Source organism: Lactuca serriola, chromosome 5 (assembly GCF_051521515.1).
Source record: "Lactuca serriola cultivar US96UC23 chromosome 5, Lser_US96UC23_V15, whole genome shotgun sequence".
NCBI classification, from domain to species: domain Eukaryota; kingdom Viridiplantae; phylum Streptophyta; class Magnoliopsida; order Asterales; family Asteraceae; genus Lactuca; species Lactuca serriola.
In genome coordinates, this window is record NC_136412.1 from 53,428,241 (window position 1) to 53,500,329 (window position 72,089).

A 72,089-nucleotide genomic window follows, 5' to 3' on the forward strand; every position below is an offset into this window, starting at 1 on the left:
TGGTATATAGGATGATGCTATGTTAGTGACCTGGTTTAGGTCGGTATCCTGGTATATAGGATGATGCTATGTTAGTGACCGGTTAGGTCGATATCCTGGTAAGGATGATGCTATGCATTATGATCTGCTAGATCGATTTGTTTGCCTATGGACTGTTATGTGATTTCCTGTTATATGTACACATGGTTATTTGCTTGATGTTTGGGTTGAGGCGGTCCTGCTTTGTGCTGAAGGCCAACATACCCTACGAGCGGCCTGGATAGATTGTAGGCCCGTATGGCGGTCCAGTCATACCGAAGGCTCGGATAGATCCAGATAGACTGAAGGCCCGGTGCGGGCGGTCCAGTCATACTGTAGACTCAGAGAGTGGACCAGGTGAACTGAAGGCCTGTTGAGGGCAGACCAGTCATGCTGCAGACTTGAGAGGCATGGCTGCTCTGTATTATGATACAATATGGTATGACTATGGTTGTATGTGGTTGGTATTTTGGGGGTAACTCACTAAGCTTTCGGGCTTACAATTTAGTGTATTATTTCAGGTACTTCAGGAGATTGTGGCAAGGCGAAGGCGTGATCGTACCACTCCTCATGTTTTATGATTCACGTGATATGGTTCTGGGGGATACTCTGATGTTTAAACTATTTTGAAAATAAGATGTATGAACTTAATGGTTTTTGAATGAAATAAAATGTTTTAAATTGGATCAAGTTTTTGGTCGTTACACAATTAAACCCAAGGCTGTTTTCGGTCCTAGACCGAAAACTACAATTGCCTAGAAAAGTAAAGTATAAACCATATTTTTGACCCAACAGTTGATGGGTGCAATAGTGAGTGTACTTGCTCTAATTACTTTGAGGATCACTGACGATCATGAGGGTAGGGCGGAAGCCCCAACAGTGAGGAGCCGAGCACTGCAACTTCAGGCAAGGGAGGCTACAGTTTCATCAGATGCTATCTCGGGTATGCTATCTTTTGTTTTCCTTGTGCCTTATTACTCGTTTATATATATATATATATATATATATATATATATATATATATGTATATGCTTTTGAATCATGTGTTCGTATGTGTAACACATTATCTTCGATTTAATTTCTTTGTAATTGCATGGTTAGTAGTATCAAGGGTTATTATATGCCATTCCATATGCCAAGAGTTATGAGTGGGGCGCATCTTATTGAGATGGATTAGATTGTCAGCCATTCTGTTATGGGCAATCGGTGGAACGAATTAGGAGTACCGCTTGGAAGATCAGTAGTCAGATTAGCGTGATTAGTTCAACAACGGGGGAGAGCAAACTATAGTGCTAGTTCCTTGGCTTTTGTAATTTAGGATAGATGTGGAATGTAAATTATTGACTGGGATTTGAGTGCAAGTGAGTTGCCGCAGGTCAATATTATCAGGATGTGAGGGTATTCCTCGCATCATAATCTTTATGAACTCCAACCCAACTCGTCGAGTTCCCCTATGAACTCGTCGAGTTCTTCAGTCTGTCAACCCACTTTATACATTAAGCCCTTTTTCTTGAATCCAAAGGTTCCAAACTTCAGATCCCTATCCATAAAGATGTCTAGAAGGGTAAAGTTTCCAGCTTTACTCTCAAGTTTCACCCAATAAGCTCTAAACCCAACCCCTAGTTCCTTTAAGGAAGGTCTTGACTCATTAAGCCCTCAAACCCTTACTACAACGTTCCAAATTATAGATCTGATGTCCAAGGGTGGACAAAGCACATAAAGTTTCTAACTTTACATCCATGCATGCTTGAAACACACTCCAAGGTCCACTTTAGGCTTAAAGATGAGCATATTGCATGAATGGGACATGGAGGCTATTAAAGTTTGCAACTTTATTCCTCTAGAGGTCATGTAAAGGCCAGATCTACTTTCTCAACCCATGAAAACCTCTTTTCTTTAGGCAACTCAAGTGAAAGTCCCAAAACCAAGCCAATAACTACAAGGGATGAGACCTAATAAGCTAAATGTCAAGATTATGACTTCATACCTCAGAGATGTAGCGTTTGATGTAGAGTTTATGGATCAAAGTTCACTCCTCCAAGCTTGATACTTATCTCTTCGAAACCTCCTTCAAATATCTCAAATAATCACTCTAACACTCACAAAACTCAATGAACAAGGATGAAGGAGAGTATAGGGTTTTCTTCTGGGCAAGAAGGCTGGTAAGAAGGCCAAACCTAGAAGTTAAGTCCTTTAAATAGGGTACAATGCCCAAAAAATTAAGATTTTCCCTTCCAGTACCAACTCGTCGAGTTGAGGGTCCCCAACTCGTCGAGTAGGTCCTCCAATCTACGCGGCTGAAAAGCTTTCTACTCGACGAGTTGGAGCCTCCCAACTCGTCAAGTTCCTTCCAATACTTCAGAAAATAACTAGAATTAATTCATACCTGGACCAAGCATTACATGATTGTTAAATGGTTGTACCCCTATGAGTATGGGAGTGTGGATGTCGCTGAGATTTTCTTCTAGATTGACACTGTTACGCTCGTAGGAGCGGTGGGATAGTGATGACTTGTCATGAAGTCATGTATGTATTTAAGAACTTTTAGGAGAACTTGAAACATGGGACATGTTTGATGAGTAGATGATCGTCAGCCATCAGGTATGTCTCTAGAGTTCGGACTGTTGGTTTTTCAAAATTGTGAAGTACATTGATGGAAATGGTTAGTAGATCCAGCTTTGGGAGTTCCTGTTTGAGTGGGATTTGCTATGAATAGGGTTTTTAATGGTCTCTCAAGTTTGATATGGATGTGCTGATTATATGGAGTGGTTGGAAGGAGCATTTGGACCGTGTTAGTACAATTTTCAAAGATTTCAACCAAGTCAGATTTTGAGGACGAAATCCAGTTTAAGTGGGTGGAGAATTGTAACACCTAGTTTTGGGATGGCGGTACACGGATCGAGTAAAGGTCTTGGGATTCAAGGTAATAGAATCTAGACCCTTTCATATGTAGATAAAGTTGGGTTAAGTGATTTAATCCCTCGATTTGTGTGCATTGAAGCAAATGGGTAAGATGGGAAAAGTAATATCCAGGTTAATTATGGTTTTAGCTTGACATATATTAAGTCAAAAGTAATTATATAGAGTTTTGGGGCTCTTAAACACCTTTCTGTGCATATAAAGAGCGCCAAAAACGGAGTTGAAACGAAGAAGTTATGATTGTTTGAAGCTAGAGTAGAATTGGGTGAAAACCCGTCCTCACAATGTGACAAGCATGTTGTCACAACGTGACAAGTAGTTTGTCACGAGGTGAGTGTTGTTTAGTCCAAGCACATAGATTTTAGGGTTTTTTTAACATATTTAAAGGTAAGGATGGATGTTTTAGGGTATTTTCTTAGCATCCATCACATCTAGAACTCTTGGGAGCAACCCTAGCCTCCCTTTTCAAGATTTGATCTCCTCCCCTCTCTTCTCTTCTCTTTTGGATGCTCTTGGTGATATTTTGATGAAGCTTGAAGATCAAGAAGGTTCTTTTATATGAAAGGGATATTGTTTCAAGTTTGGATCCATCAAAGTCACTCCATTTTTGGACTATAGTGAGTATAAAGTTCATATCTTGTTCCTTAGTTCTTTAGATCTATTTATTTGTGGTTTCTAACACTTTTGGCCCATTTTATAGCTGATCTTGGATTTAAGTGAACTCCAACATCTTTTGTTTGGTGTGAAAGGTTTCTTGGACCTCATAGACTAGGAAAGTTATCGATCTTTTGCTTCTCCTTTTAGCCATGCAAGTTATCGTGGTCCTTTAGGTCATTTTAGAGCATTAAATCTTGAAAGTTTGAGATATTACTATGGATAAACTTGGAAACTTTATCCATCTGAACATCATTTTGATTCAGATCTTTAGGTTGGAGACTTAGACTTAATGGATTAAGTTGAGAAAGATGAATTATTGGCCCTTTTAAGACTTAAAGACTACATCTTGGTTCTTTGGACCATCTTAACGGATCATTAAAAATATATTTAGGAACTAGATCTGAGGTTATGGGCCTTAGTCTGAAGTGATTAAGAACTTATTGAAGATTTGGCTTTCTGACGAGAAATCACGACGTGACATAGGATGTGACATGACGCAACGGTGCCCAAAATCATGATTAGTTTGTCTTTACATACCCACGACGTGACTAAGGAATTGTTACGACGTGACATTGACTTTGACTATACGGATCGTTGACCTTGTGGACCTTTGACCGTTGACTTTCGACCAGTTTGACCTTAGGTCAAACTTGGAGGAAATTGGGTGTTGATTGAGGATTTATTTGTTCTGGGTGTTAGTCGGTTCGAGGGATTGATTAATGCTAAGAGCTAAAGCACTAATATACTTCTTCGGTTTTGCGAAATGAGTTTTCCTCACTTTACTCGTGGGTCGAAGGCACCAATGGCGGCCCACTATATTCTTTTTATGTGTCCTTTTGTATAGGATGTTGTTATGCAGTAGTGATATGTTAGATTAGTAGATCTATATGATTACATGTATTTGTTGGTTATTGATTATTGTTTGCATATGTCAACATATTGTGGTTGGGTTGAGGCGGTCCTGCTTTCTGCTGAAGGCCAAGATACCTGGGCGGTCAAGTTGATACTATAGACCTAAAGGAGCGGTGCAACTTATGTTGTAGGCTTGGGCGCAGTCCAGTTTATTATTGAAGGCTCAGGTGGCACTCCCGCCTCGTGTTGTAGACCTTATGTGCATAAATTGTATTTGTGTTATGGTTGGGGTATTTTTGGGGGAACTCACTAAGTTTTGGCTTACAGTTGTTGATTTTAATGTTTTTAGGTACATCAGATGATCATGGCAAGGCTAAGGCATGATCGTACACATCCTCCTGGTGATTTATGTTTTGAGAGATTATTTTATACTCTCATTTTATAGATCTGATTTGAAAAAAAATGGTTGATGAGTGATTTGAGGAGTTGTTAGGCCATAGTATAATAAATTGTTGGAGGACTTTATGCTTATGTATTCGTATTGACGATAACATCCCAAGGTTTTTATATAATGAAAAATGTTTATTCGGAAATATAATTATGTTTTGGGAACAAATTCCACAATAAAATTTTATAATCTAAAGTAAATAAGCATAAATAAAAAGTTTTAAGTTGGCCGTGAAAATGAGGATGCCACAGTGTAACACACATTTCTTGGCTATATGAGCTGGTTAGCTGTTGACTATGTTTTCAAGGTAAGTCTTTTCACTATACTATGTAGGATGCTAGTTGTATTTGTGACTCTTGCATCGAAGACTACAGTTTGAACTCTGACATTTATATGAAAGACCAGGGTTTGGACCTTAGCATATGTATGGAAGACCTGTTGGAATAGTGTCTAAGGCTACAACTATATAAGGCAAGTATTTGACCCGGTTGAGCATGGTCCTTTTGGGTTGCCTTCACCATAGCAACTTGACAGGATGATTTATAATGAGAGAAAGAATATTATTATAAGAATAATATAAGGAATAATAATATTGTTATTTGATTAATATAAGTCATAAATTAATTTGGAATTAATTTGGTGACTTAAAGAGATTAATTAAATAAAGGGGTATAAACTGTCAATTGTTTGATAGTTACACTTTGGGCTATATATCCCTTATGGATAAGGGGTGGACGATTTCTAGGGCTAAGGATAGCCATAAAATCGTCCAAGGCTTATCATGGAAAGGATTTGGATTGCTTAGGGCTTAAGTTATCAAATTAGGATTTAAGGGTAAAACCCTAGAAGCCTTACTAGTATAAATAGACCCTATGGGTTGAGGGAATTCGACACACTTGTCTCTAAGGAAACCCTGGCCGAATTCTTCCTCCCCTCTCCTCTCTCCTAAATCATCTTCTTGCTAGTTGGTGTTTGTAAGCCATTAGAGGAGTGACAATTGTGACTCTAAAGCCTCAAGGACAACAAGATCAAGCAAGTGATTCAAGGTAAACTTCTAATCTTTGATTTCATATTGTTATTATTGTATATTAGCCATTAGAAGTCTTGGATTCAATGTATGATCAATTAGAGAAACCTAGATCCAAGCATTAGGGTTGCATGTGCACATAGGGATGTTCATATGGCTAAAACCCATCAGTGGTATCAGAGCCAGGTTGGTTTCTATTGAATTCATACTTTGATTGCTTGTTTGTTGCTGAAAAAATTGTTTTTTTGTCCTCTGGCTGATGAACTCGGCGAGTCCCATGGTGGTACTCGGCGAGTAGGCTCAACTCGGCGAGTCCATCTGGGTACTCGGCGAGTTCGAGCGTCAGAAGGAGGAAACTTCGGGATTTCTTGCTGTTTATCTTTGAGATACTTGCCTTAATCATATTAGATCAATATAAATCCAATTTTATGATATATATGAGTATATTCTTGACCTAATTAAAGATATTTATCAATTAATTAAATATTTGTTTCCTTATGTGATAATTGATTAATTATTTTAATTAAATTGGTAAATTGTTTTGCAAGAAATCATTAAATAAATCAAATATGGATAATTATGGAATTAATTGTTAATTAAGATTATTTGTTATTTGATCCTCTATGTTTTAAGAGTTTAAAACTTGCCCTCAAGTTTTGAAATTTATGTTTCGTGATTAAAAGTTTAATTTAGACAATTTAAATTTCAAACCCTAGAATTTTACAAGTTTAAAATCCAACCCTATACTAATATAATATTACAAGATTAATATATATATATATATATATATATATATATATATATATATATATAATTTAAATGCTAATCTTACCGTTAGTAGGCCTCATTCACGAAGCTGGTCTATAAGGTGGGTATAAGGTTGTTGCCTATAAAATGGCGCTTAATGGGTGTACACTCACACCCACCGCTTGCTTGATCGGTGGAGGGTCATTAGCCGAACGGGTAGGATAGGGGAACCTCATCTCTTCGTTAAAAGTATAATATGAAATACAAAGTAACTACATGTTTTTCAAAAATTTCGCAATCTTAGTTACTTTAGGAAAAGTGAATTGATGCAATCCCATGAAATTACACTTTGCACCCTTGCTAAGAAGTTAGTGGAGCGTGTGTGGTTTACCGGCATATTAATTGGTTCTAAGCAAAGGTGGCAAAGGGTGATTCATTGTTTATCATAGTTCGATGGAGTGTGTGTGGTTTGCCGGCACATCGAATAGGTGATCGTTACAATGAAGGCACCATGTAAATTTGCATGGTAATTCACACCCACTTTGTGATCCTCGGTATCCCAGTCACAAACGAGAGGGGCATGTCGATATTTAAACATGTCATTGAAAAGTTTCAATGAATCTCATCTAAAACTAGGAATTCTCAATACATTTAGAACTTAAAGTTATGTTTTGTAGTGGAGAATTAGTGAATCGTCGTTCACTTACCTTCAAATTGTTTGCATGTTAGATTACGACATCCCTTTTCTAATATGTAAATATTGTTGTTGGATCCTAGACCTAATTTTCTTATTGGGTGATAATTAGGGATTCATATTCTAATCTATCTTTGTCCTTTCTATTTGTAGATGTCAAACGCAAACAATGCTGCTGCTAGTTCATTCACATTGATGAGCCTTTGTCAAAAGGTTACTTTCGATGGGACGAACTTTAGCGAATGGATAAGGTACATTCGCACAATTGCTCGCTATGAGGACAAGGAGTATGTCCTCGATGAGAAGCTCGAGAAGATCAACCCTGAAACCGCTACTCCGGCTGAAATGACCGCTTTTGAAACTCACGAGCATGATGAAACGAAGGTATATTGCATCATGATAGCCACCATGAATGCCGAATTCCAAAAGTCCTATGAGGACATGTATCAGTATGAAATGCACCAAGACTTGTTGGAGAGATACCACCAGAACGCGAGGCAAGAGCGTTACGAGATTTTCACTAACATGATTTCCGCTAAAATGGGTCATGGAGAATCTCTTACCGTGCACCTGCAAAAGATGCAAAGGTATGTCGATCGTCTTCGCAAGTTGAATGTTGACTTTGGGGAATACTTGGCGATCGACACGGTGCTTCACTCTTTGCCTCCGTGTTACAATCAATTTAGGATGACCTACCACATGAACAAGGAAGAGGTTACCCTAAGCAAGCTCCAAGGTCTCCTTAGGGTTGCTGAAAGCAACCTAAAGGACAAGTCTGTTGCACCCACTCCCAATCCACCCGCTGCTCATGTTTTGGCCATTGGGCAAGGAAGAGGTAAGAAGAGGAAGGCTCCGTCTAAGAGCCACCGCAAGGGAAAGTCTCGAGATGGTTCCTCTTCTAGTAGGACCAAAGTTGATCATGCTAAACCCTGTCCTAACCCTAAGGAGGCAGAGTGCCATCATTGCCATAAAATAGGGCATTGGAAGAGAAGCTGCCCAGACTACCTGCAAGCCATAAGGGAAGGAAAGATCAAGCCATCTTTCGCAGGTATATATACAATTAAATCTAACGATTCATCTCATGCTATTTCCTGGGTCCTTGATACCGGTTGTGGTTACCATATTTGTTCTGAATTGCAGGGACTAAGAAGAAATAGGGATGTGGAGCATGGAAGAATAAATCTAATCATGGGGAACAGAAGATCGTCGCCTGTGACCAAGATTGGAGTGTATTCTTTAGTGCTTAGGAATGGTTTATCTTTAGATTTGAACAATTGTTGCTATTCGCCGGAAATGGCTAGAAACATCATATCATTTCATGGTTTATTTAGACAAGGTTTTAGATTTTCTTTTAATAATGAGAATGGTTCTATTCTTGCTTATCTAAATGGTGTCTTATATTTTGAAGCTATACCATGTAATGGAATTTATGAAACTGTTACGATTATAGGTAACTTAGGAAATGATGTTTTATGCATGGATTCTTCCAATGGTATGGATAGAGCATCCTTGTGGCATTGTCGTCTTGGACATGTCAACAAGAAACGCATAGCCCAACTCCAAAAGGATGGAGTGTTGGAGTCATTCGACCTTAGGGAAGATGACATATGCGAGTCTTGCTTGCTTGGAAAGATGACTAAGTCACCCTTCACAAGTATGTGTGAAAGGGGTGAAGGTCTATTGGACCTAATACATACCGATGTATGTGGACCGTTTAGATCAACCACAAAGGATGGGAACCGCTTCTATGTGACTTTTACCGATGACTATAGTAGATATGGGTATATCTACTTAATCAAGCAAAAGTCAGAAACATTTGAAAAGTTCAAAGAGTTCAAGAATGAAGTGGAGAATCAATTGGGCAGGAAAATCAAGATGCTTCGATCCGATCGAGGAGGAGAGTACCTAAGTCTTGAATTCCATGATTATCTCAAGGAGTGTGGAATAGTTTCACAATTGACGCCACCTAGGACACCGCAGTTGAATGGTGTGGCAGAAAGGTGTAATCGAACCTTGTTAGACATGGTTCGCTCTATGATGAGTCGTGCTTCACTACCTATCTCTTTTTGGGGGTATGCCTTAGAGACTGCCGCCCATATCCTTAACCGAGTCCCTACTAAGAAAGTTGCCAAAACACCTCACGAGATGTGGACAGGGAAAGCTCCCTCGTTGGCACATATCAAGGTTTGGGGTTGTGAGGCTTTCGTAAGACGAGATACTCACGACAAGCTCGAACCTCGTAGTGAGCGATGTATTTTCATCGGCTACCCGCATAAATCCTTTGGATATCTCTTCTATAGACCGAAGGACAAGGTTGTCTTTGTTGCGAGGAGAGGAGTTTTCCGAGAGCGAGAACTCATAAGCCAAGGAGACAGTGGGAGGCAAATCGAGCTTGAAGAGATTCAAGAGTCGATAGATGAAGGAACCTCTACCGCTGGCACTCAACCTGAGGAGGAAACTCCGGTTGAACCGATTGACGAGTCCTTACCTCTTAGACGTTCCGAAAGAGTTAGAGTTCAACCCCAGTTTTATGGTTTTCATATTACTACCGAAGGGGACACGTATATTAGTGATGGTACACTAATAAATCTAGATGAACCTAATAGTTATAAGGAAGCCATGGCAGGCCCGGAGTCTGTAAAATGGAAAGAGGCGATGGACAACGAGATCCAGTCCATGTATGACAACCAAGTTTGGAATTTGGTTGATAATGTGCCCGGACGTAAGACCGTTGGGTGCAAACGGATCTTCAAGAAGAAGACCGACGTGGATGGAAACGTACACACATATAAAGCGCGATTGGTTGCGAAGGGCTTTACTCAAACTCCCGGAGTTGACTATGATGAGACCTTCTCACCAGTTGCGAAGATAAAATCTATTAGAGTGATGCTAGCTATTGCCGCATTTCATGATTATGAGATTTGGCAAATGGATGTCAAAACCGCTTTCCTTAATGGAAAGTTGGCCGAGGATGTTTACATGGCTCAGCCAGAGGGTTTTATCGATCCGAAGCATCCAAATAGAGTGTGTAAGCTTGAGAAGTCCATTTATGGACTTAAGCAAGCGTCTCGCAGATGGAATCTTTGCTTCGATGAGAAAGTCAAGGAGTTTGGATTTGTACGAAGTGAAGATAAATCATGTGTATATGTCAAAGCCAGTGGGAGTATAGTAAGCTTCCTCGTTCTGTATGTCGACGACATACTACTCATAGGAAACGACGTCCTGACTCTGCAGGAGGTTAAGTCCTGGCTCGGGAAGTGCTTCGCTATGAAGGACCTCGGAGAGGCTTCCTATATTTTGGGAATAAGGATAGTAAGAGAGAGAAGTAAGAGACTAATAGGACTTAGTCAGAACACTTACTTAGATAAAGTACTAAAACGGTTTAGTATGGAAAACTCGAAGAAGGGAGAATTACCGATAGTGAAAACATTTGAACCTAAGTCTATATATATATATATATATATATATATATATATATATATATATATATATATAGACTTAGGTTCAAATGTTTTCACTATCTATTGTGTGCATGTATGATTAATTCTAGACCAATTATTTTAGTTATTTTAAGAAAGTAATTAATGCATATTAAATGCTGAAGATGTAATTAATATCCATTATATCTTCAACATGTAATATGCATTAATTACTTTCTTAAAATAACTAAAATGATTGGTTTAGAATCAATCATACATACACACAATAGATAGTGAAAACAAATTAACCTAACCCTTATATATATATATATATATATATATATATATATATATATATATATATATATATTAAAGTTTTTGTTTTTTAGTTTAAGAAAATTTAAAATTGATCTTTTTTTATTTATAAAACTCTCATATAATGTTGATAAATGGTAAAATTTTAAATTTGGTTTGTTGGTTGTAAGTGTGGACATTGGAAGTTCTAATGAAAGATTAAATTATATCCGATTACTAAGGTTTTTTTAATGAAAATTTAAGTTACAACCGATTACTAATTAAAAGAATCTTATTAGAAAATAATAATAATAATAATAAATATAACCAAGCCAAATTAGAAAAAAAAGTCAACACTATCGTCATGATTTTCTTGAAAAATAGGTGTCTCATATTTTCCGTATTTTCCGTGGGATTGACAATATAAACATTATCAAGAAAAAGAACACCACATATCACAAAGAATGAAGCATACACTCTTTACTATCATAATTATTTCTTTCTATTTGTTAATTAAAATATTATCTCTTTTAATAAATGAAGAAAATATAGCTATGGCACAAAAATACAATACTTAAAAGGGTAATATATTTTTTTGAATTTTATATATTTGGTGATTGAGTTTTTTTTTCTTCTATATTTATCTATTTCACTTGTTAAACTGTACACATTTAGTCTTTATAACCGGTTATTCCAGGTTAGTCGAGAAAAATAACTTAATAGAGTAATATATTTATCATTTTGTAAAAATTTAGTCCTTAGTATTTTTTTTGTTTCAAAATAAGTCCATTTTGTTTATGTACTCATTCAGTACTCATGAATGATTTAGTTTGGTTGTTGATGCTTATGTCCATCACAATCTCGACTGCTTGATTGGTAGGTATTGTGGTTTGATTTATGTTTTGTGTTCTGAACGTCGTAACTTCTTGATATCAGATTTTTAACGATCTTTATATCCATGTGTCCGTTTTTTGAGTCTACTACAACTTTCGTAGATTACACTTGTTAAAATGTAATATAGTTTTACTTACGATTTTATAAAAAAAAACATCCATACAAACATTCAGAAAAAAATGTATGGATATAAAGATCATAAGTAAAAATATTATATCTTTTACCGGGAGCAATTTAAACAAATGTTATAGTAGACTAAAATACGAATGCATTGATATAAAGATCGTTAAATTCTGAGATCGTATGGAGAAATTATGACGTTCAGAATACATGACTTAAGCAAGCAAGTAGTCGAGATCGTGATGAACATAAAAATCAAAAACCCTAAACACTTCATTAATGATTGTCCCACGTAAAATGTCGTCAGGAAAATATAAAAAGTCATTTATAAGTACTGAATGAGTACAAAAACAAAAATGACTTATTTTGCAACAAAAAAATATTAAGGAGGAAATGTGTACAAAAATATTAAGAACTAAATGTATACAAAATGAGAAATATATTACCCAATTAAGTCATTTTTACCGGCTAACCTGGAATAGCCGGTCATAAGTACTAAATGTATACAGTTTAACAAGTTGAAAGGTAAATATTGACGGAAAAAAAAAACTCGATGACCAAATGTATACAAATCGAAAAATATATTATCTTTTAAATTATTATCCCTCACAAGAAAGGTAGAGTGGTACGATGGGGGAGGTTTTTTCGGTAGTTGTATCAACATTATTCATTCTCAACTTTATGAACACTTCCACTTGTGCACATTCTCATTGTTTCTTTTTCTATTTATATCATATGCATTATATTATAAATTGTATTAAAAAATGTGATTAGCAGAGATGAAAAATGAAATAAAAAAAAATTGATATTGCCTCTATGTGACATATTGCCGGTGAGATGAAAATTATGGACTCGCTCCGCCTTAACAATATGGATATCTACCAAAACACTAGAAACATTGGTAGAAGAGGATAATAAAATCATACCATTGTAAAGATAAACGAGACAAAACTAATAAATATGATTTTTTTCTGATGTTTCTTGTTAGAGCATTTTTAGCCCACCTCAAATTCAAAAGTGAACTCTTCCCTAATTTTTGCCTTCGTCCTACCATATTTCTTATCTTATTTCTCAAAAAATGAAGTCGATGTTTCAGTTTATTTTTGTAAATTAATTATACTTTAAATGTTAATTCTTCCCTAATTATATTAATTAATTATAAGTGTAAAATTTGATATTTATGTATCTTATTCAAATAAAAAATTAAATACATATTGTACATGCAAATTCATAAAATTCATTATATATAAATAGTTTATTTGGTTATTATTTTATGATAATCTAATTTATAATATTATTATAATAAAAAAAGATAGAATATGTTTGTTAAAAACTAATTAATAGAAGGGTATGCTTGACGAATATATAAGTTATAAAATGAAATATACTAAAAATATATTTTTAGAGGTAAAAATAAATATTATTAAAAATGAAATGCTATTTATCTTTTTTTTTTTTTGGATAAAAGATAATAGTGGTTTGGAGATGGATCGTCGATGATTTAACAAAATGTTCATATTATTGAATCATTAAAAAGTTTAAGACAAATATGAATCCGTAGTTTAAATTTGTCGATTTTTTGATACGAAATTTTGAGAATGAACCAGAACCGATATATCGTGATATTTATGAACAAAAAGATTTACAATATTTTCAAGAAATTTAAATTATATAAAGATATTTGTGTGTATTTGCATTTTGGAACCATCAACTATTTACACCAAAGGTTAAAAACTTAAAATCTCCACAAATTTTAATTTATTTTTTTGGAAACGGCAAATATTATAAATAAAAATAAAAACCCCCGACTAGTAAGTAACTATCAAGGGGAAAAAGATAAACAACAGAAAGAAAGAAAGTATGAAAGTTATCAAATACAAAAAGACGATGATGACCACTCTATCCATGAACAGATACCACCTTTACCCTACATTTAACCCACATATATAGAATTGATTTGATTTGCTCTACACCATACGAAGGACTAATAAACGCCTGATCGAACATCCGATTGTTACAATATTTCCATAGATTCCAAACTAGACCATAGCAAATGGTATGGAACCTAGCTTTCATTTTAGGGCCCCTCCCCCAAATCTGAGTAGTTCGCCAATGTTATTGAATGACTATCGTACCAATTGAAGATTTTATCACTCACACTTTTTGCAAACGGAGACATTACATAATGATATTGAATACTATTAATTTATAAGTATATAATATCCATCTTAATGAAACATTCATTTCTAATAAACTGTCTTTAATCCAGAAATTACCAACGACGAATACGAAATAGCCAAAACTACCTCTTACAAAATTAATGGTTTCTGAAAAATATTTTAATTATTAGCTATTTAAAATAAAATTCAAAAACCTTAAAAAGAATTTGTTTATTTTTGAACTTTTTTTATACGCCTATTATAAATTTACAATAAGATGCCCACATTTGGATTGATGAAAGAAAAACAAAGGAGATGTCACACGCGTGTGTACGATGTGGCTTCGTACACACCAGACAGCCTCAGCGTCTAACTGTCCTTCCGCCAATCATAATTAGACAGCGTTTTTCCTTATACCACTCTGGTTTTCCAATACCACCTTACCATAAATGCGTTTTCTTAAAGATTCTTGTTTCACTGATATTTAATATTAATATATGCCTTAATATATAGCTATTATCCTCCCAGTAACCGTAAACAATCAATTTTAAGACATTTAAAAATACAAAATTTCTTTAGAAATATACAAATTATATTTTACTATAAAAAATAAAATATATACTGGAAATAGACAATTCTTATTTATATAGTAGTAATAGTGGTTATTTCTTTCTATATTTATGACTTTATATAATGATATTTTACATATTAATTTTATTTAACTAACAAAGAGCGTGTTTGACACGAAGCTTTTGAAAGCGTTTGAGAGTTTCTACCTTTTAGTTTTTGATAAAACGTTATAGTTTAAACACAAAGTTTCGTTTGGCAGTACGAACGTTTAACTTTTAGTTTTAATAAAACGCTCCGATTCTAAAAGCTACTTCATGTAGCGTTTAACAAAACGCTCTTAAGCTTTTGAAACCAATTTCTATAATTACCTTTAAAAATATATTTATATATTTATTTATTTTTAATCAATTGTCCTTTTATGTAATTTTATATATTTGAAAAGCTTTCCGCTACTTTTGCCAAACATTTATATAACAAATAAAAGCTACAGCTTCCCGCTACCAGCTAACCGCTACTCACTTCCAGCTAACAGATACTTTTGCCAAACACGTCCAAAAATTATGCAAATCATATTTAAAACCGTAATAGAGTTATCGGTCCTAAAATAAAATGTGGTGTCATATTTGTAAAAACAATTATTTTAGGAAAACAACTATTTTGTACATAAACTGAAAAAGAATAAATACGCCATAATCTTTATTTAAAATATGGTAGATACTATTAATGCAAAGTAGTTCCGATGAAATTTATAAAATTAAAATGGTTATATTATATAATTGAAATTTTAAACGTCTTTATTATTTAAGTGTTATTTAAATAAATGATAGTTAAAATACATTTGAAAAAATGAATGGAAAAATATTTGAGTTCTAATCTATAAAGATAAATTCTTATTTTTCATGAGTTTCTCATTAAATCAAACTGTAACTCTATAGTTAAGTCAAGTAAAAAAACATAAAAAAATGTTAATCAGTACTTCTGTAATTGTATTGGTTGTGTATTTACTTTTTCTTAAACAACCAGTTACTATTTACGTAGCATTTAAAAATTGATAGTTTTGGTAAAAAAAAAAAATAATAAATAAAAATAGAATAAAATGTTGGGGCGGGTTATAAGTAGGTGATAAGAATTTTCCAAACTTGGTAAATCCAGATATTCTTCCACCACAGCAGCGCAACAACACACCTGATGGTGGTGTTTGTTGGTTAGTTACAACTTATTACATATATATATATATATATATATATATATATATATATATATATATATATATATATATATATATATATATACATATATGTGTGTGTATTGCATTTCGTGTGGTTGTGGTGTGGGTGAATTGAAGAAGATTCTGAATATCTGTAGATCGATCAATCATCAATGGGGAGGGGAAGAGTGACGTTGAAGCGGATCGAAAACAAAATCAATCGGCAGGTCACTTTCTCCAAAAGAAGGTCTGGATTGTTGAAGAAAGCTCATGAGATCTCAGTGCTTTGTGAAGCGGATGTCGCTCTCATCGTCTTCTCCACTAAAGGAAAGCTCTGCGAGTACGCTTCCGATGCTTCGTAAGACTTCTCTCTAATCTATCTATCTCGCAGCTTCCCTAAGTTTATTACTTCCAAAACGATTGATTTGTTCGACTTTGATGATTCCTGTTAATTAGTGTTATTTTGTTTAGAAAACAAGTAGGATAAGCTGAGATGAAGATTTAAATCGTTAATATCAACTTCATCTCATAATCGATCTTCATCATCATCAAGTTTATACTAATATGTATATGTTTGGGTTTATTTCAACCATCGACAGTAACTCCGGATTAGTTGGACCAATTTGATTGATTGGTTAGTTTGACTAGTGATGTTTTCGAGTAGCAAGCTTAATATATAAAAGGCCTGTTTTAAGCACAAATACATGCAAAAGAAACTATGATCGAGCACAGCTGGTTATTCGTAATGGAGTTTTAGCTAGGGTTTACGATAGTGATCAAGTAGTATTTACAGAAAAATTAAGAAACCAATTGGATAACTAAATTGGTCAATTAGGTTGAGTGATTTCAGGTAATTCATTAGTCGTTATCTTCCTTTTTTTGTTTTTTCTTTCTTAAAAAATATATATTCAGAACATGGTACTAGTTTCTATTAAAAGTTCTGCATCATTTTCAAGGTTCAAAAGAGTCGTAAAGGCTTTCTGTTTCTGTTGATGTAATATTTCCTAAACCAAAATAGTCATTCAGGTCTATTTCTAAGCTAATTAAAGAAGATACATAATTTGACATTCTAAATTAATTCTTTATATATAAATTTGTATTTCACCCAAATCAGGTCTAATTTAGTCTTTAATTAACCTGATTGTCATAGCCTTTTGATTTCACTAAGATATCTAATGTAGTATATACTTAGTATAATTAGAGTATAATATATAATTGTGATCTTTCACTTAAACTTATATGTAATTTTAGTCTTTGAAATCTAATAATATTTTTGTTTTTCACTTGGCACATAAGATCACAAATATGGTCATATACAATGAAGCAACTTCTTGACTTTCTCATCTAATCATAGAAAATCAGTGAAACAGCTTTTGTGCGTTATAGAACATAGGTACTAGTGCATACCTTTTTGCTTTTATCATTATCTTTTTAGGCACATTATCTTGAAAAAATTGGGTAATTGGAGATTACTGGGGTGCATTAATTTGATGCTAATCCCTATATTTAATTATATATTTTATCGTTTAATATTATAATCTACATTCTGATTCCAAACTTCATTTCAATTTTCACTCCACCTCTTTTTAACCAATCACACATAGTCAAATCAAATTCAATTTCATTCTAATTCTTTTGAAACATAAAAAAAACGTGTATGATCAATAATGTAACTCATTTAATATCTAAAATCAAGTGGTATGCATGGTGTAGTGTCAGTTGCACCTAAAAGTAGCTTGCAATTACATGCACATGTATATTATTGTACCACGATATTAACTATGAAAATATGAAGTGTACGTTCCAAAAATCAATTCAGCCAACTAAATATATGCATTAAGTAAATGTACAGAAATTGATGCTATTTTACATTTTTACTTCAAACTTTCTCCAAGGTGCATTGATTCCGATATATAGTTACCCATGACCATAGTGTCACTATTTTGGTACTGGCTATGTAAGTATTATGCTTATTATAATCTTATGTTTACTAACTTGTAGCTAAGTTGATCGTATATGTATTTTAGATGTTTGAGAGAAATTACGTGCCCATATTTTTTCCATGAATACCTTTTATGGTTTATATTTTTATATGGTTTCAATCCAAAAGAGTAAAAACTTGCATCGATGGTTCAAAATGAGATTTTTTTTTTGTGATTTTGATCATCGTCAAACTTGAAAATTTTATTTTTCCATTAATTTGTTTTTCATTTTTTTTTATATTTTCATAATTAAAATCTCTCTCTCTCTCTCTCTCTCTCTCTCTCTCTCAAGAACCCTAAACACTCCTCAACACACAACCATTGAAATCTCGCCCTACTCACTCATCGTTTTCAACAGTAACAAAAGTGAATGTTCTTTTGATAATTAAACGATAGAGACCAAATCGATTAATGAGGCCAAAGTACGGTGCTAGTGGATATGTTTTGCCGGAGAAGGAAGGGTTGAAGGGGGAAAAAGTCATCGGAATGAATGAGGGTTGGATTCCATACTTTAAGTTGAGTTGGTTTGATTTAACAATTAGATTCATTTTTAGTTGGTTTGATTTGACAAATCAGATTTTTATTTCCAGTTTATTAGAATATTTGGCAAATCACATCTATTATTCAACTAGGTTTTGTGTTAAATTTGGATACCTTTATTTGATATTTCTTCCCTTAATTTTTGGCTTTTTTGTCTGATTGTGTGTGTTGATTTTGGAGTATGTGTGTATTGAATATGAACCAAGATCTTCATCTAGTTCATCATTGTGTGTTGAATCAGGAAAAGATGAAGAAAAGAGAGAGAGAGAGAGAGAGAGAGAGAGAGAGAGAGAGAGATGTGTTTGTATGGGCTTTCAGATCTGAGAGAGAGGTAGGGGAGAAGTGTCTGAAAACCCTAGCTCTCACAAGAAGGGTGGTGGCTCCTGATAGAAGGGTGATGGTACTATTAGGTGCATCCCCAAGTTTATCAGTGGGTGTGTGTGTGTGTGTGTGTTGAATCACAAAGAAAGAGATAAAGGGGTGTAACATCTATAAAATTCATGAAAATTTAAACTTTTAAAAACAATCCATAAATCATCATTGTTTACAAATAGTTTTTAAAACAGGTTTAATATAAGAGTTTTCCTAAAATCATAAAATCAAAACTCGAGGAGGTGCACGATCATGCCTTCGCCTTCCCGCGATCCTCTGAGGTACTTGAAACATAACCCAAAACTGTAAGCCCAAAGCTTAGTGAGTTCCCCTAAAATACCAATACACATACAAATAGCACATATACAATAACATCATGCAATGGGTCCACAGCTAACAGACTTGATTACCCCTAAGCCCACAACATAAGTCTGGCTTGCCCTTGACCCACAACTTATGTTTGGCTTGCTCCCCGGCCTGATCAGTCCTCGGACTGAATACCACAAAGCCCTCAGTACGAGTCTAACATGCATTTCCCGGCCTTCAGCTCGTATACGGAATGCTCAAGAGCCCTCGGTATGAGTCTGACATGCCCTTCCCGGCCCTCAGCTCACATCTGGTATGCTCCATGGTTTGTTGGCTACAGCACGGAGCAGTACAACCTTAACCCAGCCCACACAATATGTCGACATATAACAGATAATATCATATACAAATAAACAGACGGTATCACAGGTAGTCCTACAGATCTACCAGACTAGCATATCAAAACTAGCATGCATATCTATTCCATACTCAGCATATCCACAAATCAGGTTATCAAACCAATGGGTCGGCCTTGGTGCCTTCAATCCGAAAGTATAGTAAGGAAAACCCACCTTACAAGTTGAATATAATTGATTAGGGTTGACTCCAAATCTCATCTCTCTACTCAATGCCTACACCCACCAAGTGACCAATTCCATCAAAATCCCAAAAATACCCAAAATACCCTCAAAAGTTAAACTTGGTCAAACATGGTCCACCTCAAAGTCAACTGGTTAAAGTCCAAAAACCCAATGAGTCAACCCAGCCGAGTGAACTCAACATGGGCTGATCCATGCGAGTACGCGGGGCGTACAATGGAGGTACATTCAACGTACGTAAGGCTTCGCAGAGGACCACCATCGGGGTGGCTGACTGGGTACACGGGGAGTACACCAGGCTACGTGGGGCGTACCCTCGTAGAACCAACTCCTTCATTAAGTGCTTAATGACTTTAGCACTTGAGCTCATACTTCAGATCCAAGGTCCAAAGGCATACGAGGGTCATAAAGTTCCCAACTTTATGACTTTCCACGTCCAAAAAGTCCTTAATTCAAGGTCTTAATCCATTAAGACCCTCTACAATAAGCATAGAGCCAAACTAGCTAAAGGGACCTTATTTTTATGGCTTAGAACCCTTCCTAGGGTCTAAAAAGACAGCTCAAAACATCCAACACCAAACATGCATATAAATGGGACTTTTGGGACAAGAAGAACAACATAAAGTCACCAAAATGAGATCCAAGCAAACAAAACACCAAGGTGAAGACTTTTTACCTTCTTAAGCTTCCCAAGAAGGTGATGTTCCAAGATCCACAAGCTTACTTCAACTTCTAAGCTCCTTGATGCAACTCCTTCTTCCTTAAGAACATAAAGAACACACTTTTAGCTCAAAATACACTCTTATGGGGTTAGGGTTTGCCAAAAACGACTCAAGGGCTTGGAGGCTGAAAAGATGGGGGTAAATGATCCATAAAGATGCTTTTAAATACCCCATAAACACTAAAAACTAGGGTTTCACTCGGACATGAGTACGCCGAGCGTACTAGGGTACACCTTAGTACGCTTAGTGTACCCACATGTACGCTTAGCGTACCCCCATGTACGCTTAGCGTACTCCTCCTGAATCAAAATTACAATCCTACCACTAGGGCTTCCCATAGCCACTTCCTTCCAATCCAAGGACCAAATATGACATAATTTAAAACCAAAGGATGAATTTGAAAATACCTGAAAAACGGGGTGTTACTACTCTCCCCCACTTGAACTATACTTCGTCCTCGCAGTTTGCTGCAGAGAACGAATCTAGGTAAAGCTCCCGCATCTTAGCCCCCAGCTCCCAGGTCCACTCGGAGTCCCTCTGGTGCTGTTATCGTACCTTTACCAAAGGTACTTCCTTGCTACGCAACAAATTTACCTTCCTTTCTAGAATAGCTATTGGCCTCTCAACATAGTTCAGACGCTCATCCACCTGAATATAATCTAAGGAAACCATTGCATCCTCATCCAATACACTTTTTCGCAGCTGCGAAACATGGAAAGTGTTGTGAATCTGACTAAGCTCCTCATGAAGATCCAATATGTACGCAACATTGCCAACCCTGACAATAACCCAAAACGGCCCAATATACCGGGGACCCAATTTTCCCCTCTTTCTGAAGCGAATCACACATTTCCAAAGTGAGACATTTCAGTAACACCATGTCACCGACCTAAAACTCCAACTCAGATAGGCGCCGGTCGGCATAGCTCTTCTGTCGACTCTGAGCAGACTGCAATCTCTGCCTGATCTGATGAATCATCTTCGTAGTCTGAAGGACCACCTTGGTCTGCCCCATAACTCTGTGACCAACCTCGCCCCATAAAACCGGGGTACGACATCTCTGCCCATACAAGAGCTCAAAAGGCGGAGCACCAATGCTGGAGTGAAAACTGTTGTTGTAGGAGAACTCCGCAAGAGGTAGGTATGAGTCCCAACTCCCACCAAAATCGATGACACAGGTCCGCAACATATCCTCAAGGGTCTGTATCGTCCGCTCACTCTAGCCGTCAGTCTGCGGATGATAAGTTATGCTGAAACGCAACCTTGTGCCCAGTTCCTCATGGAACTTCTGCCAAAAACAAGAGGTGAACGGAACATCAAGGTCTGAAACAACAGAGACTAAAACCGCATGGCGAGCAACGATCTCGTTAATATACACATCAGCCAACTTCTCGGCCGAAGAACTCTCCCGAATCGTAAGGAAGTGGGCATTCTTGGTCAATCGATCCATAATGACCCAAATTGCATCGAAAACCTTTGTCGTCTTCGGCAACTTGGTGATGAAATCCATCGAAATCTGCTCCCATTTCCACATAGGATCCTCCAGAGGCTGCAGCTTGTCATGCGGCCTCTGATGCTCATCATTGGCCATCCTGCAGGTCATGCACCTCTCCACGTACTAGACGATCTCCCTCTTCATACACGACCACCAATAGCTCAATCTCAGATACCGATACATCTTAGTGGCCCCTAGATGGATAGAAAAACGAGACTTATGAGCCTCCTCTAATACAATCTGTCTGACCCCACCAGACATCGGAACCCAGACCTGACCACAACGGGTCAACAATCCATGACTATCCGGAACAAATCTGGCGATCTCACCTATGATCCTCTCTATCTTCCAGTTCTCTTCCCAAACACCCTCGGCATGAGCCTCCCTAATCAATCCTAAAAGCAGAGAATCCACTGATATCCTCATACACGATACCCCATTTGAAGACCCAACCGACTTGCGGCTCAAAGCATCCGCCACCATATTCACTTTACCCGGATGGTAAAGGATCTCGTAGTCATAATCATTGACTACGTCCAGCCACCTACACTACCTCATGTTCAGGTTCGGCTGATCCATAATATGCCTCAAAATCTTGTGGTCTGTTTAGATAGTACAACGGACCCCGCAAAGATAATACCTCTAAATCTTGAGGGCAAAAACCACTGCCCCCAACTCCAGATCATGCATAGGATACATCGCCTCGTGCGGATTCAGCTGCCGCGAAGCATATGCTATCACTCGTGCTCTCTGCATGAGGACTGCTCCCAAACTAGTGATGGAAGCATCACAAAATACCACGAAATCCTCAATTCTCTCTGGGTGGGTTAAAACTGGGGCCTCACATAATCTCTGGTGAAGGGTCTCAAACGTTGCCTGCTGCTCAAGGCCCCATCGGAAATCCACTCCCTTCCTCTTCAAACGAGTGAGGGGTACTGCAATCTTGGAGAAATCCTGAATGAATCCCCGATAGTATCCTGCCAACCCCAAGAAGCTCCTGATATTCGAGGGAGATTTCAGAACCTCCCACTGCATCACCACCTCGATCTTGGCCGGATCGACCAATATCCCGTCCTGGTTAACGAGATGTCAAAGGAACTGAACTTCTTGTAACCAAAACTCGCATTTCGAGAACTTAGCATAAAGTCGTTCTCGCCTCAAAACCCCCAGAAGCTCACGAATATGCTGCTCTCTGGTCTTGGAATATACCAATATATCATCAATAAATACAATAATTGAACGATCGAGCATCGATCTGCGTACTCGATTCATCAAATCCATAAATATTGTAGGCGCATTGGTGAGCCCAAATGGCATCACCACGAACTCGTAAATGCCCATAACAAGTTCGGAACGCGGTCTTCTCCACGTTCTCTTCTCTCACCATGACTTGATGATACTCGGACCTCAGATCTATCTTGGAGAACAAAGATGCACCCTACAACTGATCAAGGAGGTCATCAATCCACGGAAGGGGATAACGCTTCTTCATCGTTAACTTATAACTCCTAGTAATCAATGCACATCTAGTGTGAACCATCATTCTTCTTGACGCCAAAATCGGCGCCCCCAACAGAGAACTGCTCGGTCTGATGAACTGCTTGTCTAGCAGCTCCTGCATCTCAGGCGGTGCCAAGCGGTACGGTGCCTTTTCAATCGAGGCCACACTGACACGAGGTCAATCCTGAACTCGACCTGCCTCTCAGGAGGCACACCAGGTAACTCCTCTGGAAACATATCGGCAAACTCCCTGACAATCGAGACCTCTGAAACTGAAACTTGACCCCCCACACGCATATCCAGCACATAAGCCAAATAACCCGCACACCCGTCCAGAATATACTATCGAGCACTGCCTGAAAAACAAAACCCTGAACCCATCCTGATGCCCTTTCCATAGATAACCAGTTCTCCCCCATTTAGGATTCGAACTACCACACACTGGACCTCATAATCATTCATAGCACCGAAACGGATCAGCCAATCCATACCCACAATCATGCAGAAATCCCCCATGGGGATAGGGATCAAATCGATCTGATAAGACACCCCAAAGATCTCCAAAACGCACCCCTGATATACTGATGATGTAGAAACCCCATGCTCGTTGGCGATAGAAACTCGCAACAGACACTCTAACTCCCTAATGGGCATATCAAACTCTCTGATAAATGATCGAGACACAAAATGACCAACTCGCACATGATTCAAACAACACTAGAGCAAACAAAGAGTTCACTAGAAACATACCTAACAAAGGCACATGGATAAGCATAACATAAACATAATCAACAAAATAAGAGATAGAAACATACCAGTCACAACATCTGGAGCTGCTCTGGCCTCCTCGGCAGTAAGCTGGAAAGTGCGACCTCGAGCCCTCGGGGGCTCCACCGTGCACTGACTCCCATCAGTAATCCTCAAAGTAGTTGGCGCTGGAACTTGCGTTGGCCTAGCATCAAGCGATGGGCAGTTGGCCTTCACATGTCAAAACTGGTCGCAATGATAACATATCCTAGAACTGAGTGTTGGGGCCTGCTGGCAGCAATCCCTCGCCATATGGCCCTGCCGGCCACAATTGTGGTACCTAGAAGACGATCGACAAGTACCCTCATGCACATTGCCGCACTTCCCACAAGTGTTGCCCTTTCAACCCCCAGATCTGACATTAACGGTCTTAAACCGCTTTGGCGCAGGCTGCGACTGCATCGAGGCTGGCCTCTGCTCCCTCGTCTGCAAATCAATCTCAATATCACGCCGCCTGGCGGCCTCCTGCATCTCCAACCAAGTACCATAGCACTGGGTGGAAACAAACTGTCTGATCTCCGTCTTGAGCATGCTCAAGTAGCGGGTCATCTGAGCAGGATGCAGCAAACCTCGGACAAAACACAGCCCTCTTTGTAAACATCTTAGTGATCTCCATTACCATCTCAAAACCCTGCCTCAAATCCAGGTACTCCTGGGCCAACCTCTCATGCTCCACCAATGGTATATATCGGGAGCAGAACATCTCAGAGAATTGCTCCCAAGACACAGCAGCTCTCTGTTTAGCATAATATAACTAGTAGCAAGCCTCCACCAATCCTTCATTCCGATCCTCAGAAGGTTTAGAGCGCACCTGATCTTCGAGTCATCTGGACAAGAACAAGTTAAGAAACATCCCTCCACATCAGATAGCCACCACATGGCGATGATCAAGTCTTGCACCCCATCGAAAGTCGGGGCTTCGTATTATTGAAGTCCCGATATTGAAAAACCCGACCCGATCCAACTCTTGCGGCTGCAACGGCTGCAGTGGTTGCAACAAAAGCAGTCTTAGACAAAGCAACATAACGCTCATCAAAGTACTCAATCATGGCGGTCTTAATAGACCCAAACATCTCTGGCAATTGAGGGAAATGAGCAACAACCTATTCCTACAGGATCTCCCTGATCCTGCCATCTAACGCAGCCGACTCACCCAGATGGCTAACTCCTGATCCCAACCCAGACCCGGTCTCAAATCGACGTGTAATCACCATATTGAAAAATAAACCATGAGGATATCAGGTAACACGCATATCATAACAGGGGAACCAACTCCTAACAAATCCCTAGGGGTCGTGATATCCTTGATATGCGTACGGGTCATGTGCTTTCAGTAGTACGGGCCCATACTACCTTCCACACCTACCCGTATTTGTCTTTGAGGATCATCACAATACCCTAACAATACTCGCTAGCATAAACAGACACTCAATCCCCACTCCCTAGAGGAAAGGTTAATCATCTCGCAACTGGTTGGCTGACCCCACACAACTCATCCACAAAACTTCTACCAACCCTGTTGCACTCGTGTATGCTAACCATACATAACACTGGACCCTATAGATAGTCGAATATTTGATCCTACCCTAAGCCCTTCATCAAATAAGAATAGGAAATAAGGCTAGATCAAATATTCTTAGACTATAGAATCTTAGTTATGCATGACCATGATGTATATACTAAGCAACTACAGTAACGATGTCAATTCCATTAGAGAAAACCCTAGGCTATCAGGTACCATATAATCAGACTATTCTATCATCCAAAAATCCTGAAGATCCCTAGCCTATCACTAGCATGTTGTTCTAACATATCTCAATATCAAATAATTGTATGGTATTTTGGGGTCTACTTACTGGCTCCGGCTGATCGCAAACATCACATCTTCCTTAATTATTTTGAAAACCATTTGAAAAATCATTTAAAAATATTTTTTCTTAGTTTGAGACTGGATTCACACGAGTCTTCCTCCAATTCACTCAAACCTGAGCTCTGATACCAACTTGTAACATCCAAAAAATTCATGAAAATTTAAATTTTTAAAAACAACCCATAAATCATCATTGTTTACAAATAGTTTTCAAAACAGGTTTAATATCAGAGTTTTCCTAAAATCATAGAATCAAAACTCGAGGAGATGCACGATCATGCCTTCGCCTTTCCACGATCCTCTGAGGTACCTGAAACATAATCCAAAACTGCAAGCCCAAAGCTTAGTGAGTTCCCCCAAAATACCAATACACATACAAATAGCACAAATACAATAACAGCATGCAATGGGTCCATAACTAACAGACTTGATAACCTCTGAGCCCACATCATAAGTCTAGCTTGCCCTTGGCCCACAACTTATGTCTGGCTTGCTCCCCGGCTTGATCAGTCCTCAGAATGAATACCACTAAGCCTTTAGATTGAGTATGACATGCCCTTCCTGGCCACCAGCTCGTATCTAGAATGCTCATGAGCCCTCAGCATGAGTCTGGCATGCCCTCCTCGGTCCTCAGCTCATATCTGGTTTTCTCCAGGGTTTGTGAGCTACAACACGGAGCAATACAATACCCAAAATACCCTCAAAAGTCAAACTTGGTCAAACATGGTCCAACTCAAAGTCAACTGGTCAAAGTCCAAAAACCTACTGAATCAACCCAGCCGAGTCAACCCACTCGAGGTAACTCAACATGGGCTGATCCATGCGAGTACGCGGGGCGTACCCCGGTGGTACGCTCAGCGTACGCAAGGCTTCGTAGAGACCACCATTGGGGTGGCTGACCGGGTATGCGGGGTGTAACACCGTAATTTTCCAAACAAATTTTTCATTTTAAAATCATATAATTCTCATAACACATTTCACAAAATCTCATTTATTTAGTTTACAAAATGCATACCCATAATTGTTTGATTAATAATCCAAGATCCTCAAAACATAACTCTTTCCATGGTATGTACAATTGAGCCGGTGCCTTCCCACGATCCTGAGAAAAACCTGAAACACGTAACACATAATACAGTAAGAACGAAGCTTAGTGAGTTCACCAATATACCACACACAGCTCTGTAGTCACTCGAGGCTATAACACATTAAGACCCTCCAGTCAATGTGTCTCTGTGGGACCCTCCGGTCCCACAACTCTGATGGACCCTCCGGTCCTAACTCTATAAGCTCTGAATAATACACAACATAAACCACAAAGAAATAATGCAAGATATCACAATACACAATGTAAGCACATAGGACATCTCAGTTATACAAAAATACCACTCATGGTAAGTATAGTGAGAAGACTCACTTCAGATGATGAACAACCCCTATAAACGCTACTGTTGCACACCAATCTCTATCTCTGAGCCAAACCCACAATTAAATCAATTAGAAACTAAGTCCAAAATCTCACTCATTAGGTCTAAAGAAAGTCCATTAACCAGGCCATCAACAACCTAAGACCCATTACCAAGGCCCAATAATAAATGGGCTCTCCAAAGGCCCAACTCTCAAATCTAAATGGCAAGCCCAATACAAGGGCCCAAAGCGCTTATCTATAATCCCCTGGCCCAAAACTCTATTGCAACAAGCCCAAACTCCAGGCCCAACACTTATGGCCTAATATGAGACCTAGCCCAGAAGTCCACAGTGAGGTTACGCGGGGCGTACCTCCCTTGGTACGCTCAGTGTACTCACAATCCAGATTGGCCATCGGGGACACTAGGGCAGTACGCGAGGCGTACAAGAATTAGGCTCAGCGTACTCCCCAGATTTACTCTTTCTACTCATTTGGTCTTAATCAGTTAAGACATTAACTCAAATCCCAGATCCGGACTCCTTAATGGGTCTTACTCCATAAAGTCAGCGACTTTAAGCCTTTGCATGGCTAGAAATGTCACAAACACCGAAAACACTCACTCCCTTATCTCAAAAAGCTCATAACTCATGCATGGCTTGATTTCAACGACCAAGATTGGATTTTTATGTCATCACACCACAAATCACACTCAAAGGGGCTGATCATAGACTCTGGAGCTCACTATCTCATAAAGTCTCCACCTTTTGGGACCAAAACCCTAAAATACTCTAATATAATGCTCAAAACAAAAGAGTGAGAAAGATTGAAGCTTTATACATCTATATAAGCTTCTAACTCAGATATGCTCAAATCCAAGGCCTGGACTTCTCACTCCTTCTCCAAAGCTCCTTCTTTTTTCCAAGAGCACACCAAAACCACTCAAGGCTCTCAAATGCACTCACAAGCTCCATGAACGAAGGATTAGGGTTTTAGATGGTTTATAGACTGAGGATGGTGGCCAAGAATGAGGCCATCTCATTCTTTATATAGGGACACATCCAAAGTTAGGGGTTTCACTCTATGCCTAGTACGCCTAGCGTATCCTCTGGTACACCCAACATACTAGGTGGCTCCGCTTGAAAATCACGCACATGAGTACGCTAAGCGTACACATATGTACGCCCAGCGTACTCGGCTGCCACCTTTCTCAAATAAGGGACTTAACCTGCCACAACTTCAAACTTCCATCGCTTCCTCGATATAACCCCGATTCCCATGAACCTCAAACCCACGGAAATGTGACGAGATGCCCTATGCTTCTAGAAACTCATCACAACCCTGAGACCTCCTCATGCCCGGTTGCAGCCCACGAACCCTAATCATAGACGATCTGAAACAGGATGTTACACGGGGCGTACCCTCACAATACCAACTCCTTCATTAAGTGCTTAATGGCTTTAGCACTTGAGCTCATACTTCAGATCCAAGGTCCAGAGGCATACTAGGGTCATAAAGTTCCCAACTTTATGACTTTCCACGTCTAAAAAGTTCTTAATGGAAGGTCTTAATCCATTAAGACCTTCTACAAGAAGCATGGCGCCAAACTAGCTAAAGGGACCTCATTTTTATGGCTTAGAACCCTTCCTATGGTCTACAAGGACAACTCAAAACGTACAACACCAAACATGCATAAAAATGGGACTTTTGGGACAATAAGAACAACATAAAGTCACCAAAATGAGATCCAAGCAAACAAAACATCAATGTGAAGACCTTTTACCTTCTGGAGCTTCCCAAGAAGGTGATGATCCAAGATACACAAGCTTGCTTCAACTTCTAAGCTCCTTGATGCAACTCCTTCTTTCTTAAGCACACAAACAACACACTTTTACCTCAAAATACACTCTTATGGGATTAGGATTTACCAAAAACGACTCAAGGGCTTGGAGGCTGAAAAGATGGGGGTAAATGATCCATAAAGATGCTTAAATACCCTACAAACCGTAAAAATTAGGGTTTCACTCGGACATGAGTACACCCAGTGTACTAGGGTACGCCCTAGTACGCTTAGCGTACTCATCCTGCATCAAGTTTACAATCCTGCCACTAGGGCTTCCCATGACCATTTCCTTCCAATCCAAGGACCAAAAATGACATAATTTAAAACCAATTGATGAATTTGAAAATACCTGAAAACCGGGGTGTTACAGGGGGACTGGTAACCGGTAGGGTAGGGTGGATGGGTATGGTAGGGTGGGTTTATATTCTATTTTTTTAAATAAATAAAACATTGAATTAATAAATAAAAATAGAAAAATTAACTAAATGGTAAAAAAATCATTTCAAGTTTGGTAGGGATCAAAACCACAAAAGGTATCCGATTTTGCACCATTGGTACAAGTCCAAACTTTTTTGGACTGAAACCGTAAAACATTGACAACCAAATGGACCAAATTTACAGTTTTCTTAGTAACGAATAAGCCATGATAACCCTTTTTATAATTTAACCAATAAATATTCATTAATTCAACATAATATACTTTAAATTTGGTAATGTAACATGCATATCAAATTCTCAGTGAACTTCTTGATAAATTAATTTTGTACATTAATAATCTAATTTATTTACGACATAAATATCGAATTGAACATATGAAAACATATAAACTAATCATCCCGCACAAGAATTAAAAACAAAGCATCAAACACCGATGTTTCTTTGTCACATCTAGCGGCTTTGTGACTTCTACAATTAAGATAAAACAATGAAATGCAACAAAGTTGACTTACAAATATGAAAAAAGGAAGTTTTTTGGACCAATAAATCACTTCTTTAGTTAGAAAATTTGCCTAACAAAATCTAGAAACATATTCGTCTCCCTAACCTACAAAAATAAGAGTTACAAAAATTACCAAAAGCACAATCAACAACTAGCTGCATAGGTGAAGCCTACAACCAAATCTGACACAATTATGCAAAATGAAGGCAAGTTTCGTATATAGTATTTTATCACTTGTCACGGATGTGTTATATATATATATATATATATATATATATATATATATATATATATATATATATATATATATATATATAGGTTCAAAATATCAACAAGAGTTGGATAATTATGTGGATCGTGTTAAAAACACTTTTCAAAAATCTATAATTCAATCCTATTTCCGGGGTTACACGAATTCAAACTTGGGATACCTTAAGAAAAATGGAATATAGATTCTAGGCAAAATCCAAAACAAAAACATAAACTACTTTGCTTTCGTTTGGTGTGCTTCAAGACAAGATTTTGGCAGAGTAACTTTATGATATATAGAAGATTATCTGCAACCACTGAATTCTTTCTCTTATGAAGACACTAGTCAGTTGAATTCAATGATTTTTAGCGGCAAGTTGTGTATGTTTCCAAAATACATGACAATTGGCTCTGTCTTTATAACCTTGCTCCCTTATAATCCAATCAGAGGCAATGCCCCTTGGAACCCCACCAGGGGCGATGCACCCGGACCCCCGGTTCCTGAGTTTATATTAGCTTATCCAAATGTCCGCACCACACCTCTAATGTCGTGTTATAGCTAAAGTTGAACTTATTATCTCTTGAGTTAATCACTATAGCAAAATGTTTAATGATACTAAAATCACCAACATGTGTAAGTGGCATGGACGTGCAACTCTTTGTAAATTTGGCACATACATGCACACCAAGTTTTGACCTTTATGGTTCTTTTCTTTTTCTTCCGAACGTATTTCACCCATCAACCCACAATGTTCCTTATTTTCTAGTTTATTAACCCTAATTCCTATTCGAAATTGGGTATGAAAATGGTGATTTTATGATTAAGGGATTCTTGGATATTTGATGGATCGTGTAGGTTCACTTTCCGTAGTTAATATTTTGACTTTATCTAAGTGTTGCATCAAATCCAAATTAGAATAATCCACCAAAGGCACTTCTAGATTCAGACACGAAAAAGAAATCAATGTGCTAGAGAGTGTATGAATACTAAAGGAGTTAAGAAGAGCTCCAAAAGTGTGAATTATGACGAAATAGTAGTTTAGGCTGCTAAAATCAATTTTTGGAAAATAACCATCAGGTACCTCAAACTGCCTAGAAAAGCTACTGACCAAACAAGATGTTGACCAAAGCAAGATGGTTGTTTGAGGCAACATGATTGGTCAACAATGGAAGCATTCTAGAAGCTTGAGTTGTCTTTATCCAAACCCAAGGTAGTTGTCCAATAACTTTAGTTTTCTCTGTTCTAATCAATGAACTAGGCTTTTCCATAATCTGGTCATGATTTTCCACTAGACTTATGATCCAAAATTTTGTTTAGGTTTTAGGATGTTTCCTGTTAGACCCTACAAAGCCCCCTTACCTTGTATTTTGTTGTGTTCAAGATCATACTCGCCTAATCCAAGTGTGCACTCTGTATCCACTTGAATTAGATCAGAGTTTGATCCTATTTAGCACTCATATAAATTCTAACTATACCAAATGGATAGATGATAATAAAACCACTAACAAATCCATTCCCTTGTATCTCGCAACCTTGAATGAAAACCATAACACTTGAAGTAAACTACAACACAAACTTCCCTCGCGTCGCGCAACCTAAAATCAAACCATATCACTCAAAGTAAATCGTACATTAGATTTAAGAAAATACCAAAATGTTGTGAAATGCATGAATTTCTTATGATTATGTAAATTAAATGATGCAAAACGATATAAAGTAACATGGTAAAAGTATCTAACAACTTCAAAGCATATAAAAGTGAATGAGATCGTGTCTAGTCGATGTGAGACTCGAACATGGTTGTTTCACTTATGTTGGACCTCACCTCAACTATGTTCTAACTAAGATCATCAAATGAAGGAACTCCTTTGAATTTGTTTGTGTCTTTCCCTATTTATTATTACATCCTTCCTTGGAGCATCTTCAATTGGACGTTTTTTTATAGTGTATTACTATTTACTTTTTTTAAATGACAACTTAAAACCATTTAAGCAACCAACTTTTTTGCTTTTTTATTTTGACCACTCAATATATATTGAATGGTTAATATAGTATTATAACTTGTACATTTAACCCCTTTCATTTTAAACATATGTCATTGTATAACTAATTTATAATATTTTCAATGTTTTTATTGTATTTTTATAACTAAAACATAATAATTTTTCATATTTTAGGTATATATATAAAGACTTGATATAGTTGTATTATATAGTTTCATATTAAGATATGATTTGTATTTAAAAAAAGATTAATTAAATTAGATGTTTTATAAAAGATTTTAGATAGAAGAGGGTAAATTAGTTAAAGTTATACAAAAAACTATTAAAATAACTTTAACCACTAGAGAAGTCATTTATTTAGAGGTCAAAATTAATAGATAACGAGGTGACAATAATTTTAAATTATAACATGGGTTAACTATTGAAGACACTCTAATGTTTTTGGTCTAGTAAACACATGTTGCTCAAGAGGAGACTTTTTCCACTCGACAATTTTAAAACCATCATCTTCGGTTCGGGTCTGTAATCATTAGGAGGAGTTTTATCCCTAATAATTAGGAGTAAGAATATTAAGGGGCTGTTTGGCAGGATCTGAATTTATAAGAGCTGAATTTTTAAGAGGTCTGAATTTCAAAGAGGGTCTGAATTTTTAAGATCTGAATTTTCAAATGTTGTTTGGTTGGAACCTCTGAATTGCAGTGCTGAATTACAAAAATGACCATTTTACCCTTCTATGTTATTTTTGCTAAATTTAACGTTTTTTTTATAAAATAACCGAATCAACTTCTTGAATAATTATAAAAAATTTACAAACACCATATAAAATCTAGATTAGATCATAAATCCAAATCAAACATAACACTAATCATTTCTTGATTATACCCAAAGCTCTTGCTTTCATTGTTTTGTGAAATCTTTTAGAACCATCTCCATCCATAACAAATCTAATGTTAATGAACTCCTTAAGCTTGTGGGTATGAAATATCCTCCACTAATAGACACCACCTGTTCAATATATAACATTGTACTTTCATTTAGTGAATCCATAACATGCTAATATTCATATTTCATCAAGCAAAACCAAAAAGCATATGATTTCATCAGCAAAACATTATCATATTTCAGGAAAAAAAGCAAAGCATATGATTTCATCAACAACAGTATCAAATTTCAAAGATCAATATATGTCAACAACATTTCAACACATAACAACAAGATCCGCAACATATTTTAGCAAATAAAGAAAATCAACAACTTATATTAACAACTAGGAACACATTATCAATAAAAAAGAACAAATCAGCAACTAGTAACACATTCTCAGCAATATATTTCACCAAATAAACACAAAATCAAAAATCACCCCATATATTTCAGAAATCAACACATTATCATAAATCAAAACTGAACCAAAACTAACTCTAAGTAATGATTCTCTGATATTCGAATTACAGGGGAAACACACTAGATTTTTAAGCATTAAACTTGAATTACATAACAAGAGAAAAATAATATGTTACCTGCAGAAGATACCGGAGGTGAAGGCGGCATAGGTGAAGCAACCGGAGGCGGATGCAAAGTCGGCGGCGGCGGCGACGTTGCCGATCGAATGGATGCAGACAAATCAGAGGAGGAGGAGGAGAAAGGGGTGGAAGAGAACCGGCGTCGATGAGGGAGCTGAAGGGCTTGGCTGCCGACAACAATGTCGGAAACGGTGTTGCTGTCGGAGGCGGTGTTGTAGATCGGAGGAAGCGAACGATTATTGGAGATCGGTGAGGGAGAAGAAGTGGGTGAGAAGGAGGAGATGGGTGCGAGAAAGAGAGAATGTGTTTTGGGGTTAAGGGGCATAGAGCGTCTTTTATTTTTTCAGATGGAGTATCAAATCTGATTCGGTAAGTGCTAAAATTCAGATTCAGACCAAAACTTAAGAGGTAAACAAACGGTCTGAATCTTAAAGATTCAAACCTACCCCTTATTAAGAGGTATTAAGATGCAAACAAACAGGCCCTAAGTCTTGGGGAAATCCTTTTATCAAAAAAAAAACATGGATCATTCATCATGGTTCATTACAGCCACGAGCCCATAAATTTTCATCAATTACGTATGAATTAATTTTACAAAAAAAAATGCAAGATAGTTTTATTATTTTTACCAATCAACATACTTTTTCTAACCATTTACTTAATAAATTACAAAATTTTAATATTAAATATAACAAACTTACCATTTTATGTAACGTGTTACATTAAATATAGAAAATGATAAAGTTTGTTACATTAAACGGTAAAAGAAAGCAGATTGTATAGATTGGTATAATCAAAGTATATTGCATCCTTATGTACCTTGCCCTTTACTTATTTATATTTATAATTGTATTAGTTATATTTTATTTCAGTTTGATCAAATTAGCTATCTTGAGTAATCTGGGACAAAAGTAAAAGAAGAAGAATACAACAGATAGATTGTTAACATCTCAACTGTTTTTGATGATTTGTTTCGGATGAAATTAATGTTAAATCGTTAGAACATATCTAACAATTAATATCATTTAATCATTGGAACTAAGACGTTAAAGTAGAAAAACCAGTAACAATGGGTAACCTAACCTAAATAAAACTCTATCAACCTTGCTAGTTATACAGCAGCTCAAAAAACTAAAACCTAATAGAACATTCAATTCTGATCCGACTTCCTTTTTTATTTTCTGAAACAAAACCTAAATTAAATAAACTCTTTATAAGTTTCGTATCCAAGTTAATTATGCGTATCTTACTTCGTATGCATTCTTATCTGAGTTAATACCTTTTATTTTTTTTAGAAATCAAACTGCACTAATATCAAAAGATAATCTTTCTTTTTCTTTCCTCACCAATTTATTAATTTGTAAAATTCGTCAAATTTAAATTCTTCTTCCACAGAAAACTTGTTTCTTTTCTTTTATATATCCCAAGATCTGTTCTTATAATCCAGTAAATTAAGTCAAATTACTCGCGGAATAGAATAAATGTTTCAATTTCTTCACTATTATTATAAGCTAGAGTTCTCATTGACTAAATAACATGAGAATATATAATTAGTAACGTTGACGATGTTGCCTTCAAGCATCTTAACTTCTTCAAAATCCATTGTTGCATATATAATTTTCATGTAATATAATCCTATATATGTTTATGTAATATATAATATTCATATATATATTAATGTTGATGTTGTTGTATGCAATATAATCCTAGATTTATTTTCTTAATTCCATAATTGAAATCAAGTGTTGATACTTGAAACTGTTGTTGATATCTATATATCTTTGTTTGTTTCTGGACAATTATTATTATTTATTTGGGAGAAATTATATCACCTAACCATAGTTCACATAGTATTCATAAACCAACAAAACAATACACCACCCTAGCTATCATACAATCATTGTAATAAACCCTAGGGATTTGACTCATGAGATACATTATCAATCCTAGTCATCACATGAAAAAAAATCCTAGCAATCTATCTGCATTAGAAACTCTAGACACCACACGATAATAAATGGTCCCTGTTTATCATCCATCTACATGTTTTATATCTTTCAATAAAACAAACATCTTCATTTTTAAGGAGGAATGTGAAAATTTTCACTCAACCTTATTCGACAAACATGCCTTGTTTCTAGTGTATACTTGTTCCATATTTTAGAAGTCACAGACATCGCCTAGGCATAACTTTGATAGCATTCACAGCCAAACCCACACATAAATTATAAAAAAAAAAAAAAAAAAGTCTTACAAATCATATATAGGTATTGCAATTTTCAGTTGATGTTGAACAAGTATCCAATTGGTAAGGAGATAGATGACACCGAGTAGCATATCCTTACCTATTCAGCCAAAATTAGGAACTCAGCATGGATGCATGGTGGAACCAAAATTAGGAACTTTGCACCACTTTTGTGAACAATCAATCATGTATGTGCTACTGCTGGTAGCAACATATGTAATTAATAATTTGTGTGTGTGTGCTTGTGTGTGTGTGAGAGAGAGAGAGAGAGAGAGAGAGAGAGAGAGAGAGAGAGAGAGAGAGAGAGAGAGACTACCTAAGGTAATTTTTGTTATGATCTTATATACTAAAATGACATTTTGTAATCTACTTTAATAAATGAATGTTTTTTTGTAACTTGTCACACTCTCATTCAATTTACCAAATGTTATTTTGTGGTTATTGTGAATTAATTTTTATTCCATATATCAATTTATGGTTTTTCTGTTTTATTAATTTCATATACTATTTAAATGCAATAATAAATGCATATTAATTTCCTTAATTTATTTATCTAAATTATTTGTTTAAATTTAGAGAAAACAAATTTTAGGTGGAGTGTTAAGGTGGTGGTAGGTAGAGGTGGATGGAGTGACAGTGGATGTGTTATATTTTAGAAAAAAATTGGAATTAGAAAAATATGGAAAACAATGATTATAGGTTTTCTAAAATTTTCCAACTTCTTTGTAATTTTAGAAAACATAAAATTTTCATTTTCCATGAAAAATTTAGAAAAATAGACGAACTAAACGCGTTTTCATTTTTCTTGGAAATTTTTTTCGGATACTTATAATTAACTTTGACACATTTTTGGCAAACAACAGAATGGAAAGCATCCTTGAGAGGTATGATCGACACTCGTACACAGAAAGGCAGCTTAATGAAGGGACCACTCATCAAACACAAGTACACAACCATCACCATATGCATGCTTTTCTATATGTTCAATCATTTTTCATCTTCTTTTTACCAATTTTATTTGGTCTACTACTTTTAGGAAAACTGGAGTTTGGAGCATGCAAAACTGAAGGCTAGAATTGAGGTCTTGGAGAAAAACAAAAGGTCTCTATCTATCTATTTAATTATAACCAAAATGCATGGTGTTGTATTCATTATTCAATCAAAGATACAATAAATGAATGATGTGATATGACATATCAGGCACCTAATGGGAGAAGACCTTGATTCATTGAGTCTCAAGGAACTTCAGAATTGTGAACAGCAACTCGATACAGCTCTTAGACGCCTTAGGTTAAGAAAGGTACCCAAAAAAAAACATTAATTCCCCTTCCAAATTTTCAACCCATATATGTTTAATCATGCTCTATATTATTTGCAGAATCAGTTGATGCTTGAAACCATTTCTGACCTCCAAAAAAAGGTATGTATGTATGTATGTATGTATGTATGTATACTGAAAATATGATTCTGACCAAATCAATACTGAAAATATGATTTTGATTTTTGAACACATGAAAGGACAAAGCATTGCAAGATCAAAACAACGTGCTCTCAAAGGAGGTAACAGTAACCTTAACTACCCTTGGCTTGTGGCTTCTATTATTATTATTATTATTATTATTATTATTATTATTATTATTATTATTATTATTATTGTTATTATTATTTTTTTCAATTTACTAAATTAGTAAATGTACATTAAAAAATTAAGCAGGTGAAAGAAAAGGAGAAAGAGCTACTACCCCAACCACAACCACAAGCCCAAACTCATGACAACATAGGCACCTTAAACCTCGGGTGGGTTATATTTTAAGTTGGGGGTTAATAAATCTTGTCAATAACATTATATATATATATATATATATATATATATATATATATATATATATATATATATATATATATATATCTGATGCTAAGAAATGAAAATGGGTATTATGCAGTGAGATGTACGAGACACATGCACAGATAGGAGGAGGTAATGTTGAAATGGAAGAAACAAGGAGACAAGATCAAGCGTTACCCGTTATGCCTCATTGGATGCTTCAATACATAAACCAGTAAGTAACATATATATATTTATAACTTATATTAAGCAAAGATTTTTGGAGTCTTATGAATATTATGCAAAAAATAGAGCTGTACCTGTATATACAATAAGTTGTAATAATAATAAATGTATTGATATTGTAATTTACAATTTCTTTAATTGCTGGAGTCTAGTCGCATATAATTCATTGTCTCTGTTTCTTTGATTTGTTTTTTTGTTACAAATATCACCTCGTTCATATTTGACCTTTTATTTTCCTAAACATCTGCCTAATAATCTATATGCGATCCTTTGCTTTTATAAATAAATGAATCATATGCAGTATGCACCAAAATCAAAACCAATAGCATCAATCGGTAATTTGTAAATGATGATAATACGTAAACCGGTAATTCAATTCTAACGTAAACATCAAAAAAGAAAAATGTTACATTTGACATGATTGAATTATGAATGTTCTTGAATTAACAGCAGCCAAAAAAACTGTAAACAATTTGTGACTTGTGAGTCATCATTTGGCACTGCTCTGTTCATTACCTTTGTACTTGTTCACTATCTTGAATGGAAGAATGTCTATCGGTTTTCTAAGTTCTAACCCATATGTATATGAGAGTCGAATGAATAATATTCTCATTGAACACTGCTGGTATTGGTAATCTTAGCTTATGCAATTACAATTTTTGGAATGAAATTGATTTCATATCAGATGTTGTTGATGAACATCAACGATAACAAATTACAACAAAGTAACTTACTGTTATACAGACTTATTATCAAACAATAACAATTGGTTCAACTGAAGTACAAAATTTCTATACGTTTGAACTTTGAGTTACCTTCCCTTCCATAAATTTTGAGGTTTTGTTACGGCTGGGATTCCAGTTGTTCTGAACCAGAGACGCTAATTCCAGCACGTTTGACGGAGTGAAAGAACGGGACGACCATTTTCCGGTAATGAATCGGGCGTGACAGCTCTTCAGCGAGGTCAATTTCGAGGTGGGAGATGCCTATGTCGTTGAGCCGAAACCCTAGTTTTTCACCGATTCTCGAAGCGATCTTGGCGTCCCAAAATTTGTGTGACCTGGGAAACGTAGTGAGTTTGGATCGATAATGAGTCATGAATTCTTGTTCGGTGGATGAGGCCATGGCGACGATGGAATCGGTGCCGGAGTTGGTTACCTGAGCAGAGATTTTCCGGCAAGATAAAGCTAATCGGAGCAGGTGACGTTGATCGGCGGGACCCATTTTTATCAAGGCATACACGTTCGTAACAACGTATGCTAAATGGTATCGCCAACTAAATTAAACGATTATATACTATTAAAAGTAAATAAATAATAAGATTTAAGGGAAAATGACTTTTTGAGAGTAACTAACATTTGCGTTTGTTTTTTATTTTTTTTATTTTTTATTTTTTTATTTTTTTATTTTTTTTGTACTTAATATACCATCGAACGTGTTGCTTGTGTTCAACATAACTCTTATGACCGACTTTTGACCTGTGATAGTCGGTCAAAGGGTTATGGTTCACACAAGCAATAAGTTCGATGATATATTGAGTACAAAAAAAGGAAAGAGACCAAATGAGAACAAATGCAACAGTTGGTTACCTTCCTGATTCATTTTCTTTTTATTCATTTACAACAAATCTCACGTCATCTCCTGTTAATATTAATGACTTTATGAGATTCATTATTGCTTCTCTTCAAAACATAACCCACGAAAGAACATTATCCATACATGCAACCTTGTAATGCACTTGAATATTTATTAAGGGAATCTTAACTAAGCAAATGCATTTCATGACTACATTTACATTTCCAATCAAATGATTCATGTATCATGGATTTTAGACATGTCTACAAATGAGTGGAATCACAAGTGCTGTGATTTTTGAGTTTACTTAACTTTAAGACCGAATTCATGGGATAAGATACACCATCAATATGTACAATATCATGTAGCTTTTGCAGACACATCACCATAATATACATTGAGGTAAACGTTTATGCTGATAAATATACATTTCATAACATAGTCATATCCTTTTGCAGAGAGGTGTTGATAGCTAACTATAGTAAACATAGCATATGTTTTAACGAAGTTACCCCTCCGAAACGCTCTTCATATACGTTATGACCAAAGAAGGTTGTAGTCTTTGATAATTTTGCAACATTAATTTCATTTAACTTTTCAAGGAAAATGATTCAGGAGGGTAACCAACTGTTGAGTTTGTTTTCATTTGAGAAAAATGATAGCCAGAGGTTATTAGAGAGATGTTGTAAAGATAACAAGAACCCTTCTTGTCCTTTTCGACTGTGGGCTTCGTGGATGAGTAGTGAAAGGTCTTTCCAGATTAAGTCCTTAGTTGATGACCATAATTGTTCAAGAGTCTTCAAACTTGGTTCCATTGTAACATATAAATGGATTGGAAAGCATTTTAAGAATCAGCTTTTGAAGAACCCCAAAATGAACTTAAAGAAAATGAAAACCAAAGTAAGTACAAAGTTTAACTTTATTCTTAGTGTGGCTCAATGTAGAAATGCGAGGAGATATGTTTTAGATGAGATAGAGGGTAGTTTGATAGAACATTATGGTAAAGTATGGAGTTATGGAGAAGAAATAATGAGGACAAATCTTGGTTCAATAGTAAAGATAAATGTGAATGTCATGCCTGATTCCACCACTTACTTTTCTAAAATGTATGTTTGTTTTAAAGGTGTGAAGGATGCTTGGATTGCAACATGTAGGAGGGTAATAGGGGCAGATGGTTGTTTTTTTAAAGGGTATATATAGAGGCCAACTATTAGCAGCTATGGGTACGGCTGCAAACAACCACATCTTCCCTATTGCATGGGCTGTGGTGGCAGTTGAAAATAAGGAAACATGGAAATGTTTTCTTGACCTCCTACTGGATGACATTGAAATAGGACTTGGTCATGGATTGACCCTCATATCATACCAACACAAGGTGTATTTTTTGTTATGTTTTGTTTGAGTTTAATGTTTTTTGTTATGTCATCTATTTCATATTTTCTTTTAGGGATTAGTAGAGGTTGTCAAAGAAAGGGTTCCAGCAGCAGAGTATAGACAATGTGCTAGGCACATATATGCTAACTTCAAGAAAAGATTCAAAGGTGAACAATATAGGAAGTTGTTTTGGGTTACTGCTGCTAGTACTACTCAACCTAAATTTAGGCAGAAATGAATTCTATAAAAAAATTGACCCTTTGGTTTATGAACACCTCATTGAAAGGGACCCTAAAAGTTGGTACAGGGCATTCTTTGAAGTGGACAGGTTTGTGATGCTTATGAGAATGGCATATCAGAAAGTTTCTGTAACATCCATAAAATTCATAAAATTTAAACTTTTCAAAACAACCCTTTTTCTAAAGAAGTGTTTACAAAAACCATTGTTCCCAAAACATTATTTAAAACCAGAATCGCTTTCGACATAGTTTTCAAAACATTTACGTTATCATAGTTTCCCAGAAATCATAAGTCCAACATGTGAGGATGTGTATGGTCATGCCTTCACCTTGACACGATCTACTGAAGTACTTGAAACAATAAACCAAAACTATAAGCACAAAGCTTAGTTAGTTCCCTCAAAATACGAATCACACAAGCTATCACATATATAAAATAACAACATGCAATGGGTCCACAGCTAAAAGACTAGATTACCTCTGAGCCCACAGTGTGAGTCTGGCTTGCCTATCGAGTCCACAGCTCACATATAGCTTGCTCTTGAGCCCATAACATAAGTCTGGCTTGCCCTCATGGCCTACAACTTATGTTTGGCTTGCTCCCTGTACCTATTAGTCATCGAACTTAAATGTCAATGTTCAGCCCTCAGTACAAGTTTGGCATACCAAACGGGTCCTCAGCTCGTATCTACAATGCTATTGAGCCTTCAGTATGAGTCTGGCATGCCCTGCCCAACCCTCAGCTCATATTTGGATTGCTCCAATACCCTCAATCCCTTGGTACTAGTTTGGCATACCAACTGGGTCCTCAGCTCATATCGGAATGCAATTGAGCCCTCAGTATGAGTCTGGCATGCCTTACCCGGTCCTCAGCTCATATCTGGAATGCCCTAGGGTTTGTTGGCTACAGCACGAAGTAGTACAACCTCAAACCAACACAATATGCTGACAGATAACCACATGCGCAGATAATCATGCAGACAAAATCATATGTAGTCCTATAGATCTACCAGACTAGCATATCAAGAACTAGCATACTCAAGCATATATATATTCCATACTTGACATATCAGCAAATAGCAGGATATCAAACCAATGGGCCGACCTTATCTTTGTGCCTTCGACTCGAAAGTACCGTGAGGAAAACTCACCTTATACTGCCGAAACATAAAGATGATCCCTGGTTGCAGGTTGCCAGATCCCCGAACCGCCAATATCAAGAAAACACCCCATCCACAACTAATCCCATGAATAATCTATGACTGCATATCCACTATGGCTCGCACGCTATCAAGTACCAAAAAGGACAACCCATCAACATCTAGCCATTACACTATGAGTCCAACTTAGGGTAAAAGACCTTTTTACCTTTCCTCAAGCTTGGTTCAAACCCAAGGCCCAAACTGATGGGTTATGAGCATTCTAACACCCCTAAGTGTACATGCAACCCTAGAAACCAGTCATACCGTAGACTCAAAGAGTGGACCAGGTGGATTGAAGGCCTGGTGCGGGCGGACCAATCACATTGTAGACTCGATGTATATGGCTAGACTCGGAGGTGCGGCGGACCAGTCACACAGTAGACCCGAAGTGCATGGCTGTTATGTTGTGTTATGTTATGACATGTTATGTGTATGGTATATGTGGTTGGTATTTTGGGGGTATCTCACTAAGCTTTCGGGCTTACAGTTGTGGTTTAACGTTTCAGGTACTTCAGGAGACCGTGGCAAGGCAAAGGCGTGATCGTACCGCTCCTCATGTTTATGTTTTATAATATGGTTCTGGGAATACTCTGATAATAAATGTATTGAAAACCTTTTTGTAATAATGTAACGCTCTAATAATTCCAACCAATTTAAACATTTCAAAAACAACCCAACATCCTCAAGTTATTACAAAAAGGTTTTCAATACATTTGTTATCGGAGTATTCCCAGAACCAAAACATAAAACCGAAACATGAGGAGCAGTACAATCACACCTTTGCCTTGCCACGGTCCCCTGAAGTACCTGAAACATTAAACCACAATTGTAAGCCCGAAAGCTTAGTGAGATACCCCCAAAATACCAACCACATATACCATACACATGACATGTCATATCATAACATAACAGAATAGCCATGCACTTTGGGTCTACTGTGTGACTGGTCCGCCGCAACGGGCCTACAGTCCACCTGGTCCACCCTCCGAGTCTAGCCATATACATCGAGTCTACAGTGTGGTTGGTCCGCCCGCACTGGGCCTTCAACCCACCTGGTCCACTCTCTGAGTCTATAGTATGACTGGTCCGCCCGCACCGGGCCTTCAGTCGGCCTGGTCCACTCCCCGAGCCTCGACATGTCTGGTCCACCCTCTTGGGGCTTACCGGTCCGCCCTGGGTATGTTGGCCTACAACACAAAGCATAACCCGCCTCAACCCAACCCCAGTCCAACAACCATGTGCACATAAACATATAATCATATATCGAATCACAACTAATCAAACCTATCTTAGCAAATCACAAACATAGCACATCCCTACCAGGATTCCGACCTAACCGGTCACTAGTATAGCATCATTCTATAAACCAGTTACTGACCCCACCAGGCCTCTAAGATATACCATCCTAACTACCATGATGCAAACATATCAAAGCAATAACATAACAAACAACTACCCAAATATCCATCCGATAAAGGGGCGGCCTTGGTGCCTTATACCCTGTCGATAAAGTGAGGATAACTCACCTCACAACTGCTGACTGAAAAGATAAGATCACGCTGCTCCAACCTCCGACACGAACTCCACCACTGATAATACCAAAAGACTGAACTCAATAAATACCAATAATCACCAAAATATCCCTGGAAGTCAACAGGCCAACTCTTGATCAAAGTTAAAGTCCTCAGTCAAAGTCAACCTTCCTGACTGACTCTACTCGCCGAGTCAACCCGCTGACTCATCGAGTCCCTATACTCAGAAACTCCCAATCCACAACTCAACTCGCCGAGTCGCCCCAAGACTCGCCGAGTCCAACCAACTCTAAGTCACTTCCTGCTTAACTCACCGAGTCGTCCCTCGACTCACCGATTCACCGCTCAAGCAAAAAGGTTAGGACCTTACGACCAGACTCGTCGAGTCCAAGAACAGACTCGCCGAGTCCAAGGCAATCTTCAACAGACTCGCCGAGTTGTTCTTCCAACTCACCAATTCCATGCACATATTCATACAACTCGCCGAGTGCACCCATGCGACTCGCCAAGTCCAGACGTGACATCTTCATCCAGATGATTTCAGGCCATTCCAATGCCTCCAATACATAGATCTGGACTCCTAGGGCCAGATTCACACGTAAAGTTTCCAACTTTAAGTGCATGCAAGGTTCAACAAGCTCTAAACAAGCTAAAATGAAGGTTTAAGGCAAGGACACTCTCAAACAAGCCCCAAAGCTATCACTTTCCAGATTCATGAGTCAAGACCAGTCTAGATCTGTAGTAGCAACCACAGATCTGAACCCAAAACTCGAAAAGAGACTCATATATGACAATTTGGCCCTAAAACTTCATTCATGAACAAACTAAGCACAACCAAGCCAAGGTAACAACTTTTTACCTTTAATCTGATGCCAACAAGCAAGGAAATCAGATCCACTTCGCTCCTCTATGATCCCACCAACTCTTGCTTCAAGTATCCTTCTTCTCCAAGCTCCACAAAACACTTAAATCCCTCTCACTCTCAAATTAGGGTTTGAAAATGATGGGGAAAGCTTCTGGACATCAAAGGGGGTGCTAAAGAGGCTGGGGTGGGGCTTAAGGTTCCTTATATAGGGTGCAAACCCCAAAAATTAGGGTTTCTCATTCTAGCATGGACTCGTCGAGTCCAGCCTCTGACTCGGCGAGTCCGGTTACTTAACATGTGCCCGACACCCGCTCAAACTCGACGAGTTCCTTTCTTCCAACTTACACTTTTACCCCCTGAACTCTTGATTCTGACTTTGGGATGTTACAAATAACTTAATGAAATTCGGTTGTTTTTGAAAAGTTTAAATTGGTTGGAATTTTTAGAGTGTTACACATTAGCCATAAAGGCTATCTCTACCATTAGCCATAAAGGCTATCTCTACCGCATATCGCTACAATTAAATATATTACACACCTCTCAACACAGCAAGTATACCAACTATCATAAAATGGGTCGGCGTTGGTGCCTTAGACCCATTGGTATGGTGAGAAGACTCACCTCTCAAAGACTAAAATGGAAAACTGAAGTCAGATATATCCCACATTGCTCCTCCCAAACTGCCTATAATCAATGAGTAAATAAATCAGCATAATCCCATACATACCCCCAGGGTCAACCTTGGTCAAATTCAAGCTCTATAATCCATGCTGACCCTGACTCGTCGAGTGTGACCTGACACTCGTCGAGTTCCTTGTTTAACTCACCAACTCGCTGTGTCACCCCAGTGACTGGTCGAGTTCTTTGATGTTCACGACCGTGAACTCCTAACCGGAAACCCATGTCCGTGAACCCTTGCCCGTGAACCCTTGACTGTGAGCCCTTGACCGTGAACCCTTGACCATGAATGATAAAACCCTTCCCGACTCGTCGAGTCGCTTTCACGACTCGTCGAGTTCCCCTAGTCCAACATGTGTACGGTCCTTTCTAGTGGGACTTAAGGTCCCAAACTTCATATCTATCTTCTTCTAGGGCAGATGTCACGTAAAGTTGCAAACTTTACGTGCATGCATGGCCTCACATGGCCATGCACCAAAACTAATCCTTTAAATAAGGTTTTCATGCATGGAGAGGGGATAAGCTTATAAAAAGATGCAACTTTATGCTATTTGGGACCTAAGAAGGTCCAGATTTAGAACCATATCACTGTGATAGGTTTAGATCCAAGCTTGATTCCATTTTCCCCCAATAATGACCATAATCATCCAAATGGAGATCTAAGACTTCAAGGATTAAGATGATGAATTAATACCTCAGTAAAGTGCCCAAAATGAAGTAGATGTTGGATCTGATGTTTCTCCCTTGATCCTTCTTTCTTCAACTTGAAATCCTTCCCAAGATTCACCAATTTATCTCACCAAGGCTCTCATTTCTCTCACAAGAGGGTTTGCAGCCGTGAACAGTTTCTAGGGTGCAAATGGGAAGCTATGGAGGCTGTTAATGTTGTTTATATAGGGGGAAACCCTGAAATTGGGGGTTTCCTTAAACATCCCTGACTCGCCAAGTCGGTCTTCCGACTCGCCGAGTCTCTTCCGACCCGCGTCCATGATACACGACCCTACTCGACGAGTTAGACTCCCAACTTGCCGAGCCATACATATAACCTCCCCAATTGGAAAATTTCCAACCAATACCCGAAAGAGGCGTTACAAGTCTCCCCTACTTGAACTAGACTCCGTCCTCGAAGTCTGCCGACCCAAACAAATCTGGGTAATGCTCTCGCATCTCTTCTTCCGGCTCCCAAGTCCATTCGGAGCCCCTCCGATACTTTTACCTGTAACATCCCGAGTTCAGGAGTGCAAGTTCAGGCTTCAAAGTGAAAAATGTGAATGGGCAACTCGGCGAGTCCACGAGTGGACTCGGCGAGTAGGGTCGTGATTCTGGTCGCGTGTTAAGTGGCTAACTCGACGAGTTGGTGCTGTGTGGTGAAAACCCTAATTTCGGGGGTTGAGCCCTATATAAAGGACATTATACCCTCTCCCCAGCCTCCTTACTCTCCCTTGAAGTCCAGAAAACCCTAATGCGTGTTTGTGAGTGATTTTGAGAGCATTTGAACCTTGGAGGAGTGTTTGTGGAAGAGATCTTGGAGAGTTAAGAGGCTTGGAGCAAGGGGCTTTGCAGGGATTTGGATTACTCCTCTGTTGGAGCTTTCTTTTGAGGTATTATTTCGTTGCTTGGGCTGTTATTCTTCTAGATTCATCATTTTGGAGTTTTTGGAAAGCATAGCTTGTGATATTTGGAGTTTGGAGGTTAAATCTGAGGTTGCTACCTTAGATCTGGAATGGAGAAGGTCTAGAGTGCATTAAAGTCCCTGTTCTTGAGTGATTGGCGAAGCCATCTTGTCCCAAACCCTAACCCTAGAGTGTTATATGCTTAGATCTCTTTGGATTCATGTAAAGTTTGCCACTTTACGTGATGGATGGTTTGGAGAAGGGTAGATCTATGGTTTGGATGATCTGCATGGCCTAGAAAGCCTCTGTATGGATTAAGACCTAGCGGTACTCGGCGAGTCACAAGGGTGTACTCGGTGAGTTGCATGAAGATGGGCAGGAACTCGACGAGTTGGAAGAACAACTCGGCGAGTTGGTTGAAGATAGTCTTGGACTCGGCGAGTCTGTTCTTGGACTCGGCGAGTCTGGTCGTGAGGTCCTAACCTTTTTCTGGTTAAGCTGTGAATCGGTGAGTTGAGTGAGAAAGGACTCAAAGTTTGTTGGACTCGGCGAGTCTTGGGGCGACTCTGCGAGTTGAGTCGCAGATTGGGAGTTCTGAGCATGGGGACTCGACGAGTCAGCGGGTTGACTCGGCGAGTAGAGTCAGTCAGGAGGTTGACTTTGACTTTGACCTTGACCAGGGTTGACCAGTTGACTTCCAGGGGCATTTTGGTAATTGTTTGCATTTGTTTTGTGTTCAGTGTTTTGGTGATTGGCTAGTGGTGGAGATCGTGTCAATGGTCGGAGCAGTTTGGTCTTATCTCTTCAGTCAGCAGTTGCAGGTGAGTTATCCTCACTATATCGACAGCGTCTACGGCACCAAGGCCGGCCCTTTATCGGATTGTAATCCGGGTATTGTTGTTATGTTATTGCTTTGCTATGTTTGCATCCTGGTAGTTAGGATGGTATATGTTAGAGACGTGGTTAAGGTCTGTATCCTGGTATATAGGATGATGCTATGCTAGTGACCGGTTAGGTCAGTATCCTGGTTAGGATGATGTTATGTTATGTGATCTGCTAGATCGGTTTGATTGGATGTGAATTGTTATGTGATTGAATGTTTATGTGCACATGGTTGTTGGACTGGGGTTGGGTTGAGGCGGGTCCTGCTTTGTGCTGTAGGCCAACATACCTAGGGCGGACCGGTTATCCCGAAGGCCCAGCGAGCGGTTCAGATAGGCTGTAGGCCCCAAGAGGGCGGACCAGACGTGCCGAGGCTCGGAGAGTGGACCAGGCCGATTGAAGGCCTAGTGCGGGCGGACCAATCATACTGTAGACTCAGAGAGTGAACCAGGTGGATTGAAGGCCCGATGCCGACGGACCAATCACACTGTAGACTCGATGTATATGGCTAGACTCGGAGGGTGGACCAGGTGGACTGAAGGCTCGGTACGGCGGACCAGTCACACAGTAGACCCGAAGTGCATGGCTGTTTTGTGTTCTGTTATGATATGGCATGTTGTGCGTGTATGGTATATGTGGTTGGTATTTTGGGGGTATCTCACTAAGCTTTCGGGCTTACAGTTGTGGTTTAATGTTTTTCAGGGTCTTCAGGAGACCGTGGCAAGGCAAATACGTGATCGTACCGCTCCTCATGATTATGTTTTATGATGTGGTTCTAGGAAGACTCTGATAATAATTGTATTGAAAACCTTTTTGTAATAACTTTATGAAACTGGGTTGTTTTTGAAAAGTTTAAATTGGTTGAAATTTTTAGAGTGTTACTGATGGAACCTTGTCCCCCGTAAGACGTTGCTTCTGCTTCAGTTGAATTCTTCTTGGTTGCCTAGTCACCGCTGCAAGATCACAGAGAACGAGGGTCGTCAGCCGCTTTCCAGGAGGAGCTCCCGGAAGAACGCTCCGACGGTCAAGTTAGAGGATGATTTAGGGTTTGTGTATGTGTTCTCCAGAAGGGCCAGAGAACTTACCTCGCTAGTCTGAGAATGCATCCTTTTATACCTAGCGCTCCTGCCTGGTATGTACCAGACAGGATCACTTTTTGGGGAGACAGGATTAGAGGCGCTGATTGGAGGGTCGTGCGCCCTCAACCGCTAGAGCGCTCTCATTGGCTCTGACGGTAATGCTCTGATCTCACTGTTTGTCTCCTGACCGTACCTTTTGTCTTGGAGCAAGGAGCGTCACTTGGTGGGCGCGAGCCTTTCGCCTGGGCGTTCCGCTCCCGGGGGCGCCAGCGGGCGCTGAGCCTGCTGGGCTGGGCCTGGCTGGTGTGCCCGGCTCTAGGGCTTGGATGCGGCTCTGCTCTGCTGCCCTAGGCACACCATCAAGTCCGCCAGTCCAGTAGCCGTAGCGTTGCAGCGCTAGTTACGGTGTTCTGGACTTAATTGATTGACGCGTGTTCGTTTTCCTCTACCCGCCACTCCGTTTTTAATGGCGACGTGACTGCGCATGACTGCTGGCAGTTACATCATTACGTCAGACATTTAAATGTCCCGCCTCTTCCCCTTCTTTAAGAGGGTATCTGCACAGTTACTTTCGCTTCACCTGTTCTTCCTTTTCTCTTCGTGCTCATTCTTCTTTCCTTCTCATGGCTAGCCTTCCCAGGATCGTCCCTTCTGCTGCTGAGTATCGACAATTGGAGGCCACGTATGGCTTATCCTCCTTAGAAGGTGTGGGATTTCCTTCCCCTGGCTCTAGCATATCTTCCCCTCCTCCTGGCAAAATTGGGTTTTTCCTGAAAACCCTGGGCGTCGGTATACGATTTCTCCTGACGGACTTTCAGGAGGAAGTCCTTCAGAAGGATGGCTGTAGTCTTCAGATGTTGACCCCTAATGCTGTCAACAAAGTGGTTGCCTTCGAGATGATCTGTAGGGCAAACGGGTACCTTCCCGACTACTTTGTCTTCAAGTTCTTCTATCGATTTTGCATCACCGGAGATAAATGTACCTTCTTAGTCCGGCGAGGGGGACACGCCTTAGTTCCCGATGGGCGTACCCTCAAGAACTGGCAGGACAAGTGGTTATGGGTGAACCAGGAGCTGGTTGGAAGTGGCCGCTATCGTGCCAATGCATTCGCTGATACCATTCCTAAGCTTTTCCCCCACAGCCAGGGTGTTGTTGATTATCTGAAGAGTGTGCAAGTATCCGCTGAAGATTACTCTGAGGCGCTTCTTTCTGGTGTGGGGATGAGTCTTTCTTGGAGGCGGCGTGGCAAGATGGCGGTGTTCTTCTCCATCGTTGATGGTTAGTGTAGTATCTTCCCCCTTTTCTTTTCTTGTTTCTCCTCGTTGCTTCCATGTTTTTAATATCTCCATTCTGCTTTCCCCAGGCACTGAGTCTTCTTTGTCTATGGATGAGGTGCTGCGTAAGCGCTATCGGGGCAAACTGGAGTTTCGTGAGGTAGACCTGGTCGATAGCCTTCTCCCTCCTCGCCGAGCAGACTGGCTTGCTCTGACCCCTGCTCCTCCTGTTCCTCCGCTAAGCTCATCGGCGTCCAAGGAGGATCCGCTACGTGCTCGCCCCATCTCCTCTGTCATGTCCCTGGTCGGCGCTCTCTTTTCATCCCTAGTGGACATTGAAGATAGCAAAGAACGTGTCATTGCTGATGTTCGGCGGATGCAGGCGAAACGGAAAGCTATGCAAGCCATGGGCGAGCCGGTTACTGGCGCTTCCCCTGCCACCAAGAGAGTTCATACTAGGCGCAGCTTCTCTCGCCTGCTGAGTTCGATGAGTTCCGCACCAGTGAGTTCCACATCCACTGGCGTGGTTGTGATTCCCGATGATGACGCGCAACAGTCTGAGGGAGTCAATAGGGCGACTGAACAACCCGTTATTTCATATTTTTCTTGCATTCCTTCTCCAACTATTCTGTTTGCTCCCACCAAGCTTTCCCCGGCGAAAGGCTTTGGCCCCCATGGGCCGGTTACAGTTTCCAGTGACGGTGGCCCTGGTGATGGTGCTTCTGAGTCTATAGTCTTTGTGCCATCTTGGGATCTTCGCGATGATTCCCGTCTGTCTGTTCGTGCCAATGCTCTGGAATTCTCACGCCACGCCTTCCCTCCAGCTGCAGTTGAGGATATGGAGGCGATGGGTAATCCTGCTCTTGCTCACAATATGGCTTATGCTGCTACACAGGCCATGTTTTATCTTGTTGCAGCTTCTCGGCGTATCCACACCCTTGGCAAGGTGGAGGCCACACATGCCACCTGTGGATCACGTGTGGCTAGTTTGGAGCGTCGTCTGAATGAGCTTGGTGATGATTTTCTCTCTTCTGAGAAGAAATGTGAGTTGCTAGCATCCGAGAAGAACATTCTTGACGAGGCTAGGGCTGCATTGGAAATCAAGGTCGATTCTCTCACACAAATGAATGAAGGCTTAATGATCCAGGTTGAAAGTCTTGAGCGTGATGTTGTCGATCGCGACAAGCTTATATCGTCACTGCAGTCAGATGTGGATGCTGTTCGGCGAGACTTGGATTGATTGTTGCATGTTGGCGTTGTTCGTATTGTTGATAAACTGATAGAGCATCCTGATTTTACCAACGCCATCAGTCTTATCCGCCATGCTGCGTACATGGCTGGGGTCGAGTCTGTTCAAAAGACTTCAGGTGGCGGTGGGAGCGGGGGGGGGGGGGGGGGGATTGTTGGTGCGTCTTCTGTTGGTCCCGTGGTTAGTATAAATGATGCTCTTTTGTCCTTCGCTACTATGGATCATGCGAGTCTGTTAGGTTTGGGGGAGGTGGGTATTGAAGGTTTGCGGGAGTTATGCTCCTTTGGTGGTTCAGAGGGTACGCCTGAGAGTACTGTGGGTCATGAGATGGTGTTGGTGACGGGTGTTGACATGGAAGGTGATGGTAAGGATCATGGGTCTGGTGGTGGTGGTGAGCATGATTTTGGGGCAAGTGTCGGTGATGGTAACGTTAGTGAAGTGGTTGTGGGTGATGGAGTAGGCGATGGCAGGGCGATTGGAGAAAATGATGGAAAGAGTGTTGGGGTGGAGGCTGTAGCGGGTGAGAAGGATGTTCGTGGGGATGGTCTGGAGTCATAAGGTTTTTTTTTCTGTTGGTTTAGTGTTTGATGTTTTGTCATGTAATGTTTGAACTTCTAAAACAATATTTCGCTTTCTTGGATGTATGTTTGGCATGTTTTAGGCATTATCAATTGCCTGCTTGTTTTGTTTTGTTTTTTGGCTTGCTCGTTTACTGCGCATTATTCAGGATATACAGCGCCTTGATGCGCCGGACACTTTGTTTTACCCTTGCTACTATTAGCACACTAAGTGTCTATATTGGACGCACTTAGCATCCATGATTGGGTTTCGCATGTGATCATTCAGTCATTAGACTAATACACTAAGTATATGAAGATCTGCAATTGCATTGTCATTTCATTAACCGCGGGTTTTTTGAATACACTAAGTGTTGAACTCATGACGCTTAGCATGGTATTTTTAAATACACTTAGTATTGGACTCATGTCTCTTAGCATGGAATTATATATACACTAAGTATCGAACTCATGTCTCTTAGCATGGAATTTTAAATACACTAAGTACTGAACTCATGTCTCTTAGCATGAAAAAATATACTCTAAGTATTCGGGGTACGATACGCTCAATGAGACGTCAACCAATTGGGCTGCCTCCTTTTCTTCCCTTGCTTTAGAAGAAATATTTCTTTAAGTTTCTAGCATTCCATGTTCTTGGAATGGTCCTTCCTTCCATTGTCTCCAACACGTATGCACCGCTCCTATTTGCCTCCGTGACTCTGTATGGGCCTTCCCATGTTGGGCCCAACTTTCCTTGAGGTTGGGCTCGGCTTGCTTCGTTTTTCCTCAAAACATATTCGCCGACTTTGAAGGCCTTCTCCTTTACCCTTTGGTTGTAATATCTTTCTGTTGCATGTTTATACGCGACTTGGCGTACACTCGATTCTTCACGCTTCTCCTCTAGGATATCTAGGTTTATCCTCAGGTCTTTTACATTGCTTTCCTCATCTTTGTTGGCCGCCCTCAGTGTGTTCACTGCTACCTCCATGGGAAGCATGGCTTCGGTTCCATACGTCAAGCTGAAAGGGGTTTCCTTTGTGCTTTTCCGTGGTGTAGTTCTGTATGACCACAGCATCGTTGGTATCTCTTCTGCCCAATTCCCCTTTGCTTTGCCCAACCTCTTCTTAATCCCATTGACAATGGTTCGGTTGGACACCTCCATTTGGCCGTTCACTTGAGGATGTGCCACCGATGTGAAGCGTTGGCTTATCCCTTTGGCGGTGCACCAATCTCTGAACGGGTTCTCAGCAAACTGTAAGCCATTGTCGCTGATGAGAACCTTAGGTGTTCTGAATCTTGTCATGATGTTTTTCCATACGAATTTTATCATGTGCCTCCCAGATATGCACGCCAGAGGCTCAGCTTCAATCCACTTTGTGAAGTAATCCATAGCTACCACCATGTACTTTAGTTTCCCTGGTGCTTCTGGGAATGGACCCACTATATCTATGCCCCACTGGTAGAAAGGCCATGGGCTGGATATGTTGCTTAGCGGGGCCGAGGGGCTCCCCTGGACTGGGGCATAAGACTGACATTCCCCACATTTCCCGGTTACTTCTATCGCATCCTGCTGTATCGTTGGCCAGTATATCCCCATTCGTAACACCTTGCCCGTCAAGGCTCTCGCCCCTTCGTGTGCACCCAACTGTCCTGGGTGTGCCTCCTGCAATATCTCTACCCCATTGGCCTGATCCACACATTTTAACCATGGAGACGTGAACCCCTTCTTGTACAACTCTCCATTCACCATTGCGTTTGAGGGTGCCTTTATACATATTTTCCTGGCTTCCTCATGATCGTCCGACAACACTCCTCTTTGGAGGTATTCCCGGTACGGTGTCATCCATGTGGATCCAGCGGGGGTTAGGGTGTTCACTTGTTGCTCATCTATACTCCTTTCTCGGAGTACCTCTACTAAAACTTTCTTTGATAGGTGGTCAAAGCATGTGGACCCCAACTTACTCAAAGTGTCTGCCCTCTTGTTTTCGCTTCTGGGTATCTGCTTGATTGTAAACCGGCCGAATGCTCCAACTAGCTGTTTCACCATCTTTACATATTTTCCCATTCTTTGATCTCTTACCTCGAAACTTCCATTGACTTGGTTTGCTGCTAACCTCGAGTCGGTTAAGGCTGTTACGGCTTTCGCACCCATCTGCTTGGCTAACCGTAATCCTGCAAGAAGTGCTTCGTACTCCGCTTCGTTGTTTGATGTATGGAAGTCGAAGCGGAGGGCATAGGTTACCTCCTCTCCTTATGGGCTAGTCAGGATCAGCCCAGCCCCCGAGCCGTCCCTGCTGGATGCTCCATCCGTATGCAGGGTCCATGAACCATGGTCAGCCGAGGCCTCTTCAACTACCCACACCTTCTCTTTCGTCGGGTTCCCTCCGTATGGAATCTCCAGTAAGAAGTCGGCCAGTTCCTGCCCTTTGATGCTCGTTCTTGGGAGGTAGTTTATGCCGTGTTCCCCCAACTCAATTGCCCACTTGGCCAGCCGGCCTGACGTCTCTGGCTTGAGCAAGATCTGTTTAATGGGGTAGCTCGTGAGTACCTCGATTTGGTGTGCCTGGAAGTATCGCCTTAGTCGTCTCGCGGCGTAGATGAGTGCTAATACCAACTTTTCCAACGTGGGATAGTTGAGTTCTGGTCCTTGCAGCGCTCTACTAACAAAGTACATCGGCCTCTGTTCCCCCTCCCTTTCCACATCCAATACCGAGGATATCGCTTCGCCTGACGTTGAAAGATACACTTGTAACGTTTCTCCAGGGATAGGGGTGGCCGGCGCTTCCTTGATTTTCTGGAGCGCCTTTTCTGCCTCATTCGTCCACTGGAAGTTGCTCTTCTTAATGCGCCCCTTTAAGGTGTGGAACAATGGCATGGCCTTGTCACCGGATTTCGAAATGAACCTGCTTAGAGCTGTAAGCTTCCCGTTCAGACCCTGTGCATCTCGGAGGGAGTTTGGGGTTGGCGTCTCGATGAACTCGTCAACCGTGGTCGGGCTGGGTTGGACGCCTTGTCTGGTGACATAGTATCCCATGAATTGCCCCTCTTCCACTCCAAACGTGCACTTGGCTAGGTTTAGCTTCATCTTGACTGCTTCTAATGTCTGGAAAGTTTCCTCAATGTCTTGCAACATCTTTTCCTCATTCGGGCTTTTAATTACCATATCTTCCACGTTACACTTCGATGTTCCTTCCAATTTGCTTAGCGAATATCGAGTCAACCAGACGTTGATATGTTTCCCCTGCGTTAATCTGAAAGGCATCTTAGTGTAGCAGAAAGTGCCATGATCTGTATAGAAGGCTGTTTTCTCTTCATCTTCCTTGCTCATCAAAATCTGGTGATACCCCTTATATGCATCCAAAAAGCATTTCAATTTAAATCCCTGTAGCGATTCTACTTTCTGATCGATCTTCGGGAGGGGGTAGCAGTCCTTAGGGCACGCCTTGTTTAGATCGGAGAAGTCTATGCACATACGCCACGATCCATCCTGTTTGCGAACCATAACTGGGTTCGCAATCCACGTCGGGAATATTTCCTCCCTTAATATCCCGGCCTCCGTCAGCTTAGTCACTTCTGCATTAATCGCCCTATTACGGTCTCCCCCTAGACCCTCTTCTTCTGCTTAACTTCTTTTACTCCTGGCCTAATCATCAGTTTGTGTTCAATGACCTTCCTTTCTACTCCCATCATGCCTATAGGAGTCCATGAGAACACATGTTTGTAGTGTTTGAGCAAGTTGACCAACGCTCTTCTCGTGTGATCTGGGAGGTCACATCCAACATTGATCGGCTGATCAGGGTGTCTTTCCTTGATTACTTCCTTCCCCTTTATGGGACTGCCTCTGGGTCTTTTGGACCCTTTGGTTATTTCTGCTGGCTTCATGACTGTATAACATTGCAATTCTTTGGGTGGAGTGGCCAGTATCATGGCCTCGCCTTTCGGTGTGTCAAATTTCATGATCCCATGCATGGTTGATGGTACTGCCCCTACCTTCAAGAGGGTTGTCCTTCCTAGGATGATATTGTGCTCTGCTGAATGTCGGATGACCACAAAATCTATCAGGGCAGTTTTCTTTCGCTGCTTGTCATGGCTAGTGATTGTCAGGGGAAGATGGATTGTGCCCAGCGGCCACAGGCTATGGCCAGTGAATCCCACCAGTCTACCAGTCGTAGGTTGCAAGTTGTCTTTCCAGCGATCTGGGAGGAGTCGGAAACAATGCTCATAGATGATGTCTGCTGAACTCCCGGTGTCAACATAGACCCTATGGATAGTCACCCTTTGCCACCTTTTCTTAGAACCAATTAGTGTGCCGGTAAACCACACACGCTCCACTAACTTCTTAGCAAGGGTGCAAAGTGTAATTTCATGGGTTTGCATCAATTCACTTTTCCTAAAGTAACTAGGATTGGGAATTTGAAAAACATATAGTTACCATTGTATTTTAATATTATACTTTTAATGAGGAGATAGGGTTGCCCTATCCTACCCATTCGGCTAACGACCCTCCACCGATCAAGCAAGCAGTGGGTGTGAGTGTACACCCATTAAGCACCATTTTATAGGCCGCAACCTTATACCCACCTTATAGATCGGCTTCGTGAATGAGGCCTACTAACGGTAAGACTAGCATTTTAATATATATATATATATATATATATATATATATATATATATATATATATATATATTAGTCTTGTAATATTATATTAGTATAGGGTTGAATTTTTAAACTTGTAAAATTCTAGGGTTTGAAATTTAAATTGTCTAAATTAAACTTTTAATCACAAAACATAAATTTCAAAACTTAAGGACAAGTTTTAAACTTTTCAAAACATAAGGGATCAAATAACAAATAATTTAAATTAACCATTTAATCTCATAATTATCCATATTTGATTTATTTAAATGTTTCTTGCAAAACAATTCACCAATTTAATTAAAATAATCAATTAATATCATATAAGGAAATTATTATTCAATTAATTGGTAAATATCTTTTGTTAGGTCAAATATATACTCACATATATGTTTAAAATCGGATTTTATTGACCCATGAAGATTAAGACAAGTTTCCATAAGAAAAACAGCAAGACATCCCGAAACTAGCTCCATCTGACGCTCGAACTCGCCGAGTACCACACTGGACTCGCCGAGTTCATCAGGCAGATGGACAAAAACGATTTTTTTCAATCAACAAGCAATCAACCAATGCATCAATTCAATAGAAACCAATCAAGACTTTGATACCACTGATGGGTTTGAGCCATAAGAACATTCCTATGTGCACATACAAACCATAATGCTTGGATCTAGGATTCTCTAATTGAACATGCAATGTATCCAAGACTTTGATTGATAGATCTAGTGTAAACATTCAAATCATAACATATGAAATCAGATCTAAAGGAATACCTTGAGTTGCTTGCTTGAATCTTCTTGTCCTTGGAGCTTAGAGTCACAATTGTCACTCCTCTAATGGCTTACAAACACCAACTAGAAAGAGGATGATAAGAGAGAGAGAGAGAGAAGGGTGAGAAATCGGCCAGGGTTACTCCAATCACAAGGGTGCCGATTTCCTCAACCCTATGGGTCTATTTATACTAGTGAGCTCCTAGGGTTTCACCCTTAAAGCCCTAATTGGATAACTTAGGCCCTAAGCAATCCAATGATCCCTATGGACTAGGTCTCGGACGATTTCTAGGTTCTTCCAAACCCTAAAATCGTCCACCCTCTTATCCTTAAGGATTCATAGCCCAAAATATAACTATCACACATTTGACAGTTTATGCCCCTTTATTCAATTAATCTCTTTAAGTCACCAAATTAATTCCTAATTAATTTATGACTTATATTAATCAAATAACAATATTATTATTACTTATATTATTCTCATAATATATTAATAATATTTCTTCTCTCATTATAAATCATCCTATCAAGTTGCTATGGTGAAGGCAACCCAAAAGGACCATGCACAACCGGGTCAAATACTTGCCAAATATAGTTGCAACCTTAGACACCATTCCAACAATTACCGACTGTTGCAGGTTGTTGTTGGCAGGTATAGTCGGTCCGGTCCATGTATTGGTCGTCGGGTAAATGGGTGGTGAGTGGCTCATCATGGTTTGCGCCAACGGTGGTAATAGGGTTGTGGAACTCTGTCCTCCCGTCATTTGAAATGGAGAAGGTGTTGCAAACGGCGGTGGAATGTTGAAAATGTAACTCAACGGGGGTGTTGTCAATTGGATTGCTCGTGTCTGTTGCAGAGATGGCGCGAAGAACGGCGGCATCTGAAGCTGTGTAGACGGGAGTAGCTCCACCGGAGCTGTTTCTTGCTGAGGAAATGACGGTTGTGAAACGTTTGCGACGGCTGTTGTAGAACTTCCTTCGCCCAAAATGGCCCTGCTGGTCGTTGCAGACGGTGGTGTTTCGTCCAACGTCGTCATGGGACGTATGGGGCTAATTGCTTGTCCCTCGCTACCGTTGGACGCCATTGTTGCTTGTTTTCGTGCTTTTTTCTTGTGTTCTTCGTCTCACAAACGGATGACACCAAATGATGGAACCTTGTCCCTCGTAAGACCTTGCTTCTGCTTCAGTTGAATTCTTCTTGGTTGCCTAGTCACCGCTGCAAGATCACAGAGAACGAGGGCCGTTAGCCGCTTTCCGGGAGGAGCTCCCGGAAGAACGCTCCGACGGCCAAGTTAGAGGATGATTTAGGGTTTGTGTATGTGTTCTCCAGAAGGGCCAGAGAACTTACCTCGCTAGTTTGAGAATGCATCCTTTTATACCTAGCGCTCCTGCCTGGTCCGTACCAGACAAGATCGCTTTTTGGGGAGACAGGATCAGAGGCGCTGATTGGAGGGTCGTGCGCCCTCAACCGCTAGAGCGCTCTCATTGGCTCTGACGGTAATGCTCTGATCCCACTGTTTGTCTCCTGACCGTACCTTTTGTCTTGGAGCAAGGAGCGTCACTTGGCGGGCACGAGCCTTCTGCCTGGGCGTTCCGCTCCTAGGGGCGCCAGCGGGCACTGAGCCTGCTGGGCTGGGCCTGGCTGGTGTGCCCGGCTCTAGGGCTTGGACGCGGCTATGTTGTGCTGCCATAGGCACACCATCAGTTACATTACCAATCTTACTTCCTTATTCCGAAGAACCTTGGTCTTCCTATCCAGAATCGCAACGGGATTCTCAATGTAGTTCTGGCTCTCATCCACCTGGATGTCACCTAGCGAGACGACTGTGGCCTCATTAGTGACACACTTTCGAAGCTGAGACACATGGAAGGTGTTGTGAATCTAGCTAAGCTCTTCCGGTAATTCCAGACGGTAGGCTACTTTACCTACTCGGGCCGAAATCCTGAATGGCCCAATATATCAGGGTCCTAGCTTACCCCTCTTTCGAAATCTGATGATTCGCTTCCAAGGTGACACCTTCAATAGTACAAAATCCCCCACCTAAAATTCCAGGTCTGAACGCCGTCAGTCAGTGTAACTCTTCTGACGACTCTATGCAACTCGCATTCGGGCGCGCACTTGCCGAATTAATTCGGTAGTCTTGAGCACTACCTCAGTGCTCCCTATGACCTGGTGTACAACCTCATCCCAACAAACTGGGGTCCTGCACCTTCAACCGTATAACATTTCGAACGGGGCTCGATTGATACTGACATGATAACTGTTATTGTACGAAAACTCTGCCAGTGGGAGATACATATCCCAACTCCCTCCAAAATCCAATACGCATGCCTGCAACATATCCTCCAGTGTCGGTATCGTCCTCTCGCTTTGACCATTGGTCTGGGGGTGATATGTCGTGCTAAAATGTAGTTGAGTGCCTAGCTCATCGTGGAATTTCTTCAAAAATCTGGATGTAAACCGAACATCACGATTAGAGACTACCGACACAGGCGCCCCGTGTCTAGCCACCACCTCACGCACATAAATATCCGCCAACTTCTTTGCGGATATACTTTCGGAAATCGGAATAAAATGGGCACTCTTCGTTAGTTTATCCACAATCACCCATATGGCATCCACACCCCTCGTCGTTCTTCGCAACTTCGTAATGAAGTCCATTGTGATCTCCTCCCACTTCCACATGGGAACAGGTAGTGGCTGGACCTTACCATGAGGCCCCTGATGCTCGGCCATGAACTTCCTGCAGGTCAAGCATCGCTCTACAAACCAAGCAATTTCCCACTTCATGCAGGGCCACCAATAACTCAGCCTCAAGTCCCTATACTTTTTTGTAGCTCTTGGATGTATAGAGAACTTGGAATTATGCGCTTCCTCCAATATCTTTTGTCTCACTCTCCCAGTCACTGGTACCCACACCCGGCCACACTGTGTCAAGAGGCCACGACTATCCTTAATAAACAAAGGATATTGTCCTCGGATTCTCTCTATCTTCCAGTTCTCTTTCCTCACTCCCTCAACTTGAGCCTCTTTGATCATCTCCAACAATGGACAAATCACCGTCATTCTCAAACACACACTCCCAATTGGGGAACCTGCCATCTTACGGCTCAAAGCGTCGGCCACTACGTTGGCCTTCCTTGGATGGTATAGAATCTCGCAGTTATAGTCCTTTAGAACGTCCAACCACCTCCTATGTCGAATGTTGAGGTTCTGCTAATCCATCAAATACTTCAAACGCTTGTGGTCAGTGTAAATGGTACACTGCACTCCATACAAGTAATGCCTCCAAATCTTGAGGGAAAGCACCACTGCCCCCAGTTCCAGATCGTGAGTGGGGTAATTTGTCTCATGTGGCTTCAACTGTCACAAGGCGTATGCTATCACGTGCCCCCTCTGCATTAGTACCACACCTAACCTTGAAATCGATGCGTCACAGTACACCACCAGATCGTCTAATCCCTCAGGTAGTACTAGGATCGGAGCCTCACATAATCTCCGTATCAAGGTCTCGAAGGCCAACTGTTGATTTGTACCCCATCGAAATGTCACATTCTTCTTGGTCAGACGGGTCAATGGCACAACAATCTTGGAGAAATCCTGGATAAATCTTCGATAATAACCCGCTAAACCCAAGAAGCTACGAATTGCTGATGCATTGTTCGGTACTTCCCACCGCATCACAGCCTCAACCTTGGCTGGATCAACCAAAATACCCTCCTGATTGATGATATGCCCCAAAAATTGTACCTCTCGCAGCCAGAAATCACACTTGGAGAACTTGGCGTACAACTTTTCCGCCCTTAGGGTCTCCAGCACCTCCCTCAAATGTTGATCATGCTGCTCGCTGGTCTTAGAATAGACCATGATATCATCAATAAAAACGATAACCGACCGATCCAGCATCGTTCTGCTCACCCTGTTCATGAGATCCATGAACGTTGTTGGGGCATTGGTGAACCCAAACGGCATCACCACAAACTCGTAGAGCCCATATCGAGTCCTGTAAGTTGTCTTCGGTATGTCCTCGTCCCTAATCCTCATCCGATGATACCCCGACCGAAGATCAATCTTGGAAAACCAAGACGCACCCTGTAGCTGATCGAACAAATCATCAATCCTAGGCAACGGATAACGGTTCTTCACTATTAGCTTGTTCAGTTCCCTATAATCAATGCACATCCTGTGGGATCCATCCTTCTTTTTCACGAAAAGCATCGGTACTCCCCACTGGGAACTGCTCGGATGAATGAACCCTCAGTCTAACAGCTCCTGAAGCTGTATAGATAACTCATGCATCTTAGGTGGTGCCAACTGGTATCGTGCCTTTGCAATCGGTGCGACACCCGGCACCAAGTCGATGCGAAACTCCACCTGCCTCTCCGGAGGCACTCCCACTAACTCCTTGGGAAAAACGTCCCGAAAATCCTGTACAACCGGCACACTACCCACTTCCTTCGTGGTCTCTACCCTCATATCTGAGATATAAGCCAGAAATCCTGAACAACCCTGCTGCAGGAACCTCCTTGCCCTCACAGCCAAACAAAGGGTTGGACCATGTGATGCCCTATCAGCATGTATCACCAGTTCTCCCCGACTTGGGGTTTGAATGCTCACCATCTGATGCTCACAGTCAATCATGGCCCCGTTGTCCCCCAACCAATCCATTCTCATAATCATTTTCATCCCTCGTAACGGTATCAGGACTAGGTCGACACAAAATCTCTTACCAAGCACATTTAGGACATAGTCCCGATACACCCTTGTAGCACTAACGATGCGGTCGTCCGCAAACTCTACCTCAAGCGGGGAACCCAAAGCCCCCGACATGTCCTGGAACTTCTTGCTAAGCGCAAGTGACACAAACGATCGGGTAGCACCCGAATCAAACAAGACATGATCAGGCATACCATTGAGGCATTGACCATAAAGGTCCCTATGCAAGAATATATTACACATAAGTCATACAAGAGTAATAGAAATAGAGAATAATAGACACGTACCAGCTACAACATTCGACGCAACCCGAGCCTCCTCGGTAGTCAGCTGAAACGCGCGGCTCTTCACCATCGGGGCTTCCACATTAGCTGGGCGAGCATCAGTAATTCTCATTGTGGCAGGTGCAGGTGCTTCCACCACTCCTCCCCCTCCCTGCAACTTCGGAAAGTTGACCCGCTTATGGGAGGTCTGGTTGCCGTGAAAACATATCAAGCCCTTTGTGGGGCAGTCCCTGCTCATATGGCCATGCTGGCCACATGCATAACATCCCGAGCCTGCCAGACGACAAGCTCCACTATGCACCCTACTACACTTGGCACACCGGCCCCAACCCTACTGACCCTTGCTGGAAGTGTCTGAGGTCTTAGGCTTCTTAGCCTGTCCCACTACTGTCTGTACCTGCTCCGGCTTCCGCTTGGTGCGGAAGTCCAACTCTATCTCCCGTTCTCGGGCCTTCTCTACCATTTCATTCAGGGTTTTGCACTCTGTAAAGCTTACAAACTCCCGGATATCATCCCTTAGCATGGAATGATATCTCCTCCTCCCCATATCCTCATCAGTAGCATATTGTGGGATCAACAATGCTCGCTCCCGAAACTTGGCGGTGATCTCCGCCACAGTCTCGGTGGTCTGTTGGAGTTCCTGGAACTCCCTCACCATCCTCTGTAGCTCAATGGCTGGTGCAAACTCCAAATCAAATCACTGCACGAATTTGGCCCATGACATCTCAGCCACACCAGCTGCTCCCACCTAGCTAGTAACTTCACCTCACCAATCTCGGGCTCTATCTCTCAGCATACAGGAACCAAATCCCACCTTTGACGCATCTGGATAAGAACTCGTGCGTTGGGCATTCTTGATATCCGCGATCCAATGTCGGATAACAATGGGGTCCCTAACCCCGAAAAACTCTGGCGCTCCGCACACCTTGAACTCCCGAAACAAGGGAGTTCGGGACCCAACCTGGCCCGCATCAATCTCAACTCTTAATGTCTAAAGCCTCTCCTCCATAATATCCATCATGCCCTCCTTGACCGTCCCAAAGATGACTGGGGTAGTGTCAAGGATGCCCTTCATAACCTCAGCCGCAATCAGCTCGTGCAACCTCTCGTCAATGCCATTTTTAGTGTCACCTGATCCCGCCTTGGATCCAAATCCCGATCCTGATTCCCCTGCTCCAAATTGTGTCATCACCATGCTAAACTGAAATACCATAATTCATAATGATCAAGATTACCATATAAGGGATCTTTCCACACCGGTCCTCCTTGAAGTTACCAGATCTAGCATTGGTTCGGGTACATGTCCTGTGCTTTCAGTAGTACGGGCCCAATACTACCTTCCACACCTACCTATACCTTTCCCAAGGCTATATCCGACGACCCCAATTTGTCCCAAACTCAATAATGTCTTCCAGACTACCCATAACTCAAATCCTAGGCGACCCTAAGATTTGCTCTACCTGTACCAATGAGACCAATCATAACCGGTTGCCTTTATGCATGCAAATTATACACATAAAAGGATCAAATAGACTTTCGAATAAAAGATTCTACCCTAGGACCACAACCAAACAAGGAACTGGAAATAAGGCCAAATCAATCATTCTAAGGCTATAAGCTCCTAACCGTATATAATTTTAAAAGCATACACATAGCATGTTCCATATAATCAACAAAGTTCAAATATCAGTATAACATGACTTAACATATTGGGGAACTACTTACTTGGCTCGGCTGATCACGCGTGCTGCACTCTCCTCTTTTCATTTCTTTTAAAACCTTTTATGTTACTTTTGAAAACAATTTACCTTTTCCTTAGTTTGAGTCCCGATACACCCGAGAGCATGCCCGAATCCCTCAAACCAAGGCTCTGATACTAACTTGTAACGACCCAAATTTTTCAAAGAAATTTTTTGCTTTTAATTAATCAATCATAATTCATAAAACATGAAAATCCAAATAATTGTTTTCAAATCCACCATCATTACACATTATTTTTTTAAAACATTAGAGTGTCCCCAAATCATATCAGAAAAGAGAGATAGAGTGCACACCGCATCATCACGCCTTGCCTTCGCCCTTGGGCTACGATGTACCTAAAACAAATCCACAAACGGTAAGATGAAAGATTAGTGAGTCCCCCAAGGCATACCCCACACAACTTCCATATGTCATATTAGCTATATAAGCTACCTCTACCACATACCACATATCAATTAGCTATAATAGCTATCTCTACCATCAGCCATAAAGGCTATCTCTACCATTATCCATAAACGCTATCTCTACCATTAGCTACGAAGGCTATATCTACTGCATATCGCTACAATTAAATATATGACACACCTCTCAACACAGCAAGTATACCAAATATCAAAAAATGGGCGGCCTTGGTGCCTTAGACCCATTGGTATGGTGAGAAGACTCACCTCTCAAAGACAGAACTGGCAAACTGTAGTCAGATATATCCCACATTGCTCCTCCCAAACTGCCTATAATCAATAAGTAAATAACTCAGCATAATCCCATACATACCCCAAGGTCAAACCTGGTCAAAATCAAGGTCTATAATCCATGCTGACCCTGACTCGTCGAGTGTGACCTGACACTCGTCGAGTTCCTTGTTTAACTCACTAACTCGTCGAGTCACCCCATTGACTCGTCGAGTTCCTTGATGTTCACGGCCGTGAACTCCCAACCGGAAACCCATGTCTGTGAACCCTTTCCCGTGAACCCTTGACCGTGAACCCTTGACCGTGAATGAGAAAACCCTTCCCGACTCGTCGAGTCACTTTCACGACTCGTTGAGTTCCCCTAGTCCAACATGTTTATGGTCCTTTCTAGTGGGACTTAAGGTCCCAAACTTCATATCTATCTTCTTCTAGGGCAGATGTCACGTAAAGTTGCAAACTTTACGTGCATGCATGGCCTCACATGGCCATGCACTAAAACTAATCCTTTAAATAAGGCTTTCTTGCATGGAGAGAGGATAAGCTTATAAAAAGATGCAACTTTATACTATTTGGGGCTTAAGAAGGTCCAGATCTGGAACCATATCACTATGATAGGTCCAGATCCAAGCTTGATTCCATTTTCCCCCAATAATGACCATAATCATCCAAATGGAGATCTAAGACTTCAAGGCTTAAGATGACAAATTAATACCTCAGTAAAGTGTCCGAAACAAAGTAGATGTTGTATCTGATGTTTCTCCATTGATCCTTCTTCCTTCAACTATGAATACCAAAGCAATAACTCTATGAACTAGCATACACAATTCAAAACTCACATATGATTAAGGTTAGAATCTTTACCTCTCTTGTTATGTAGCAATAACAAGTTTAATCCTTCTTGATCTTGACTTCTGAAAGCCTAGTGCCCTAAGTGTTGCACCAATAATGGAGTCACGGTTGGGTTTTGAGCACTATAACACTCCTGTGATGCACATGCAACCCTAAATGCTTTGGATCTTTGTTTTCTCTAATTATACATGCATTTTCAATTTTCCAAAGCATTCTCCCTATCTAGCATACAATTGAAGCTATAAAATATAAACTTAGTTTGGATGCTTACCTCGTGAGTAAGGTAGAGTTCTTGAACTTTGAAAGCTTGAGCACCTCAAGTGTGATGCCTCTATTGGTTCACAAACACCAAAATGCAAGAAGAGGCTTGAGAGAATAAGTTACTAGCACAAAATCAACTTCACTCTCTTGGAAAGTAAGTGGCAACCGATTTTGGCTCTAGGAGGGGCTTATTTATAGTGTTGCACATGCTAGGATTGCACTTTGTAAACCCTAATGACCCATGACTTTCCACATTCTCATGCTCCATGGATTTAACCTCCATAGACTTGATGGGTTTTAGTATACTAGAACATCCTATGGTGCACATACAACCCTAAATACCTTGGATCTATGTTTTCACTAATTATACATGCAAATGGTTTCCAAGGCATTAACCTATAACTAGCATGCAATTTGTCATAAACAATACAAGATACTAGATATAGTAACATACCTTTTATGTGGCTTGAAGTCTTGATGTATTTGGTGTTTCTAGAATGACTTTGGCCTTTAAGAACTTAGTACCCTAAGTGTTGCACCTCAAATGGAATCACAACTCACCTAGAACAAAGGTGACTCTTGAGAGAGAATTCTATGCACCAAAACAACTCCATATTTCTCTAAGAAAAGAAACACACGTTTTTGGTCATGAAGAATCATATTTATATGGTGGATTCCAAGGGTCATGGGTTTAACCCAAATCCATACCCATGGGTTTTATAATCCATGGTTCATGTGGCCCAACTCTTTATGTGTCCATACATAAACTTGGTCCAACATGAATCATAACCCCAACACATATAAATATAACTAATCAACATAATTAGTCCCCATAGATCTAATTAGTTTCTTTTGATCACTAAATTAATTCCAAATTAATTCTTGATCTATACTAATTAAAACATATGATTTCATATTAATATATTCGAACTTATAGTATATTAATAAATCATATATAACCTTCTCTCAAGAGTCCATCCTAACAAATTGTCCTGGTGTTATGCAACCCAAATGGATCATGCTACTCTCGGATCGAATACATACCAATAATAGTTATGGGCTTAAACATCTATTCCAACAGGACTATCCATGGATTATTTTAGCCCATCTACATAATCATGGTTCATTGGCCCACACTACAAGAATCATTGATTTACATAATCAATCCCTATATTTAATTAGTCTCTTTTGACCACAAAATTAATTCCAAATTAATTCTTGAACAATACTAATTAAATAATATGATTTCATATTAATATATTATACTTGTAATATATTAATTAACCATAAATAACCTTATTCTCAAAATCCATGATATCAAATTGCACTGGTGAAGGCAACCCAAAAAGGACCATGCTACAATCGGGTCAAGTACATCCCAGTTATAGTTATGGGCATAGACACCAAATCCAATAGTCTCCCACTTGGATAAGTCTAATAACTATAGCTGTCAATGTAACTTCAGGATCCGACTTAACAATCGTAAGCTTTCAAAAGCCGTTGTCAACTCTGACCCAGTCATTGACGCATTCTTTAGACAAGGGATCATATAATCCTTTATCCTCAAGATATCAGCTGGACTAAATACATGTAACAATGTCATACTTATTTTCCAACAGTTTATTTCCCGATTTCCGATTCGTTTAACATAAAACATAATTGAACACATCAATTTAGTTCTGACTGGGCCCGGTACATAAGTCAAAACAGAATCATTGAGGGGCCCAAGATATCGCTTTTAATGCTCTTAGGATAAAAGGGAATAGATAAACTTCGACATTATATGCTTGTACTAACTACTCATTAAATCATGCTAAACGATATATTTTATAACATCAAGTTACTGATGCGTTTTCGTATCATCAATGCACAACTAATTCATAGTCAACAACTCATATATCTAGGTTTGAAGACTTATATGATATTATCGTCTCACGATCACTCGTGATAAATTCCATGAAGTGATTCAAGTGAGTGCGGGTTGATCCAATACTCAAATCTTATTTCAGAAGTACTCATGAATGGTATAACAAACTGTTGCTATGCCTAACACCTTAGACAATCTACAAGCCAACTCATGACATTCTTCTTTCATACTTACTTCCACCGTATGATCGACTATGGATAATTTGAATAAATCTTATTATTCTGAAAGTCAAAACATGCAAAGTGAAACAATAGTAAATGATTGACACAAGATAGTAAATTTACTTATAAATAAAACTCCTTTTATTTAATCATCAAATGTCAATTACAGTTTAGCTATTACAAGTTTCTATTTATCTAACCACTAAAACTAATATTTTCCATTAGCCCAATGCCCCTTTCATGCTGCAAGTGCTTAACCCAAGTTAGTCCCTTTGTAAGAGGATCTGCTAGGTTCTTCTCTGACGATATCCCCTTCACCACAAGGTGTCCTTCTTCTACTTGATGTCTTATGAAGTTGTATTTTCTGCTGATATGTCTAGATCTACTATGATCTCTCGGTTCCTTGGTTAAGGCAACAACCCCTTCATTATCGCAAAAAATCTCCATAGGCTCCTTTATGGATGGAATGACTCCAAGGTCTCTGATAAAGTTTTTCAACCATATCTCCTCATTCGATGCTTCGCTTGCTGCTATGTACTCTGATTCGCACGTTGAATCAGCTACAGTCTCCTGCTTGGAACTTTTCCATGTCACCACTCCTCCATTTAGGGTAAATATCCAGCCCGACTGAGAGCGGAAATTATCTTGGTCGGGTTGAAAGTTGGCATCGCTATACACTGCCACTTGCAAGTCATCACTCCCACCAAGGGCAAGGACCCAGTCCTTAGTCCTCCGCAGGTACTTGAGAATGTTCTTAACCACAATCCAATGAGCTTTACCATGATTCCCTTAATATCTGGTGACCATGCTCAAAGCAAAGGCCACATCAGGGCAAGTACAAGTCATAGCATACATAATCAAGCCAACTACAGAAACATATGGAATACGACTCATCTCTTCTATCTCAGCCTCTATACTCGAACTTTGAGTCTTACTCAGTTTGGTATTGCTTAGGATAGGTAGGTTACCTTTCTTGGATTTCTCCATGCTGAAACGCTTCAAAACCTTATCCAAGTAGGTACTTTCACTAAGTCCTATTAATCTTTTACTCCCGTCTCTCAATATCCTTATCCCTAGGATATAGGCAGCTTCTCCGAGGTCCTTCATAGGGAAACACTTCCCAAGCCAGGACTTAACCTCTTGCAAGGTTGGGATGTCGTTTCCTATGAGCAGTATGTCATCTACATAAAATACCAGAAAGCTCACTATACTCCCACTAGCTTTGACACATATACAGGAATCATCCTCGCTTCTAAAAAATCCAAACTCTTTGCCTTTCTCATCAATACAAAGATTTCATCTACGAGATGCTTGTTTTAATCCATAAAGTGGTTTTGACATCCATTTTCCATATTTCATAGTCATGAAATGCAGCTATGGCTAGCATAACCCTTATAGATTTAATCTTCGCAACTGGTGAGAAGGTCTCATCATAGTCAACTCCTAGAGTTTGAGTGAATCCCTTCACAACCAGTCGCACCTTATATGTGTGTACTTTCCCATCCATGTCGGTCTTCTTCTTGAAGATCCATTTGCACTCGACTATCTTACGACCCGGTACATTGTTTCTGAGGTTCAAGGTCCATAAAGTTAGCACATTTAGAGTTTAAGACCATCTATGTTAGATTTTGAGCCATTTACATGAAAGTAGAATGTCGTCTGGTCTTATTCGGAGCATGCAAAGTCACCAAGTCAGTGACTTTATGGGTTTAGACATTATGTGGGACTCAAATCTGTGGTTTGGACTTATGACTTAAAGCATTAAGTGCTTAATGGCATAAGTGAGGATAGATGGTAGTACGTTGTGCGTACAAGCCAGTACACACAGCGTACAAGCCATTAAGCGTGTACGCGCAATGTACTCAGCCAGCTTGGGTTTCAGAATTTGGGCTTCGAGTTTGGGCCATCTGTTTGGGTCTTAGATTCTTGGGCCCTAATGGACCATCAGAGTGATAATGTTCTGGACTAAAAGAAGGATTGGATCTTAGGTTAAGGCCAAATAAGGAGCGTGGGCCCAATTTGGAAAATTGGGCCATTCATGGGCCTTTATGGATCTTATGGTTTTGGACTTTGTGTTTTGGGTCCTGTTGGGCCATCACGTTTTGGGGTTGATATTTATTTATGGAGGCCCATTATGGTTTTGAGCCCAAATTGGAAAATTGGGCCATGGATTGGGTCTTAAGGAATTTTTGGTAATTAGGCCTTGTGGACTATTGGGTTTGGGCCCAATTTGGAAATTGGGCCATTAAAGTACTTATAGACATTATAGTGTCGGCTTTTGTTTTGGGATTGGGCCTTAGTTTTGGATCATACTGGGCCAGGGGTAGAATGACCATTTTACCCCTTGCATGGATTAAGGATTATAGTATGGAACCCAATTTGCTAATTGAGTGTACGGATTGGTATTGATAGCTCGGGAAGTCGGCAGGGCAGCAGCTAAGGATGACATTTGGGAAGCTTCTGCTTTCGAGGTGAGTCTTCTTACCATACCAATGGGTCTAAGGCACCAGGGTTGGCCCATTTTATGATATGTGGTGCACTAGCTATAGTAGAGATATGCGGTATGATAGTTAACTTTATGCTAATTCGTATGCTAGTGAGTATGTTATATTTTCATGGAAGACCCCAGGGGAGCCTGTGGCAGTTGGATATAAGACCATGTGGGGGAGCCTATGGCATTCCTAGGTAAAGACCATGTGGGGGAGCCCATGGCATGATGGTATAAGACCCTGGGGGGAGCCCACAACATCCTTATATGGTTATGTATGTGTTATGTAGTATGATAGATACTTATGTGATATATGATATGTTAGTGATTATGTATGTTATTGCATGGAAGACCCTGGGGGCAGCCCGTGGCAGTTAGATATAAGACCATATGGGGGAGTCCATGGAATTCCTAGGTAAAGACCATGGGGGGATCCCATGGCATGAAGGTATAAGACCCTGGGGGAGCCCACGACATCCTTATATGTTAGTATGCATGGCTTATGTGATATATGTAGCTTTTATAGCTAATATGGTATGTGTTATGTGGATTGTGTGTGGGGTATGATTTGGGGGGACTCACTAAGCTTTGTGCTTACAGTTTACAGTTTTGGTTTCAGTTATTATCGGTTTGGAAAAGAAGGACTCGGATTGATCACAGTGCACACACCTATGATTTCCGCAATGAGTGATTTTGGGATGAACTCTGATAAATGCTTTACTTAATGATGATTTGAGATGTTTGAAATAAATGGTATCAATGTTTTAGCTATATTAAAAATGAAATTTTTACCATTGATTTTTGGGTCGTTACATGAAACCCGAAAACGTGACAGGTGAAGCCCTAAGAGGAACGTAAAAGAACTTGGAAGTCAAGGGTGATGGAGTTCGTTATCTCATGAATCAGATCTGGACATCGAAGTT

The 72,089-nt window shown here is 39.9% G+C and overlaps 2 protein-coding genes across 2 annotated transcripts; one reads left to right on the top strand and one right to left on the bottom strand.

Annotated features, from left to right (window-relative positions):
* The first annotated feature begins 16,102 nt into the window (after nt 1–16,102).
* AGL8 (AGAMOUS-like 8) lies at nt 16,103–38,636 on the top strand. The gene is made up of 8 exons (XM_079000303.1): nt 16,103–16,383; nt 37,291–37,372; nt 37,464–37,528; nt 37,628–37,727; nt 37,806–37,847; nt 37,946–37,987; nt 38,142–38,224; nt 38,371–38,636. The coding sequence occupies exons 1-8, from the start codon at nt 16,199–16,201 to the stop codon at nt 38,489–38,491; spliced, it is 720 nt and encodes a 239-aa protein (XP_078856429.1). The 5' UTR covers nt 16,103–16,198; the 3' UTR covers nt 38,492–38,636.
* Nucleotides 38,637–39,082: 446 nt separating this feature from the next.
* LOC145049958 (Ribosomal L18p/L5e family protein) lies at nt 39,083–39,765 on the bottom strand. Its single transcript, XM_078998291.1, has one exon. The coding sequence runs from the start codon at nt 39,720–39,722 to the stop codon at nt 39,342–39,344; it is 381 nt and encodes a 126-aa protein (XP_078854417.1). The 5' UTR covers nt 39,723–39,765; the 3' UTR covers nt 39,083–39,341.
* Nucleotides 39,766–72,089: the final 32,324 nt, after the last annotated feature.

Bases quoted from the DNA above. Each gene is read 5' to 3' on its own strand.
- AGL8 (XM_079000303.1), top strand. From the start codon at position 16,199: ATGGGGAGGGGAAGAGTGACGTTGAAGCGGATCGAAAACAAAATCAAT. The intron at 37,373-37,463 runs GTACACAACCAT...TACTACTTTTAG, and splicing joins GGACCACTCATCAAACACAA to GAAAACTGGAGTTTGGAGCA. The intron at 37,728-37,805 runs GTACCCAAAAAA...TATTATTTGCAG, and splicing joins GACGCCTTAGGTTAAGAAAG to AATCAGTTGATGCTTGAAAC.
- LOC145049958 (XM_078998291.1), bottom strand. From the start codon at position 39,722: ATGGGTCCCGCCGATCAACGTCACCTGCTCCGATTAGCTTTATCTTGC.